The sequence below is a fragment of the Rhamphochromis sp. 'chilingali' genome, assembly GCF_963969265.1.
Source record: "Rhamphochromis sp. 'chilingali' genome assembly, chromosome: 14".
Classification (NCBI taxonomy): domain Eukaryota; kingdom Metazoa; phylum Chordata; class Actinopteri; order Cichliformes; family Cichlidae; genus Rhamphochromis; species Rhamphochromis sp. 'chilingali'.
This window is the reverse complement of record NC_137941.1, coordinates 24,737,045-24,799,209: the sequence shown is the minus strand read 5'-3', so window position 1 is coordinate 24,799,209 and position 62,165 is coordinate 24,737,045. Positions and strand designations below refer to the sequence as shown.

Genomic DNA, 62,165 nt, shown 5'->3' with positions numbered 1-62,165 from the left:
AAGAAAGCCGGGTAGTACGTCACGAGCTCCCTCGGTAGAGTGAAATGTTGCCGTCTGCTCCTTGCTATCTAAAATATAACCGGGCGCTGACTTATACTCTCGACCGTCTCACACTTCTGTTTAATCAGTTTTCTGTTTGATGTTTATTCAGCTGTGTGAAAACCCTGGAGGAACCCACCCGATGGATTAATAAAATTAAGTTTGCATTAACAGCCACAGTAAGAGCTAAGCTAACAAATTAGCAAATGCTAACTAGCATCTCGCGAGCAGCATGGCAGCCGCGCCGGCAGCCTTCCAAGTATCACCGCCGCCGAAGTTCGACTTTTCAAAGCCAGAAGAGTGGCCGAAATGGATCCAACGCTTTGAGAGGTTCTGGATAGCATCCGGACTCGAGCTACAATCGGACGAAAACCAGGTTAACACTCTGATATATACAATGGGCGATGAAGCTGAAGACGTGATCACTTCGTTGAACCTGACCGAAGAGGAGGCGAGTGAGTATCACACTCTCAAAGACAAACTCGAGGCACACTTTGTAGTCAGAAGAAATGTTATCTTTGAACGTGCAAAGTTCAACCAAAGGCAGCAAGAAGCAGGAGAGACTGCAGACGGGTTTATTACATCCCTATATGCCTTGGCTGAGCATTGTGGCTACGGGGCGCTGCACAGTGAAATGATAAGAGACAGACTCGTTGTCGGAATAAGAGACAAGAGGCTCTCGGAGCAACTGCAAATGGACGCGGAGCTCACGTTAGAAAAAGCAGTGATAGGGATTCGCCAAAGTGAGCTTGTTAAGAAGCAGCAGGATCTTCTTAAAAACAACTTCAAGCAGGAAAATCTTTGTAACGTGGACATCATTAAAGCAAAAATAAAACACTTTAAACCAAGAAAGACTGTGCCACAAACCACAGAGAGAAATGTGAAAAGCCAATGCAACCGATGTGGAAAGACACCCTTTCACAGCAAGAACCTGTGCCCAGCCAAAGAGGTACTCTGCAATCAGTGTAAAAAGAAAGGTCACTATGCAAGAGTGTGCAGGTCTGGGGCAGTAGGAGAAACACGTGCAGCAGGTGGTGACAGTGAAGAAAGGGAGGTAGCATTTTTGGGAACAGTAGCCTCAGAGAGAACTGAGGATGCGTGGTTGACTAAAATAAAAGTTAACCATGTAGACTGCTGGCTCAAAATTGACACAGGAGTTCCAGTACCTAAAGCAAACAGAGATGAAGTGCGTGTGTGCGTGGACTTGACCAAACTAAATAATTCTGTGAAAAGAGAAAGACACATGTTGCCATCAGTTGAGCACACCCTAGGACAGCTAGAGGGCGCAAAGTTGTTCTCAAAACTCGATGCTAACTCAGGGTTTTGGCAAATACCTTTGTCCAAGCAGTCAGCTCTTCTCACAACGTTCATCACACCATTCGGAAGGTACTGTTTCAATAGACTCTGTTTTGGCATATCCTCAGCCCCTGAGCATTTTCAAAAACGAATGTCTCAGCTTTTGGAGGGGCTGGACGGAGTTGTCTGCCAGATGGATGACATTCTGGTTTATGCTGACACACAGACCCAGCACGACAAGAGACTGGTCGCAGTCCTTGAACGGCTCACAAAAGCAGGGGTGACATTGAAAAGTGAGAAATGTGAGTTTGCAAAGACCTCAATCAAGTTCCTCAGACAGATCATTGACACTACAGGAGTCAAAGCAGACCCAGAAAAAGTGAAAGCGGTCAGCAACATGGAGGCACCCACCGATGTGGGTGGAGTGAGACGATTCCTAGGAATGGTTAATCATCTAGGCAAGTACCTTCCCCACTTAGCAGAGAAAACACAGCCGTTGAGAGAACTACTCAGTACCAAAAACATGTGGTGTTGGAGTGAGGCTCAACAAACAGCGTTTAACAACATTAAGGCAGAACTGAGTAAACCACCGAACTTGGCACTCTACAACCCCAAAGCACAAACAGCAGTATCAGCTGATGCATCCTCTTATGGACTGGGAGCGGTGCTACTTCAGAAACAAGAGGATGACACAACCAAGCCAGTGGCCTTCGCTTCAAGAGCATTAACCCCCACAGAACAAAGGTATGCTCAAATAGAGAAGGAAGCATTAGCCATAACCTGGGCATGCGAGCGATTCTCTGATTTTCTTATAGGCATTGAATTCCATGTTGAGACAGATCACAAGCCTTTAGTACCACTTTTGGGCTCAAAGAACTTAGACGAACTGCCACCACGAGTACAAAGACTGAGAATGAGATTAATGCGGTACTCTTTCACCATCTCACATGTCCCAGGCAAACACATTGCAACTGCAGACGTGCTGTCCAGAGCACCAGAAAAAACTGTTTGTGACGAGACATTAAGAGACGAAATGAATCTGTATGCACATCAGGTGATTTCAGGTCTTCCTGCAACAGAGGAGAGACTACAACAAATAAGAGAGCAGCAAGACAAAGACGAAACACTAAAACAAATCAAACTCTACTGCAAGAATGGCTGGCCGGACAAACTCAAAATACAGGGAGTGCAGAATTATTAGGCAAATGAGTATTTTGTCCACATCATCCTCTTCATGCATGTTGTCTTACTCCAAGCTGTATAGGCTCAAAAGCCTACTACCAATTAAGCATATTAGGTGATGTGCATCTCTGTAATGAGAAGGGGTGTGGTCTAATGACATCAACACCCTATATCAGGTGTGCATAATTATTAGGCAACGTCCTTTCCTTTGGCAAAATGGGTCAAAAGAAGGACTTGACAGGCTCAGAAAAGTCAAAAATAGTGAGATATCTTGCAGAGGGATGCAGCAGTCTCAAAATTGCAAAGCTTCTGAAGCGTGATCATCGAACAATCAAGCGTTTCATTCAAAATAGTCAACAGGGTCGCAAGAAGCGTGTGGAAAAACCAAGGCGCAAAATAACTGCCCATGAACTGAGAAAAGTCAAGCGTGCAGCTGCCAAGATGCCACTTGCCACCAGTTTGGCCATATTTCAGAGCTGCAACATCACTGGAGTGCCCAAAAGCACAAGGTGTGCAATACTCAGAGACATGGCCAAGGTAAGAAAGGCTGAAAGACGACCACCACTGAACAAGACACACAAGCTGAAACGTCAAGACTGGGCCAAGAAATATCTCAAGACTGGTTTTTCTAAGGTTTTATGGACTGATGAAATGAGAGTGAGTCTTGATGGGCCAGATGGATGGGCCCGTGGCTGGACTGGTAAAGGGCAGAGAGCTCCAGTCCCACTCAGACGCCAGCAAGGTGGAGGTGGAGTACTGGTTTGGGCTGGTATCATCAAAGATGAGCTTGTGGGGCCTTTTCGGGTTGAGGATGGAGTCAAGCTCAACTCCCAGTCCTACTGCCAGTTTCTGGAAGACACCTTCTTCAAGCAGTGGTACAGGAAGAAGTCTGCATCCTTCAAGAAAAACATGATTTCCATGCAGGACAATGCTCCATCACACGCGTCCAAGTACTCCACAGCGTGGCTGGCAAGAAAGGGTATAAAAGAAGCAAAACTAATGACATGGCCTCCTTGTTCACCTGATCTGAACCCCATTGAGAACCTGTGGTCCATCATCAAATGTGAGATTTACAAGGAGGGAAAACAGTACACCTCTCTGAACAGTGTCTGGGAGGCTGTGGTTGCTGCTGCACGCAATGTTGATGGTGAACAGATCAAAACACTGACAGGATCCATGGATGGCAGGCTTTTGAGTGTCCTTGCAAAGAAAGGTGGCTATATTGGTCGCTGATTTGTTTTTATTTTGTTTTTGAATGTCAGAAATGTATATTTGTGAATGTGGAGATGTTATATTGGTTTCACTGGTAAAAATAAATAATTGAAATGGGTATTATTAGATTATTCTGTTATTATATGTTACCTTATATGTGTAATCAAAGTAGTTGAATTAGAATACTGCTGTAGATTGCATTATACCCTTTAATATAGAGTGTGTGAGCTGTATGTAGTTTAGTTCTCATTATACTTTTGAGTTAACAGAACATATTCACATATTAGTTCATTAGATAAATGTGCATCACTCTGTATCCTTGATCTGCTGGGAATGTGTTACACTGTTTTCTTGACATGCTTAATTGTTGAATCATGAAGAGAAGGTTGTAAGCAGGAGACTCTGTGTCTAAAGACAGGGGAGATAGACAGACCACATTCCACACCCCCACCTTACAGAAAGCAGAGAAACAACTGCCGAGGTCATAACTTAGGCGCTGTAACAGAGAAAAAATGTGATGTTTTGGCTTTTACGACTAGCTGGGGGCCACTAGAGACTATAAAAAGCTGAGCAACCCGTCACCATTTTGAGACATGTGCCTGACCCTCTGGTAGCATCTCTCCCATCCGGACGTTGTAATGCTCTGACTGTTGAATTGTATGGAAATAAATGATTGTTGATTGAGCATTGATACACCGAGTATTGTCCCTCCTTCAGCCCAAAGATTCAAAGAATTGGGAGATTTCAACAACTTGGTGCCGTGTGACCCGGATCTTTGGTGTGCTGAGGAGGTGCAGATTTGACCTTTGGTGAGATCATGAGGCGAGGTGAACAGAGGACCGGTCCAAAAATAAAAAGGTAAGCACAGCCTGTTGTATTATAAATACCAAATGTGCATATTGGGCTTTCCAAATTAATCTGTTCGCTGAGTCACATGTATTTTCACAGTAAATTTGTCGGTGTCTGGTTTTTGGCGCAAGATACTAACAACATAAGTTGAGGCTGAATTCCAGTGTGTTAAATAAACTGCTTCTACCGAGATACTAATAACATACTACGTTGGACTAGTTGCAGCCACTTTACCTTCCACATTTAATTTTGTCTAATACTGGCTTCTGTAGCAATAATACATTAGAATTTATTCTGATCTAATAGTTGAGCTCAGAGGTTTCTGTGTAAAATTCCCGCTGAGGAAAAGTGTTGTGTGTGAGTGTGAAAGCGCGCTCTGGGTGCTGTCTTGTGGGTAAAGCGCGCACTGAGTGAGAGTGTGAGTGAGGCGCGCTCTGAGTGTGTTTTTTGTGTGGAGTGTGAAGCGTGAACACAGTGACAGTGACGGTTGATGTGTTTGATTAGGAGGACATTAGAGCAAATACACATTTTAGGATCAAAGGTTGATGCCTAGTGTACCTGTGGAACATTTGCCTATGGAGTGGCGACCCTCCTGTCCGTGGACGCGTGGCCAGGACCGGCGTCGTCCGGGTGCCGAGGTGGTGACTTGGGGAAGTGAGGGCCCCCGCATAGCTACGGAAATAACACTGGAACGGCCGTGTAATCACGGGTTCACATTTATTCCGGACTAGAACAAGACACATTTTGCGAACAAACGTTGAGTCTAGATTAGTAAAGAAATATAAAAAGGTTGAATTCCTCGTTTCAGTGGTTGAAATTGTTGTGTGCCTGTCCCCTGACGAGTGTGAAATTAAAATAAAGAGGGAATTTGGAGCCACATGGAGATAGACGGGCATAATTGGGTGTATTACTCTGTGGTGTAATAAAAATAAAAAGGAGAGATAGTAAGAGGTGTGCAGTGGAGAATTATGGAGGAGTAGAGAGAGGAATGTGTTGGGAGACTGGCGTACAGTTTACGCTGTCAAGGTAGGCGTGTTGCCTGCTTATCGGTTTAAAAGTGATGAAAATGAAATTAAAATAAATCTCTTAGTGTGTTAATACAGGAAGCTGCGGACCTGGACCAACTGCCCCCACAAGCACAGCGGCCGAAGCAAAATTATAGGTAATGGGAACCACACCCAGCACGAATCAGCAGCTGTGAAAAAGACAGCAGCGAGGAGAGAATTAGAGGAGAAATTAAGAGAAGTTTTAACACATAAAATTGGGGCCAACGGACTTGTGGAGGTTGGGAAGGCGTCCGGAGCATCACAACAAAAAGGTGAAACAAAAACACACAAGCAGAGAAATCTGAGAGAAAGGCTCCTTTTAAGGTAACGCCTAGTTTGAGAAAAGATAAAATTAACCTGCTTTTATACAAATGCACATACACGCAATGAAGAAACAGCTTACACTCATGAACACGTGAAGATTTTCCAGCAAGGTTAAAGAAAAATTAACATACTTAAATGATGAAGTCTATACATTACTGACAAAGAAACCCTCTGGGTTGCAGGACAACAATTTAACTAAAAAAAAAAAAAGGAACACTGGTCTAACCAACCAGGCAAGACACAACAAATTTAGTGGTTAAAAGATTCAAATTGTGACATGTTTTCTGTTGATTGATTAATAAAAGTGATTACTGAATGAAAGAAAGTTCCTTTTTTGGGCTTTTAAACATGATCTTAAGAATTTTAACATATACCGGTGTTGTCCTGTCAACTTGGTGGGTTAGGAGTTGATTATATCGGGAGAGAAAAAACAAAAAAAGGGGGAGAGAAGGCTGACACAGGGCCTGGCCCCATTGTCTCCCCTCTGAATAACACAGCCAACACAACAACATTTTCCTGTTCGTTTGTTTTTGTTTTTTGTTTTTTGTTTGTTTTTGTTTTGTTTTTTCTATACATATTTAATTACAGGCTGCTTTGCCGGCCCTGAAAGCCGAGGCTGACTGGACTCCTGCTCTCCCCCATACGTGACACTGACCAAATGCTGCAACAGCTGGACCCACAACAACGACCTGAGAATGTCAACAGACCTGCAGGAATGTGATCTCATGCAGCCGAGACGGAGAGCACTAAACCTAAGGCCCGTTTCACTACACGGGGGAAAATTCCCAGACTGCGTCAGCTGACAGAGCTGTGACGAGACGCCCGCCAAGCCCGAATGAAAAGTAAGGCCGAGCGAAAGAATGCTGACCTTGATAACTTTGCATTCACACTGTGCAGGACAGTGATGGACCAACACGGGTGATCGGGTGGCGAAAAAGGGCGTGACCGAGACAAGAGGAGTAACTGAGGACAGAAGGCACCTCAGAATGGACAAAAACACAGAAGAAGATGCAGGTTTCACCTGCGGTGAACATCGACACTGGAGAAAGGACTGCCCCAATTGGGGTCAGAACCAGGACGGACTGAATTTTGAGCAGCAGCAGCAGCAATGGTCGCAAACAAACTGAAAAGGAGGGGGGGGGGCAGGACCCCAGGGCATGCTTCAGGCCGTGGTTTACCCAGAACACCAGAACAGGAAAGTGATGAACACACACACACACACACACACACACACACACGGGAATGTTGATTCACTGAGAAGTGATGCACACACACATGCACACGCTTGTGCAATGAAGAGTGATCCACACGCACACACACATACACGCTGATGCAATGAAGAATGCTTTGCTTATGCTGATATGCAAAATGCTGCACACAAACATCCCAATGCATAATTTTTATGAGGAGCCATTGATTACCATTAAATACTTAGAATGTGTTATATGTCACCCAGAGGGCATTTATGTAGATTTTAGGAATAAGGTCTAAAAAAGTTTGGTTATGAAAACAATGTCTGTGCGTGATGTCTGTTTATGGCTCAAGGCCTTGACTGAATTCTTTGCTGTGCTTCACACAGCACTGAGGAGGAACAGTGGCACAGAGTGAAAATGATGAATTAATAGTGTAAGTTTTAGGTTGGAGTACGGCATTTTCTGTGATTGAGATTAATTCAAGGAGGAACAAAAGGTGTTACGGCACCTGAGCTTCTCATTCCCACACAATATTGTCCCGGCAGGAAGCAAAATGTTCCTGTGAATTTCTGGTTGATTGTTTGGTTTTGTTTAGCGCTAGCTTGATTTTATCAGTGAGCTTTGGCTTGTGTTCTTTCTCGTAAGCGAGAGAGGGATAGTTTTATGCTTGGACATGTCTGCAACGGGCCCTAGTTTGTGTTATTTTAGTAGTATTTTGTTGGTTATGTCTGTTTTCGTTTTTGTTACAGTGCACTGGAAAAAAAAAACATCTGAGAGGTGTGATCCACCGGTGGTGATATGTTGATATTTTGTGAGTTCATGATTTAACAATCAGCTCTTTAAACCAGGCCTGAAAGATTGAAATTTAAAGCGCTATAAAATATTATTACTGTAAACAGTTGCAAAGTGTGCTTCTCCATGATTGTAATTGGCTTGGGAGAAATTCACTTATAGGGAACACTGATCTAAAAGGATTGCACCGAGTCAATCCGGCCCAAAAAACAACAAGGAATTGTTTTCCTTTAAAATGATGACGTCATCTTGCTGGTGATGGAGGCTCGAATAGGTTGCGCGGGAGACTCCATTATCAGCAACATCTGGTATGAATGTGTATGGAGGTATGCATGCGAATGGACTGTGATGGACTGACGACTAAAAGTTTTGACTGACTTGATACTGAGACAATGACTGCACCCACTTTAGGATTAGTAAATGCCAATAAACAATTCATAAACAATTCACCCAGCCGACAAGAGAAGGGTGGATGCTTCGCTTTGTTTTGTTTTGTTTTTTCAGGAGCAGGAGGATAAGAGAGACTGGAGGAGGAGACTCTAGCTTCACATAAGTATGAACTGCAGACTTAACACTGTGGTTGCTGATTTTGAGTTACCGATGTTTGCATTAAGAAAACTGTGCTATATTAGCTGTGTTTTGATTAAGGTATCATGTTATATTATTGGGAATGCCAAATGCTACAGTGGAGAAGACTTTTGATACCACTCATGACTGGAATATGTTACTATTAACCACAGCAGGCCACTGTAAAAAGTCAATTAAATTTTATAGAGGAAAATCGCCAAAATTGAACAATACCTATGAATGACTGGCCACATTCAGAATAGAGATATGCAATAATAAACATTGGTCCACGTGATTTAGGTTCTCACTTGAAATAGTAAGTTATTAAATGTAGAATATAATCGACAGGGACATTTGATAGGATGTGGTACTGCAAAAGAACAAGAGCAAAGTAAATAAAGAAAATATTGTGTTTAGTTTGGATAAATTCAAATTAAAATGTACCATTACACTCAGAGGATCAATATGAAATAAAACATATGCAAAATTTGTAGGAAGTACATGACTGATAACTGTTCTGTCCTGAGCGTTTGTTTCTAGAGCACCCACTTGACCACACCAACAGTTTCTCGCCACCGAGGGGGGTACTTGCAAAAAGAATAAAATAAAAATCTGAGTTTAACAAAACATTTTAAATGTAAATATCAAGATTACCTTTCTTTTTCCATGAAATGTGCTTGTGGGCACGCCAGCCATTTTGAAAAGGTGGGCAAAACAATTGGCAAGGCCACACCCCCACACATGTGATATAATTTTAAAGGTACTGTTGCCCTCTCTAAGAAACATCAGGACTTAGAGGAGTGGCAAGTAGAGTATGCGAGCTACAAGCAAAAACTAAAATGTGTACTACAGTGTGCAAAAATGAAATACTGGGTCATCAGGGGGTCATGAGGGACATTTATAAAACTAAAAGTCCCACTAACCTTAAAGTGCACTTGAAAAGCCCACACAAGAAGGTTAACCTAGCTTACCTAGAAGACCTCATCAGGGGGAGCACACTCCCCCTCCTTGAAGAGCTCACCCACTCAACCCGCATCCCCAGAAAACAGCTAACCCCAGATAAGGCAGCGTGATGTATCCCGAGACAACAGGACTGGGACATCTAAATAAAGGTGTGAAACAATCGCCTTCAAAAGGTTATCAAATCACTTGAACCAAAATTAGGACCACACGGTGCGGCAAGAGTTAATAGTTATTAGTCTCAACACCCAAGGATAACCAGAAGAGCATGACTGATATGATGGAACTGAGATTTTGTTACACTTAATTTTTGCAAAACACAAATAAAACTAAATTGAAACTAAGGATTTTCAGAAAATAAAAACTACACTAAACTAGCAAAGAATTGGTAAAAACTAATTACAACTGGTAAAAATTGAAAATCTGGAGTCGAAACTAAATAAAAATAACAACTAATGGAAATGGCGAAAAGTTTAAAACCCTGGTGCAGAGATTGGCAAATCTGACCAGGAAACGTTATAAAATGGATTGTCAGGATAGTCAGCGTTAAAGCCACTTTTGACAGTCCAGACTAAGATGGTGTTGGACATCTTCAGGGCAGAAAAGGGTTGGTGTGACCAAGGTGTGGTTTGGCTTGTTGTATGTACATTTCAAAATGTTACAGCTCTGGATGGACCAGTTACCAGATATGATGTCACTAACCTTCTCTTTTAAGTGTCTAGCTCCGATGAATTGACACATGGGAGTGTGTCAAAAAGGGGGAGTTGAGTCCGAACATCAAACAATGGTTTTATGAACATCTTATGACGTTATTTCTGTGTTTAATAATTTAGCTATGGTAAAACTTAAGCTTATAATGTGTTAGACTTAGAAAGGGTTCACTAATTTTTGATTTCTTTTACACACACATAGATTATGATTAGAATAAGTCCTGAACATAATATTTTAAACCAAATTTGAATCATTAGAACAACAATGGATAACAATATTAGATTATCAAGGCTAGGGAGAGAGGTGTTTTGGTTTTCTGTCTCTTGCAGAGAAAGGAAGAGACACCAGACGGGGACCCGGAGATGTGAGGACCCTTCACAGCAGGGACAGATGTAGGGACTGCCGAGACAGCAACTGGGGTCAAGTGTCATGACGTTTGGGCTCCTGGAGAAGATGGATCCCACAGACACAGCAATAACCATGAAGGGGTTGGCGAAAACCAGGAACACCAGACCAACGAGGTTCAAGAGGCTCTTGGCAAAAAGGGGGACACGCCGGTGAACCCAAAATACACAGATCCTTGTTTGAAATCGGGGCAGAATAATCCCCAGAACTGTGCAATGACTAAAGGGTGGTCTAACCCCGGAGGTCGAAGAAAGAAGCTGAGAATCACCCAACTGGAAGACACTGGTAGCTGCAGCAATAAAAATAAAGGTTAAAAGCTCCTTAGACAGAGGTTCTAGTCTAAGTACATTTGAAAGGTATAAGGGGGCATTAAAATGGGAGTGGAAAACTGGAGCACCAAAATAAAGCTGTGGGAGAATTGGGGAGTGATGGGAGAGTCATCTGTAACTGCTGTTATGGTTGTAAATCTAACTTTGCTTGCATCTGAACTGCGTGAACACAGAGGTCATCCCAAATATGGTCCACCCGTTAAAGGGGGACAGAGGGCCTCAGGATCAAGAAAACTTGGACCTTGCAACCCTGGAGTGCATGTTGTAAGTGATCTCTTTCAGAGATCAAAAGGGGGAATTATTAGATTATTCTGTTATTATATGTTACCTTATATATGTAATCAAAGTAGTTGAATTAGAATACTGCTGTAGATCGCATTATACCCTTTAATATAGAGTGTGTGAGCTGTATGTAGTTTAGTTCTCATTATACTTTTGAGTTAACAGAACATATTCACATATTAGTTCATTAGATAAATGTGCATCACTCTGTATCCTTGATCTGCTGGGAATGTGTTACACTGTTTTCTTGACATGCTTAATTGTTGAATCATGAAGAGAAGGTTGTAAGCAGGAGACTCTGTGTCTAAAGACAGGGGAGATAGACAGACCACATTCCACACCCCCACCTTACAGAAAGCAGAGAAACAACTGCCGAGGTCATAACTTAGGCGCTGTAACAGAGAAAAAATGTGATGTTTTGGCTTTTACGACTAGCTGGGGGCCACTAGAGACTATAAAAAGCTGAGCAACCCGTCACCATTTTGAGACATGTGCCTGACCCTCTGGTAGCATCTCTCCCGTCCGGACGTTGTAATGCTCTGACTGTTGAATTGTATGGAAATAAATGATTGTTGATTGAGCATTGATACACCGAGTATTGTCCCTCCTTCAGCCCAAAGATTCAAAGAATTGGGAGATTTCAACAGTATATATTTGTTTTTTGTTAAGTTGCCTAATAATTATGCACAGTAATAGTCACCTGCACACACAGATATCCCCCTAAAATAGCTAAAACTAAAAACAAACTAAAAACTACTTCCAAAAACATTCAGCTTTGATATTAATGATTTTTTTGGGTTCATTGAGAACATGGTTGTTGTTCAATAATAAAATTATTCCTCAAAAATACAACTTGCCTAATGATTCTCCACTCCCTGTATATAAGTACCTAAAAACTGCATAAACACACATCCCTGATATATAATAGGGGAGGGCTGATATCTGTTCAGTGATGGCATTTGTCTACAGCAGCAGTCAGTGTTTTGAAGTCTTAACAAGCATTTCTTTTAAATAATAATAATAGCTACACTCAAGAATTTGACTTGAAGTTACCAAAAACTTCATGCGGTTTTCGTCCTGGTCGCGGAACACTGGACCAGCTCTTTATCCTCTCCAGGATACTTGAGGGTGCATGGGAGTTTGCCCAACCAGTCTACATGTGTTTTGTGGACTTGGAGAAGGCATTCGACCGTGTCCCTCGGGGTGTCCTGTGGGAGGTGTTGCGGGAATATGGGGTGTCTGGCCCATTGCTACGGGCCATTCGATCCCTATACAACCGTTGCAAGAGCTTGGGTCGCATTGCCGGCAATAAGTCGGACTCGTTCCCGGTGGGTGATGGGCTCCGCCAGGGCTGCCCTTTGTCTCCGGTTCTGTTCATAATTTTTATGGACAGGATTTCTAGGCGCAGCCAAGTGGCGGAGGGCTTTCGCTTTGGTGGCCTGAGAATCTCATCTCTGATTTTTGCAGATGATGTGATTCTGTTGGCTTCATCGGGTGAGGGCCTCCAGCTCGCACTGGAGCGGTTCGCAGCCGAGTGTGAAGCAGCGGGAATGAGGATCAGCACCTCCAAATCTGAGGCCATGGTTCTCAGCCGGAAAAGGGTGGAGTGCCCACTCCGGGTCGGGGATGAGTTCCTGCCCCAAGTGGAGGAGTTCAAGTATCTCGGGGTCTTGTTCGCGAGTGATGGGAGAAGGGAGCCGGAGATCGACAGACGGATTGGGGCTGCAGCTGCAGTAATGCGGACGCTGCACCGGTCCGTCGTGGTGAAGAGGGAGCTGAGTGTAAAAGCGAAGCTCTCAATTTACCGGTCGATCTACGTCCCTACCCTCACCTATGGCCACGAGCTGTGGGTAGTGACCGAAAGAACGAGATCGCGGATACAAGCGGCAGAAATGAGCTTCCTCCGAACGGTGGCTGGCCTCTCCCTTAGAGATAGGGTGAGAAGTTCGGCCATCCGGGAGGGGCTCAGAGTAGAGCAGCTGCTGCTCCACATCGAAAGGAGCCAGCTGAGGTGGTTCGGGCATCTGACAAGGATGCCCCCTGGGCGCCTCCTGGGTGAGGTGTTCCAGGCATGTCCCACCGGGAGGAGGCCCCGGGGCAGACCCAGGACACGCTGGAGAGATTATATCTCTCGGCTGGCCTGGGAACGCCTTGGTATTCCCCCGGATAAGCTGGAGGAGGTGGCTGGGGAGAGGGAGGTCTGGGCCTCTTTGCTTAGGCTGCTGCCCCCGCGACCCGGCCCCGGACAAAGCGGATGAAAATGGATGGATGGATGGGTTACCAAAAAACACATGGATTAGCAAAGTGGAGGCAAACACTGCAGAGAAGTCTGTTGAGCAAGTTAGCTCTCAGCAGCTCTATTTTATGCAGTTGTGCATTAAAACCCATGAACTATGACTGAAATGTTTTCACATTTATCAATTAAATCATTTCATAAGATGTTTGAGCAACAAAATAGATTTTTTTCAACTTCAAGAAGTGGCTAAATTATATTTAGCTAATGCTAAGAGCTAGCATAAGCTAGCTCAAATGATTTTGTTTTTATGATAATTTTTATTTGTTTTCTAGTTAAACAAGTAGTTTTATAGAAATATATTACAATATTAAGTTCATAACTTAATTTTGGCTGGCTAGTTTTGTTTTTGTTCTGTATCAAGGAATTTCTTTATCAAATAGAAAATAAAATGGTAGATGTATGACATGAGTTTAAAAGAAAATAACAGAAATAAAATAAGAAAAATGTTGCATGATGTTTGATTAACATACACAATCTTCCCTCTTTAATGATTAGTTAGTGGAATTTACTAACTCTGGACACTTTATCTTCCAGCTTCAAAACCTGAATGCATTTTAAAAGATATTTGGCAAAATACAGCTTAAAATGTTTAAAGATAAAATCCACAAGTAACACTTAATTAGCTAACATTTATTCCAAACAAGCACACATGCTCACATATGAATATATTCATTGTTCAGATAGTGTCCCAAAAATTCACAAAAATTAAATGTATGAAATATGATACATGAGGCATTAAGGGGTTAAACATAGTGAACATGTGTAACAGTATAGCTAAGGTTTTTGTGAATATAAAGTTCAGGGTGGCTGTAGCTCAGGAAGTAGAGCAGGTCATCTACTAATCACGAAGGTTGGTGGTTTGATCCCTGGCTGCTCCAGTCTGCTTGCCATGATGATTCTTGGGTGAGAAGAGTTGTTCCCAATGTGTTCATCGGAGAGTGAATGTTAGACAGGAAGCACTCAGGCTTTAGAAAAGTGTGCCATATAATGAACTAGTCTATTTCCCATATTCTTGATGGATTTTGGGAAGCATTTTAATAATAAATGTAAAAAAATAAACCTTTAGAGGCTGAGTTATCTGTTTTGACTTGAACTTTGACAACGGCACTGCCCAGTGGATGAGTGTATGAAAATTCAAATGAGCAGGTGCATTCAGATGGAGCAGTCTTTAACCCACCAGAGTCCATCCATTTGCATTTGAGCTAGTCTGCCTCCTACGTGCTGTACCCAGCAGCACCCTGACATAAACCAAACAGAGTGTACTCTCTGCTGTGTGAGAAAGGGCAACTTCAGGATGATGTCCTGACTTCATTCACCTGAACCTGAGTTCATGTGTAAAAATAACAACAGAGAGCAGGAAATTAAAACGCCTACAAACACATATTGCTGTTCATTTGATCATGCCTGTGTCAAAATATTTTTTAATAGCTTCATTCAAGTGTCTGATTTCATGTTGCACAAATCAAAAGAAAACAGACGGATTCTACTGTTGGAAAAAATGGCAGAGAGAGTTAAACCACTCTGCTAAGCTAAACCAGTTAGCTTTCAGGGGGACTGTTTTACACAGTGCTGCTTTAAAGCCTCTGGAGTAACATAGTTATATATAACAAAAAGTTATGGTTATAATTCAGTGTTGCCATGCCCTCACTCCAATTAATGAAATCTGCACAAGAACAGCACTTTAATGTGATTAGTAAAGCATGGGCTTCATGTCATGCTGAGGCCAATTTGAGCAACATATCTGTAACCGATGACATACACTAAAATACTACAGCACATCTCATCTCTTTGACACGTTTTAATAAACTTCATTCTTTAATGCAGATGTATTCCTCTTAACATGAACAAGGGTTCAAATACCTCATTTTTATGCAGAGGAACGTTGCCCTGCCTCTCTTAATATATGAAAAGTATTTGTTGTCCTTTAACTTGCTGTATGTGTTTTATTACTTATTCAGTTTTAACAACATTTGTAACAACATTTGCATCCTGCACTGGTTTAAGTCCATTTCCCATTGCAGTATTATGTTGTTGTCATGTTTGGGTGACATCAAATAATATCATGCTTACAACAAGTGTGTTTGCTGTTTTTATGTAATGTTTGTTTTTTAATTCAATATTATTCAACTGTTTTAATCAAGAGTCCACTCTGTTTGGTTTAGGTGAGGGTGCTGCTGGGTACAGCACGTAGGAGGCAGACTAGCTCAAATGCAAATGGATGGACTTTGGCGCGTTAAAGACTGTTCCATCTGAATGCACCTGCTCATTTGAATTTTCATACATTCATCCCTTGGGCAATGCCGTTGTCGCAGTTTAAGTCTGGATGCTTGAAAATAGATAATCCAGTCTCTAAATGTTTATTTTTTAAATTAAATTTTATTATTAAAACAACTCCCAAAATCCATCAACAACATGGAGAGAGTGGGGAATTTGGTAAATGGACAGGTTTATTATATGGCACTCTTTTCCAAAGCCTGAATGCTTTCTGTCTAACATTCACTCTCCAGTGAACAATGAATATATTTATATATGAGCCTTGTTTGGAATAAATGCTAGCTAACTAAGTGTTGCTTGTGGATTTTATCTTCAAACATTTTAAGCTGTATTCTGCCAAATATCTTTTAAAATTCATTTTGTTTGTGCTGCTCAATTCCTGGACAAACAACGTGGACAAACAAATCCCCTTCAGCCTGACCTGAGCTGGGTCTGGCCTCTACACAAAATGCAGTTCAAAGACTCCAAAGAAAAGTTTTTTGTTTTGAGTTTGGGAACAGGATCGGTTGTGTTTAGATTCAGTTTCTTGTCTCCTCGAGTAAATCAGAATCATTCACTCAACTTTCCTGGAGGTGGTCCCTCTTTTGTTGTGGATCTGATAATTGTTCCCCAAACAATGGAGGAAGGAGTGAGGTGTGTGTAAGGTGGGTGGAGAAGGATGGAGAGGAGGGATGGAGAGAGACTGAAGGGCTGGAGGAGAGGAAAGTGGAGCCAAGGAGGTGGAGCAAGATTAGGGTGAGAGGCAAGACTTTAGCCAGCTTCCTCTGTGGAAAGAAGGAAACAAGAAGAGCACAGAGGAACAACACAAGAAAGACAACTCTGGAATGAATCAACATGTTAAAATTGACTAATAACAATGAAAAATAACTTATATACGATTAAATTAGTGGACAGTCTGTTACATTTTGAAAATGAGCACTTGGAATGGCTTAATACTGATTTATTAAATGATACAGCATATAAACAGCATATATTAAATATATACACAGCCCTCTGAATTCATTCAGCAAAGATGAAACAACATGCTACAATGTAATTGGTGAGGGTTCTGTCCTGTTATGAATTAATGGACCTGGTGAAACCCATCTTTGCTATTTGGTATCAAAATAAAAAATACAAATCATAAATGAATAAAACAGCAAACAGTCTAAGTGTAGTTGTCTGTCTTCAGTGGGAAACAAAGGATTTAGAGCTGCAAGACAGAAAGACTAGCTTCTTTAGAGATGGAAAAATGTTGTTAGTTTCAGTGTTTTGATGCAATTTGTTGACAATAAGTGCAAAATGCTGTCTGTTCCATCCTTTAATTTCCCTTTCTGCAGAAATCCTGCATCTTTAAGCATACAAGGGCTTGCCACTTCTGAGTGAAGGCATGCTGGCAGCTGAAATAATGTTAGGTCATGGCCAGTCATGCCCACTAAGTTTTCTGGCATCCTGGTTCTGATAGGTAACCTGCCAACATGAGTCATGAGTCATGAGCCAGCATACTCCGAGTGCGAGTCCCACGCCCAACTGGGAGGGTTGTATTAAAAAAAAAAAATCTAATTCTTTCCCTGATCAAATACGAGGATAATCAGGAAGAGTATAAGAGAAGGATAGTTGAAGTTGAACGGTTTTGAAGAGAGGCAAGGTTGCCGTGGTTTGGACATGGGGGAAGAGTGGATATATTGGACAAAATTCATGCAAGAGAAGTGAAGTGGATGGTGTGACAGAAGACGATGATAGGAACAGGGGGAGGTACATGATCTGCTGTGGGGACTCCTAAAGTGAGCAGCTGAAAGAAGAAGAGCTTGAAGGTCCTTGAGCAGATGGGAGAATAGCTCCTCCAAACATTTTCAAACTCTGAGCACTCTGAACGGAGCTGAGTTCTTAGTTCTTCAGCAAAAACCCAACAACATCACTTTTCCTTTATTTTTAAGCTGCTTTGTTTGACTGCCAAAGCAAGTCATCCTAACTTCATCTAACCTCGACCTTTGTGTTGTCTCAAAACTATGCATTGATGTGTGCTTTAGGACTAAACATCTCTACTTTGGTCTCGTCACTCCACAGGACATTATTCCAGAGGTCTAAGAAGTAGCTTTCTAATGGAAACCCTTCCAAACAAGTCATACTCTGTCTTTTTCTACTTTGAATCTCATGACTTTAATATTTCAAATTCTGACTGAGGACTATAAAGTATTGCAACAACGTTTTGGCAGCAAACTGCCAAAACTTCTGTTGTTACAGGGGTTTTTACATTTGCTTATGATCAGTTAATCAAGTGTGTTTTGTTAGCTGCACTTGGCTGCTGCTTACACTCTTAACTCCTTTGTAACAGTTTAAGGTTTTGCTTGGTTTTTCACAGAACTGCAAAGAGTCCTGTGAAAACAGTTGCAGCGTTAAGACGGATCAACTCAGCCTGGCAATAGAAAACTTAAGATATGGGTACGATAATAGAGTGGCATCTGCTTTTGCTGACTTTTTTGCAGGGTGTTGTCACTTCCTCTGTGCTCATGTCAAAAATCTTGTGACAATATTTGGCTGGGGGGGGGGGGGGGGTAAATGGTAGGGCTTAACAGAGTTGAAAGCAAATTGGAGGTATGCAAATACTGGAATTTTATAGTGGAGTTAAACAATATGCATAATAATACAGTAGCACTAAAATTTCAGTGGTTATTAAATTTCGTATAGATCTGACGTTCAGTTAAATTAAGTTTCTTTAATTTCTTTCCAAATTAAAGAAATTTATTGAATTTATTTTTATATTTATCTTACAGTGAGAAAGCGCTTGTTTTTACCGATTGATGGCTTTAAAATGCATTTTGAGGTTTCCTGCAACTGAGAATCTTTGAAGTAAGTTTGGAGGATTTGAAGGGCACCGCATTCAGAGAATCATCCGTGTACAGAGTGGTAGCCTTTGGAGGTGGAAAATGGAGCCCCCATATAGGAGCCCACAAGTGCGCTTCCTTGAAATTTGAGAAGGTTTTATCCAGTTTGAGGCTAGATTTTTTTTTTTTAAGTCAATGTTTTTTTTGCCAGGTAGCCCAGAAATTCAGCTCTTACTGTGGTGATTGCAAAGGCAGGAAAGGACTCTTGTTACTCATTATAAAAAACATGTAAAGCATGTTAAAGGACAACATAAAAACAGCTGGCTTTATGATTTACATATTAAAGGGCAAACTTATTTATCCAAAAGCATTTTAGATAAATAAACATAAGATCACTTTGCTCTTATGTTTTGAAGGATGTTAGTTAAAAAGTTTCAAACACACAGAAACCCGGATAAACTGATGTGGAACTCCTAAACTAATCATTATGTGAAACTGTATAAAACGGTCATTGATCTGAGTTGTCATGGAGTCTTTATTTGTGGGTTAAACATTTTTTAAGAGGAACAAGTTTCCACACAAAGTTTGATAAAGAACCTTGAAACTGAATAAGTTAAAAAAAAAAAATAGAAAAACATGTAGAACAAGTTAAAACCAAAGAAAACAGGTGAATGTATGTTTCACATATTGAAAGAGGAAGGATAAAGTCCTGTTTTGTAGTCAAAACAATTTGAATCCTTAATTTTCTCTTTGTCCCTTATGTTTTAAAAGACAATACACAGTTTCAAACACACGGAAACATGTGAGAACAATGAAGAACAAACTTCTGAATTAACCATTATGTGAAACTGTGTGAAAGTTCATTGATTTGAGTTGCTGCGGAGTCGTTAAATAAGAAGCTGAAGTGACTGCTGTTACTCATTAAAACTGAACAAAACACGTACAGCAGGTGCATTCACATTTCACTTATTACATATTAAAAGAGGAAGGGTAAAGTCTTGAGTCTCTGTGTAAATGTTTGTTGATTTGTGGTGTTGTGGAGTTTCTATGATACCAGGAACATGTTTCTATTAAAGAATACATGCCGGGTTATTTCAATTTGGTGGCTGTGGCTGCCACTGAGGACAGATGGAGCTGTGCTGTAGTACAGTTCATGTCATCAGTTGCAGATATGTTATAGTTTAGAAGCTGATGCTGAACAGTTTGGCCTTACAGTTGACTTGAATGACAGTTCTGATCTATGCAGAGCCTAAAGTAATGTAATTAAACATATGAAGTGTCAAAACTGCTGTGCAAAAGCTCTATTCTTGGTACTTTGTTTTGCCAAAACATAAGAAAGAGGAGTGAAGATGATTCATTTAAATTACTGCACAAATGTTACAGTTTAAAGTTCCCATTTGAACCCACTTATTTGGAATTACCAAGCCTGAACCATTCAGATAAGACAGGATGGGTCTTTGCTGTCACGTTGTTTACTCCAAATTCTAGCCCAATCTTCTAAATGTTTTGGGATTCAGAAGATACGTTTTCCAACCTTCTGATGTCCAATTTTAAATCCGTGCAAACTGTTGCCTCCGATTCCTGTTCAGCTCACAGGAATGGAACTTGTTCAGGTTTTCTGCTGCTGTAGTCCATCTGCTTCAAGGTTCAATGTGATTTTTGTGCACACCCCTGTTGTAACAAGTGATTTACTGTTGCCTTCCTATCAGCCCAAAGCAGCCTGGCTATTCTTTTCTGACTTCTGGCAGCAACACGGTATTTTCACCCTGAGAACTGCTGCTGACTGGATATTTTCTCTCTTTTGGACCATTTTCTAGAAGCCCAAGAGATGGTGGTGCAGGAAAATCCCAGTAAATCAGCAATTACTGTTCAATTCAGTTTAATTTAAATAGGAGCCAACTCAAAGGTCTTTATGTTGTAAGGCAGAGAACCTACAATAGAAATTTCTGAAATACTCAGACCAGCTAGTCAACACACCAGCTTCAAAGTCACTTTAATCACCTTTCTTCCCCGTTCTGAAGCTCAGTCTGAATGTCAGAAGACCGTCTTGACCATGTATACATGCTTAAATGCACTGAGTTGGTGTCTTATCACTGGATGATTAGATATTTGCATTAACGCACAATTGAACAGGTGTACCTAACAAAGTGGCTGGTGAGTGCATACCCAGTGGCTAATTGCTATTTGTGTCTGAGCAGTTTTTAATGTCATTTTCTGATAATATGTCCTGCTGGACTGAACCAAGGACTGAACCAAAAAATTGCAATCTAGCAACAAAAATCTTCATCTGAAATGTATATTTTCTGATCTTTATTTCTTAAACACATTCACATTCATATGACTGACAATAACGTTTATCTCAAAGGCACGGGTGTTTTAAACGATGGAGGGAAAAACGCTAAACTAGACCTTCATCGTGGTAAACTTTTCCCCCCTTTGCTTTTAAAAGGTAAAAAAATTACACTCATTGTGTATTAGCTCCCCTTGCTCTGTAATGTGGAGAGAGAAGCTGCTATATTGCTGGAGATTCTACGGTTTCTCTCACAGTCTTTGAAGATGATGGAGACAGAAAACAGTACAACCATCTTGTCAGAATGGACTAAGGTCTTTTGTTTCACATTCTGTTGTTGGTGGTAGTGTTGGTGAAGGCAGCTTCATTCATTTCTGTGTCCGAGTCTTAAAAGCGCGTTGAACAGATGATCTCAGGCAGAGACGTTTGGTCTTTAGCTGATTTCATGTCATCCTTCTGGGGTGGCTTGAAGGCACATGGCCACCTGAATCTGGAAGCAGATGAAAAGAGCTGTGTCAGTACGGCTGATTCTTTGTGGCTTTTTTTTTTTTTTGCCTTTTTTGTTTTATATGGAAAACACCAATATTTTCTACATATTGCTAGGTCCATATATATTTGGACACTGACAAGTTCTATTTTTTTACTGAAACATGTTCCAAATATAGTTATATAATAGACATGGACATAATGTATAAACTCTCAGCTTTCATTTATGGGTATCCACATTCAAATTGGGTGAAGGGTTTAAGGGTTTCAGCTATTTAACAGGTGCTACCCTCTTTTTTAAAGGGACGAAAAGTAATTGGAGCCTTTGCTCAAAGGCTATTTCATTATGTCATTATCAATTAAGTAGATAAAACGCCCATCTGAGAAATTGCTAGAAAGACAGAAAGTGGTAAACAGTGGTGGATGATCGCAGGATTGTGTTAAAATGCTTTCGTTCCTCACATTTGCAATGCTTTGTTCAGCCCATTGAATTAAAAATGAAAGTCTGCACTTCATCTGCATCTGAGTTGTTTCATTTACAAACCTATTGTGGTAATGTACAGAACATTAGCGCTTCAAATATGCCCCTGAAAACAGAACACAACCCTCAGTAAGAGCAGTCATAAGGTTGGACAGACTTACCTCTGAATTGCTTGCATCTGATCGATGGTGTCGGGAAGTGGCTCTCTAAAGGTCTCCGGAAGAAAAAAGCAGAGCACGACACTGACAAGTGAGAGAGAACCCACAAGCATCCACGGCAGGAACTCGTAGAACACAGCTGCGGACAAGACCAAAGCAGATTATACAAGATTAGTGAAGTCAGTCTTTGTCTGCTACAGACTGCATCACTAACCTGCAGGTCAGTTTACTAAGTTTAGAGACAGGTAGCTAAGCATTAAGGTTGTTGTTGTTTTTTAACTTATTTTCAACACACCAAGACTTCCCTTAAAGATAATCTGAACCCAAATATCTCACCCAGCTGCAGTAGGTATGGGGAAATAGAGGATCCCACTCTGGAGAGCATGGCACAGGATGACATCACTGTATTTCTGATGACTGTGGGAGAGAGCTCTCCAGTGAACATGTACAAAATGCCCGTGCCAACCAGAACACCAAATTTACCCAGCAGCACCAGGAACAGGGTGAGAGCTGGATGGCCTGGAGGGAGGGGAAAGAGCGTAAGCTTTTGAGGATGGAAACAAATTATTTAGAAACACTAACCAATAGTCAAAGAGCCTTCCCTCTCTTAAATGCCAGGCCAGATTTTCTATATATGTTATTTTCCAACAGCAGCATGCAGGTTGCAAACATTTAAGGCATATTTTACACATATTTTATAAATGCCCATGCTATACTATTGTTTGATCTGTGATTTTTGTCTGTTTTTTGGGGGTTATCATGCATAATAAAGCTTTTGAAGCTATAAATGACATGTTATTGTCGCGAAGTGAAAATCATAGTACACACACTTTTAGAAGGAGTACTAGGAGTATAAATGCACTATAACTTGGTCATTTTAGCCAGGTAGTTGGTGGTTGCTAGGCAAAATGTTGATGTCATAATATCTGATATAGATAAGAGCCTTTAAAGGCTTGCAGTGTACCTGTGTGTCAGTTTTGTGTATTATCTGATGAAGAGTGTTTTCGAGCACTACTGGCATATTGGCCCAGAGATGAACTTGTGACCTGTCCAGTCCTGCTTCTCACCAAAAAAGGCTCTTAAGAAAATCAAAGTTACTCTGGGGCTTGGCCAGACAAACAATTATGGGTTCAAAATATTTATTGTTTAGATGAATTAATGATTATGTTCACAAAGAGAGTGAGAAAAGTGCAACGGGGGAGTACTAGATTATAGTGGTCTCACTCACTGTGCAGAGTGACCTGGATGAGGAAGAGTGCTAGCGCCCCCAGCAGGGAGAAGCTGATAAAAGACAGGCGGCGGGAAAGCCTGCATGCACTTAGCCAGCTGACAGTGTATGCTGGTAGCTCAACAGCTGACAGCAAGAAGTAATTCAGGAAGGGGTTGCCATAGAGTGTAGACATATTGAATGACAACCCAGAATAGGTCACATGTGTAGAAAGCCTGCAAACAACAAGAGAACAAATTTTTAAAAAAAGAGAGAGAAATTAAATCCTGTTAGCATCACTGAGACGCTGTAATGTCGAATATATCAATAAACCAAAACGTCGGTGACGTAGAAACTTGTCCAGCTCACAATCTATCGCTATTCACAGGTTATGATTATTAAAACAGCAAATGTGATGTGAACCTTGACAACAATTTGCATGAAGACCCATTAGATCAGGGACGGCCACATACAGCCACATTGATCTGAACTGGGATGAACCAGGGAAGCACCTCTTTCGGTCAGTTCTGTACTAGTTCTGAAAAAACAGGAATTTCTCTATGTTTTGATTGTTATTGTTTACCTATTACTTAATTACTTGGGTGTTGTACGAATGACAACAGGGGGTGTCTCTTATCAGTAGAGAAAAATTGTAAAACTTAAAATACAGTTAAAAGTCCAAAATGTCTGCCATCATTCACATTTTATAAAGTCATCCAATGGGCCACATTGTAGTCTTTGCAGTGCCAATTCTGGCTCTGAGGCCTTATGTTTGACACCCCAGAATTAGATGTTCATTATATGTAAGTTTAGTTAAATTCTGAACAATTCTGTAGGAGGAGGAGTGAGTCTTGTGAATTCTTGAGGGGCAACTGGATGGATGATGGATGCTTCATTACAGGATGAGCAATAGCAGGGTCCGTCGGCTGGAATAGCTAAAACTGCAAAAAAATCAAGTTTTCATGAGAATGGCACTAAAGGAAAGGTCACTGACTGTTCAAAGGGTTCAAAATACATCCTGATGATGTCAGCATGTCCAAAGAGATGTTGGCGGCCACAGAAGTCACTAGTAATGTCCTCCCTAGTAACCTTTAAAACATGGATTACTTCCTTTTAATGTTCTTGCTCCGGAATAATGAAACTATCAATTATGCTATACTGTAGTTAGCAAGAAATCAGTTCCTGAGAGCACCTGCAGAGGAGAAGGTTCAACTCACCAGAGAAACCAAAGTATGAGTGTGACACTTCGAATGCTTTTGGCCTTTAGGAGGTCCAGGAAATTGAGGGTCTCAGCCTTCTTGCTATCAGATTGTTGAACCTACAGTGACAGAGAAACGTCATTGCAGTGGCCACAATAGTTTACAGTGTGGAACAAAGTTGATGTCAGAAGCCCTTACATTTGCAGAGAGGAAGATAACAGGAGGAGCTTCCACTCCGTTCTCCAGAGCCGCTGACCTTAACAAGCGTTCTGCTTCTTGCAAACGGCCTTTAGACACTAGCCAGCGAGGAGACTCTGGAATCAGCCTGGTGGACAGACAGACACAAATCTAGATTGTCTGCAGTTCATCAGTCAAGTCATCACTTAGGTGAAAACACATCTACCTGAGTAGATGGAGACAGTGTTAATTATTCATTAAGTTGCTGCTGAAATATATAAGTTCAGAATTTATCTCAGAACAATAAGAACACCTGTAAAATTAGTGAAAATGTACTCCAAATAGGTGTAGATGGCATAGTCATGCTAAAGAAAGGTATAAAGTTTCACTTCAAACACACATTTAGTGTTTGCTTAGTTGATCCACAGTAGAAATACAACATCCATGCTGAAAATAAATGAGCAGGAATGTGTGCTAGACGTCAGCGGGTTTGTCTTGAGTCTACAATCCTGTTTGCAGTATTCATGATCAGGATCTGAGCTGGGGCAATGAGGGTCCACTCCGTTGGTAGATAATGTGATCAGAAGGTCACATTCATTATAATATTTGCAACCGAGTGTGAAGTGGCTGGGATGACTGAGACCATGCTTCAGTTCCATTTTGGTGGTTGTTTGTCTTCAAACTAACTATTGCTTTCTTTGGGTATTTCTCAATCTAGAATACAAGTGATGGGAACATGGACTATGAGATGGACAAGTGCATTTGTGTGGGCTCACTTGTAAAATGTGTGTTATGTCAGGTCTTTGTAGTGAACAGAGAGTGGAGCCAGAAGACTTTGGTTTACCAGTTTATCTATGTTTGCACCTTCAACTATGAAAACAAGTGTGACTGAAAGAATGGGTAAGAATACAAACACACCAAACCCATTTTCTGAACTTTAAAGGGTTTGCCCCCTTTAATGATCTCATACAGCAAAATCCAGTTTTGCAGAAATGAGCATCTAACATGGCCTTCTAGGCATGCCCAGCATGAAGGAGACCTAGAGAGATTACATATCTCTTTTGTCTCAGGTTCCCCCAACAAGGAAGCAAAAGGACATCTGGATGAGTGGAAGAAAGTGATGGATGGATGGATGGATGACGAACAGACACTAAGGTACACATTTAGCTTAATGTTGGTTTTAAGCATCAGTGTTGGACAATCGTACATGTTTTCGGTCAGAAAGAAAAATCTCATGATAGGCAATGAAAATGACCTAAAATACTTTTTACACTGAAGCGCATTTACACAAATTCCTCAACATTCTGTCTATCGCACACTCTCCATTAAGTCTAACTATGAAAATGTCACCAGCAAAAAAAAATCTTGATAGTGTAGTGAGGTCATTTTACCACCAGAGGGGGAGGCTGGCCAGCCCAGGCAGGGCCATTAACAGCGACAGGTGTTTCCAGTTTCTGAGCAAGTAGGCAGTACCAGGAAGCAGCATCATACCAAATACATACATGAAAGGTAAACACATGCTGGCGTAGAGAACTCTAGATGAGCCAGCGAGGATCTCTGAACCTGTGGAGAAATTTCACAAGAGGGCAGAAGTTGTTTTTGTTTTTTGTTTTTGTTTTTGCCTGTCCCGTTTGGCTCTTTTGCCATCAGAATTATTGTCTAAAGGCGAAGAAAGATGCCCAACGGATTTACTTTACCAAATGGACCATCCCAGCCTTGCCGTAATGGTCCATTTGATTCACTTTTTATTGTTTATTTTATTTTATTTTCACTTGCTAAATACGGGACAGATTTGACTGGGGAAAAGAAAGGGGAGAAAGAAAGAGGGAAAGAAAAACAGCGGGGAAGAGGGACGTGGATAAAGGGCAAAAAACAAAAACCAACAAAATAAGCAGACAAAAAATACATGTCACGGCGGGGTGCGCCGGTGTGAAGAATGAGGTAGACTCAAGAGCAGACACGGTGGAGACAGAACTAGGTTTCCAAAATAAGGCAAGCCTTTATCGTGGCTGAAGGCATAACAAAAACACTAGGGAACACTGAAACTGGGAAAACTAAGAAGACAGAGAACACTGTGTAATCTAAAAAGGCTAAGACACTCTGTGAAGGAACTATGGAAAAACTATAAACACAGAGTAACTAAGCAGGCTATGAAACACAGTGTCACAATAGGGGAAACTACAATAATACAAGATGAGGATAACAGACGATCTGACACACAACGACACACTGGGCTTAAATACACTGAGGAAGTCATCAAGGAATTAGAGACAGAAGGGGAACACAGCTGGGAGGAATAAGACCTAATGAGACAGGGGGAACAAAGCTAGAAACTCTGACATAAGACAGGAACATGAACCTTCAGAGTAAAACAGGAAACAGGACACCACTAAACAAAAACGCAGACATGACACTGAGAGACAGACTAGACACTGAACTAAACCTGGAATAAACATGAGAACAAAAAACCTACGAACTAATCCCTAAACAAGAATAACTGAAATATAGAGTCATAATCATCATTATCATCATAATAAGAAAAGAATCCAAAATGCAAAAACACACCAAAACATAACAACTCAAAATACTGAACCGTGACAATACATATATCAATCACCTGGATCACCTGTTGAGAAAGAAAAAAGAGAAAACAAGCAGAAGAAAAAAAAGAGCAACATAATAAACAACATCACGATGATCTATGGGAATATAACAGTAAATACTAAATATTAAACATTATTGTGCAGCACGTAAGATCGACAGCGCACAGTGTGCTTTGAGGTAGGAACCAAAAAGGGTGTAGTTTGTGTGTGTGAGCACCCGTGTGTACACCTGTGAGCATGAGCGCGCTTGTTTTTAAAAGGTTCCCTCATGTAATGATCTGCTAGAGGGTGTGGGGGGGCCACAGCCCCGTCCTCCAGGGCGTGAAGCAGGTATGGAGGAGATCAAAACTCCAGACATCCAGAGGCCCCCAGAACACAAGAGACCAAGGAAGACCAACAGAGGGGCAGCCGCGCCACTGTCCCAGAAAGAGCTGAGGAGAACCCCAGATGAGGGGTCACTCAGCAGCCGTGGAGCAGAAGCCGGGGGGGGGGTTGCAGTGACGTGCCTGTGAGCTCCGCCGGCAGCCAGTTGTGCCAGAGTGACCGAGCCCCAGGCCGAGAGGCAGAAGTTGTTGATTAAAAGGTTTATTTTTCAATGAGATTTGATTAAGAAAGCAGCAGTACAGCATGCAGCCAGTGGAAAGTAGTATCCTGAAAACAAGAGAACACACTTACCCAATACAAACAGAACTATGTAGCTGGTGAGCTGACCCATGCCAACCATGAAGAAAAGCACAGCGAAGACGGCCCAGGACTGAGCAAATTTCAAAGCAAGGCTGAAGATACTAAGTGTGGCAATCGCACCAAAGAGAACAGGCTTCCTGCCAAACCTTTAGCACAAATACAACAAAAGCGCAATCAGCCACATGAGCACATATGTTCTTCTTTTTATATATTTATGTTTTTGGTTTTTTAAAAGGAATAAAGCATTAGCAGCTAGCATGACCACTATCCAAGAACGCAACATATTTTATTTAGTACAGTGTGAGCTAGCTCACAGCTAACTAGCAGACTTGTTTTAATGAAAAACATTGCATTTATGCTAACTTTAGAGACTTTAGAGACTATAACTTTAGAGAATTGTTGAACTGTAAATTTACCGGTCAGATAGCTGTCCAGAGAGGAAACAGCCACAAAGTCCTCCCAGAAAGTAGATGAGAGAGGTCAGTGGCTGTTTCCACCGGTTGCCACACACAAGGTTAAACTAGAAGACAAGGAAAACATATAGATATCTTGGCGTCATTCTAGACCCAACATTATCCTTCAAGAGTCACATAAATAAAGAGTCCCAGGTACTTAAATTTAATAATCGAATTTTTAATCATATACGTAATAATTTAAATATGAATGTTGCAAAAACTTATTTTTACTCAATGATCATCTCTCATATGGACTGTTGTTTGACGTCCTGGTCACTTGCTTGTCCAACAACACTTAAAACTATTGAAAACATTTATAAAAGAAGTTTAAAACTACTTGACAAAAAACCGACTTCCCACCACCACTGTCATGTGTTAAAAAAACATAAATTACTGAACTTCAATAACTTAGTGAAACTTAAAAGAGTGTGTTTAATATATAAAGTCTTACACTCCCTTGCTCCACCACCACTAAAGCAGTTCATTAGGCATAAAGAAAGCTCAGACAGGACCACTCGAGCTACAATCTGAGGAGACTTGTTTATACCCCACAGACGGACAGCATTTGGGCAGAACGTCCTCTCTGTTAAGGGAGGCCATCTGTGGAACAGTCTTCCTCAACCAGTTAGAGAATGCTCTACACTCAATTTGTTTAAGGCAAAGGTTAAAAACGGGTTATGGACAAATCAAGTGTGTGATCATGTATGAGTTGTATAGTTTTAATGTTTTATTTGGGAACAGAATGGTGTGTATGTGTAAGTTTGGTGATGGAGTTTTTATTATGAATGAATGATGAATTTTTATGAATTATTATGTCTATTTTTTTTATGTTTAAGGACAACAGATGGAAATTAGCCTTTGGCTATAATCTGGCATGTTTACATTCATGTCTTTTTCTTTTTTTTTTACATTTATGTTCATTAACATGCACTGTCCTAAATAAATAAATAAAATAAAATAGATATTCTGAAGCAGGCATAAAAGCATAAAATATCGAACGCGTACACTGGAATATAAAGCAAACAGGCGAATGTAACCTGCAACTGGAAGGGGACTCAGCAAGCTCGCAGGCCACTGCTCGGTCTCACAGTTATACAGAGCACTACTTTCTGTCTTCCAGCTGTCCCTGTGCAGACTGTTAGCTTCATTAGCATCCATGTTGCTTTGTTTAGATGGGTTTGTAACATCAGTTTTTCTCTGTCCTGATTTTACTCCTCAGGCTGTTTGATTTCTTATTCCTGTCACTGTTTGTATGACCACAAGTGGCATAAGGCTAAGCTAACTTTAGAGGGTTTCCTCAAGCAAAAGCTTCTCATAAATCACTGTGTGGTAAAGGATTCGATGTTGCCTTTACTGACTCATCATCTACATCGCCTAGTTGCCCTGATCTATGTCTCCTGCCTGTTTTCTTGGCTGACTGTTTGCCCGATGTTTTGCTTTCAGGTAACTTTTATTGGCTGAAACTGTCTGTTTGAAGTCGTCTCTTTGGAACCATTATTTGTATCCTGACTTTGTTCAAATCACTGTGTGGGCTTAACACACCACAAAAATAAAATTCAAATATTGTAATTTACACGTAAATTTACTAAGCCATCCTATTTATTTATTTATGTATGTTTGCCTTTATTTATTTATTCTATGTTCCATCGATGGAGTTGCTCCTCCTATCCTATCTGCAGTCATTTGAGGCAAACCATCAACTGGCGGCTATTGTAACAAGCTCCAGCTGGTTTTACAAACAGAAGCTGGCCAAATCATTAAATCCAGTTATTATAGTTCTATATTTTCTAGTTCGTTTTCATGTTGATTTCATTTAGACTTTTCAAAATTGTTTTTATTGTTCGAGCATTTTTAGTTTTAGGTAGTTTTTTTTTTTCTTGGTTTCTGTCTCAGTTTTAGTCTTTTCAGTTATTATTGTATAGAGGGCATATGTAAAGGGCAAGATTTAGAAAAATTATTACAAATGTTTCAATAAAAACAGAGAACTGTTTGAAAACAGTCTTGAAGACATCCAGAGTCTCAATAAACATGTCCATGACTACTGCATCAGGCAAGTTTTAAATAACAAACTAAGATAAAACTAAGATTTTTTTTATTTTAGTTCATTTTCCAAATTCACAAAATCGTTTCAGTTTTAATCTTTTCGTTTAAATTGCTATTTTTATTTTAGTTAACTAAAATGTTTGTTTTTTTTACCCTTCCAGTTTTAGTTTGTTGTTACATTTTAGTTAACTGTTATAACCTCGGGACAGATTGCATCCCAGCTAAATGTGCTCCAATATAAACACTAATACAAAATAGTGAGGGGGACACTTGACTTTAACAGTGAAAATGGGGGGGAAACGAAGTATATATATATATATATATATATATATATATATATATATATATATATATATATATATATATATATATATATATATATATATACATACATATTATTTAACCAGGAAGTCCTTTGTGATCCAGGGAGACTTGGATCTGAACAATATCATTTAGACAGTAACAGTACCTCAGTGACTACAGTCGACTCGTAGTGCTCTGTGCTGTAGATCCATCCATCTTTGCACTCCTCCTGCTTCAGGCTGGACAGCATGACCCCTGCGCTTGCTCCGAGTGCAGAATAGTTGTAGATCTGGCCTAGGTTGGGTCTGATTCCCAGCTCAGACAGGTTTTGCACCAGGTCCAGCTCATACCGGCTACAACTGCTTCTTTCCAGCTGCCCGGCCACCTGTTGAGCAGGAAACAATATATTTGTTATTGCCAACTTGCACTGCAGCAGCAGGGAGGTGACATGTGCCAGAGCAGGCTACATCAGTTCAGGTTAGACCAGTTCTGACAAAAGTGAGGATCACAGCTGGATCCAGAGCACCGATATAAAGTAAAGTTTCACATTGCCTTCACATTGTGTGTGTATATATATATATATATACACACACACACACACACAATGTGAATGCTTAAACTTTTATTGTTAAATTGTTATTATTTTCTTTCCTCTACATTTATGCATCAGCACAATTTCAATTATTGTCTGGTGTGACATAACAGCAACAGCAGCTGCACGCCCCTGCTGTAGTTTTTCATTGTTTTACTGTGAGAGATCTGAGCGCTCCGTCCACCCTTGTCTCATTGCTGATAACAGTTTTCATTGAGAACAGCTGAGAACGAAATCTTGCATGTGTAGCTTCTTAAATATCAGTTTCACTGCTTTGCGAACAATAGTTACTTTACCTCCTCTGTGCTGATATGTGTGTGGGAGTTGAAGAAAAATGAACAAACGTGAGGACAACATGTTACTGACAAAGTAACCGTCATGAGCTTGTGCAGTGCAAGAGACCAGCAGGGGTAAATGACTTGGATATCTTGTTGCAGATTTAGGTGAGCTGACTGTTTTAGTGCGAGGCTCTCTCACGCTTATATTACAACAAAGTAATTCAACTACAGCTGCAAACAGCAGAGGAGCAGTGGGCAGAATAAAGGGCTTTTGTCATGTTTGTTAGCAGCAACCATCAGACCCACAACAACTGTGTAAACAGGTAAAATTCATCTGCACTGACAGAAATGACACAGATGACTATAAAGATTGTGTGTGAATGAGTGATTGTTTTTGACTACTCTGTGAATTACATCCAGAATCATTCAGTTCTTACCTGCAGTGGGATGCTGGCCTGCATCCAGTCCTGGCTCAGGTTCCTGTGTGCTGGGATGTAACACTGGTGTGGGGGGGTAGCCAGCAGAAAGATGACAGACAGGATGTTGTACCCGGCAGGAAGACAGGTGACACACAGCAAAAAGAAGACTTTCATCTGAAACCGGCCCCACGTCCCAAGAAATGAGATGGATGCCTCATAATCCTGCATTTTACTGGCCTCTGTTGTATTCTAGTTCACTCTGCTTGTTACTTCTCAGCCTTTAGTGTATTGTCACTGAAGAAATTCAGTCACAAATGATTAAAAAAACATTAATACTGTCACGATAATGTGCATACAAGTGGTAAAAAAAAATACCAATAAGGAGGCCAAATTAAAATATGTGCAAATCACTTGTGTTGCGTCAAAGAGAAAAAATCCTCAGCTACTGCTGCATTGAGTGCAATATATCGTGGCTGACTTGATAGAGTTATTGTCAGTGTAGTATCAGTGTCAGCTTCCGTCTGGAGGAGCTCGCTGCTGCTTCAAAACTTTTATCCCTGGCAAGAAAAAAGAACTCCACCTCTAACTCCTCTCATTCTCCTCCTTAAAAATCTGACTTCACATTGAAGCTACTCATGACAACTCATCATACCAGAGAGAGAGAGAGAGAGAGAAAGCAGGCAGCTGAGGAAGAGACAAAGTGCCTGTTTTACAGGTGAAAGGTCTAAGCAGAGCGAGTGCAGCATTTAGACAGTTGCAATTTATTCTTTTTTTTTTTTTTTAAATCAGGTTCTTTGGTTCAGGACATTCAATTTGAAATAATAAAAAAACACACTACATTAACTCTCTGAGCACTAGGTTATTATCAGTGATGATCCTGACTCTAACCATGTTTTATCAAATTTGTAATTTGTTGTTGCTACTTTTTGTGTGTCTCCAAGTACAGGGTTAGGGTTTCGCCTATTGTCATCAAACCAGATGACTTACAGTGCCAGATGGTCCCTTTGAGTAGGTTGTTTTTAAGATTAACTGTAAATATTACGTAAAAAAAAAAAAGAGAGAAGTTGAACGATTTAATGACTCTGGTGTTTGTCAGTCCACAGTAAAGCTGCTGATTGCTGTTCTTCATAGATGCCCTGCAATGTTACCGAACAGTAACATTGATGAACCTCAGAAACATGTGGCACAGTTTGAATTTGCAACAGAACATCTGTTCTCTTCAACATGTTTTCTTCAACACTTCTGGGATTCATTGTTCTAAAGCAAGATGCCCACACATCCCAACACAACAAAGGGACTATCAGGTCCTGAGGACCATCGCTGGAGCAATCAGAAAACACAAGCAATCCAAACAGTGACAAATGACCATCTGCAGGCATCCTGACCTCAGCAAGAGCCTGGCAGGTATCGGTCAACCTCGAACAGCAGCTGAAGTTCCCTGATCACCCTGCAACCAGACGTTTTTGTCTGGTTTCATCTGTCTGAATCAGATGAGCAATCCGTGTTTCTGGAGCTTGTGCAAAGCTGCTGAAAGAAAGCTCTCCAAGGACACTGGACTGATCACCAGCTGTGAGTAGACAGGATGGTGAGCCAGGTGTCTGCTGGTGGAAGCTGGGTGCAGGGGTTTTATGGTCCATTCTCATGGCCTTCAGAAGTTTGGGCATTAAAGTAGAGAGGAAGATGTCTCCAGACAGATGTTTGGACACAAACCCAAGTTTGGATGAAAGAAGTCACTGTGTCCCAACACCATATTATGGAACAAGTGCATTATATGAGGTTGGGTGATTCAACAGGATACAGGAGAACCTCAAGAACCAAACATGTTAATCAACAAAATTGTTAAATAAAAAAAAAAAGAAGAGGAAGATAAGATGTTCAGCAAGCACTAGGACGCGTCATGCAGAATGTCTGTTTTACACACTAGCTCCACTACCAGGATCTGAATTGGCAGTTCTTCTAGGCTAAACGCCTTGCTGTCATGTAGACAAACCAAGCTCAGAAAACAGACACTAAAGCCTCTTCATGATTTTATATTTTTTGTATATTTGTATATATCTGTACAAACATTTTTGTCATCTGATGTGTTCATCAGACAGTGAATGTTAGAAAGAAAGCACTCAGGTTTTGTCAATGGATTTTGGGAGGTGTTTTAATAATAAAAATTTAAAAATAAACCTTTAGAGGCTGACTTATCTGTTTTCAAACATCCAGACCTGAACTTTGACAACGGCATTGCCCAGTGGATGAGTGTATGAAAATTCAAATGAGCAGGTGCATTCAGATGGAACAGTCTTTAACCCACCAAAGTCCATCCATTTGCATTTGAGCTAGTCTGCCTCCTACGTGCTGTACCCAGCAGCACCCTCACCTAAACCAAACAGAGTGGTATCTCTGCTGTGTGAGAAAGGGCAACTTCAGGATGATGTCCTGACTTCATTCACCTGACGCTGAGTTTACGTGCCAAAACAACTTATGTTTGATCAGCGACGAAAGCAGGAAATTAAAGTGCCTACAAGCACATATTGATGATCATTAGATCATGCCTATGTCAAAATGTTTTTTAAATAGTTTAGTTCAAGTATCTGATTTCATGTTGCACAATCAAAAGAAAACAGATGGACTCTACTGTTGGAAAAAACTGCAGGGAGAGTAAAACCACTCTGCTGACCCACGTGAGTTAGCTTTCAGCAGGACTGTTTTACACAGTGCTGCTTTAAAGCATCATGACTAACATAGGTATATATATAACAAAAACATTTGGTCATAATTCAGTGTTGCGTAGGGTCTGTGTGACAGCGTTTCTTCATCGAAGTCTTCTTTTACTTCAAAAAGAATAAACACGGCTGATGTAGGATATACAGCAGTTTTTAATGAAAACAATTTTTTACAGGAATAAAATAAGAGAAATGTTGCATAATATAATTTGCATATTCACATCATAATAAACAATTTTCGTTAAAAAAAGAAGCTGACAAGGGTTCTCTAAAGCAGGAAGACTGGAATATAAAGGGAGACATCTTTCACATTCATCTCTGAGCGCACTTCAAACATTTCCATTCAAGGTCAACCGTGAAGGATTTGAATGAAGAGGGCTGGCTAAATGTATCGAAGCTGAACCGTGTGCGTCACCAGTTTTTCCTTCCCACTTTCAAACCTGAATGCGCTTTTAAAATATATTTGGCGAAAATTGACAAATAACACATATAACACTCCACCAAACTATGTTTTGTAGTTATCTCAAATATATGAGATGCTTAAAAAGAAAAAGAAGAAGCCCTGTGTGTAGTAGTTTGGGTGAACCGCTCCTTTAAACATTTAATTTACTTCACTGTTTGCATGACATTGATGTTCATGGAAATGGGCTCTTTTGTTGAAAGCAAATAGTCAACATTTATTCCAAGAATGCACACACACTCAAACACAAACACACTCACCATTTAAACAGTGCATCCCAGTTTAATTCATACCAGTGTTGCAACTACAGGCCCCCGAATGTAAAGTCTACCAAGCCTTAAGTGCTGAGAAAAGCAGCATCTGATCAGTTCAATATTGCACCCTGATGACATCATGGGACAGGAAGTTGAGAACAGCTGATTTGATGTAGAAGAGTCAGACAGCCATCATTAACACAGATTTGACACACAAGAACTGAAGTAAGTTACTGAGCTGTGAGATCAGTTACTGCATAGAAACACACACACACACACACACACACACACACACACACACACACACACACACACACACACACACACACACACACACACACACACACACACACACACTGTTTGTTTGTTACTGGAAGACTGAGAGGCTTCAAGTTCTTCAGGAAGAGGCAGGAAGACATTTAAAATACTGACCACTTGAAAACACAGAAAGTTCAATATTGACGATGACGATTTCCAAATGTGAGGGTTACTGACTTTTTCTGCTCGTGTTTCTCTTTCTGATACAGTCTTTTAGCTGTGAGGCCTGGTGTGCTTTTTTCTTGCCATGGCAACAAAAGTATTTACATAAAAACAGCGTAGTGACATTCACACCAATGCTGTAAATGTGCTCGTGTTAGCTATTGATCATTTCTAAATGTGCTAAATTTCTAATTAAGTATATGAAACCAGAGATAACCTCCAAAAACCAAAGAGAAAGAAACCATCCTTTAATAAGCACTACTGTTTCAAGCAGTGAGGGAGGCAGAAGAATATTTGAAACACTAGAAAATCATTGGTCAGGTCTAACAAAGCCAAAGTCAAGAGGCAACTCATGCTGCTGAGAGTTTAAAAAGAAGACTAACACATAGAGTCAGTAGGTGTTAACACCCAATGCAATATGAGGATAGGTTTGAAGCAGTAGAGCCATTGCAGTCCTGGAAGGAGCTCTGGGGCTGTGAGCAGGGCATGCTGGACTTCCTTATGTGTGCTGTGACTAACCTCTTTCCAATCCCAAGCAGCTTTATTGCCTGAGACAAGGAAAAGGATGCATCCTGCAAGCGGTGTCAGCCAGGCTCATGCAGCCTGAGCAACATCTTAACTGGATGTCAAAAAGCGCCGTAGGTGGTGGGATGATAAGGTCCTCACAGACACCACAAACAGACTTCCAGAGGGTCAAAGCTAGTTTTCCACTGTCCTCCACTTCTGACTTCAAGCTTCTGACTGACAGAAAAGAATTCAGACCTCATAAAGAAGCTTAAAGAGGTAGTAGGGATCACACTCTAACCTATCTAGATGTACAAAAACTTCCCATGAACTGCAACAAGCCAGGTTCCAGTGTCTGGTTGTTGAGGCCATTTCCAAAGTATAGTGTGCGTCCTCATTTCTAGACTAAAGTCAGCTGCTGTGGGCAACATCCATGTGGAATTTCCTACAAAAGACTAACTTCAAGGTCAAAGGACTAAAGAAAGCCAATGAGGAGCTACAGCAGCCAAGACTAGCTCAAGAAGGTGAAGCTATGGAAGAGTTCCCAACAAAGCATAGAGGACACAGACAATGCTGCCACCAGGCTATCATGTGAAGGCCACCACATGCTGCGCTTCTGATGTTTACATCACCCAATAACCCTGTAGAAGAAATTAATGTAAAGTTTTAAGAAAATGAGCACATTTATCCAGTAGTAGACCACTTTTACCATTAAAGGATGGGTTCACATTTCCTCAAGTCTACTGTAACACAGAAATCACATGTCTGTGAGGCATTGCTCAGTGTCGTTGATAATGTTGTCCGTACTGGCTGCAAATAAAATATGAACCCATCCTTCAACTCCAAAGTCATTAAGACTGACACCAGTGTTAATCTGACCAATCACATGCTGCCTTTTACCTGAGCGGGCACGTGTTCCTCAGGTAGACCTGTCTGCACAGTATCTGACTGCTTTCCTGTGACATCGCGTTACATCAGAGTATTTGTTATACAGTTTGATGAGGAGACACCATGACATCATTAGTAACATTAACATTTTCTCTGGTTTCCAGTGCAACTGTGAAAACAATAACCTGAAGGTTAAAAGTGCTAAAAGAAGCTATCTGCTAGCAGTACACCAGACTGACAGCCAAAAGTCCTGCTACTGCCCTCTAGAGGCTCCAGTGCTCAGTGTGTTGGACAGAAAAACAAACATATTAAAGCATTAAAAGTTCATCTGGGACCCTGTGAACAGTTTGTGTGATAATGCTTGCTCAAAGGCCCTCTAAAAGGCTTTTCCCCACATCCTTCAACCACGTCTCCTTAAAGCTTCATCACATGACCTGAATGACTGAAACGGAAAATTGAATTAAATTAAACAAAAAAAAAATTGATTAATGCTTACATAAATCAGCAAATGCGACAGCACCGTAGCACCCAGACATTACAACAACATAATTTAAATGTAGGAAACATACACAAGATGAAAAGTGTACTTTAAATTGATCATTTTTTCATCGAGCCTCAAAGCTTTGCACCAAAACAAGATAAATAACCACCCCGTCAACAAAGAAAAAAGAAAACATACGAACGTCATTCTGAATGTTGTTCTTCTTTGTTTATCAGGCAGCACAGAAATTCAGCAACAGTTAGTTTAACCTCCTAGGACCTGGCGTCCACATATGTGGACATCACATTTTGGCTTATTTAGACCAAAATATTCAATTTTGGTGTACAGGGGCCTGATATCCACTTACGAGGACATTATACTGCCAATGGTCTATCGAAATTTTAAATGAATATCCTCATATGTGGCTCTCATTTTTCTTAGAAACAAAAATCAGGTAAAAAAAAATAAAAATCTGGTAATTCTTTGTTTTTACATTCATCGGGTCCCAATCAGCCCAAATATCAAAGAGAAATTAAAAATGCATGTCGTGGAAGAGTTCGGGTCTTAGGAGGTTAAAGACAGGATTTGACTATTGTTACTCATTAAAACTGAATAAGTAACGAAGCACGTAGAACAAGTTAAAGCCAAAAAAACAGGCCCCTCTGTGTATCACATATTAAGCAAGCCGGGGTAAAGTCGTGTTTTTACTCAAGGTTTTGTGGCCAAAAAAACATTTTAGCTCTTCTGGATGGCATAATTTTCACTTTCCTGTTGTTCTCGGAAGACTGGATAAATATCCTGCGATGCTGGCGTGTATTCACACACTCAGTGGGTTTGACAACACAGATTTTTCTCTGCTCCTAGATCAAGTCTATTTTTATTATCCTGAGTAACAGAGCTGGACTATAAAGAACAAGTGAAAAACACAAAAACACACCTCACTTCACCCAAAGCTCTGAGATGTAGCTGGAGGTTCAGAAAACAGCCAAGAAGTGGACCTTTGAGTGATGATGAAAAAAGGTAATATGAAGGCCAAAGAAAGCTTTAAAAGCTAATGGGTTCATCGTGCACCTTGAGATAACCATCCCTGGACCAGAGTGCTAAATGGACCAAAAGTCTTAATTTAAGCAGTTATTGAAAAATCAAGAAAAAGCTTTAGGTAAATATATACAACACACAATGTAAAATAAATAATTAGAGCACAAAAATAACCAGAGAAGCATTAATTAAAGCTGTAGGTAAAAGTTTGTTTTATCGATTGAGAGTCCGTGAGCTTATTTGCAGGTTGTGGAAAGTTCTAGTAATGTTTTAAAACGTCTCTCCAACTCTTCAGCTTTCAGAAAAGTTCTGCTCAGATGCTTCAAACTCCAGAAAGTTCAGTGACAACAGGAAGGTTCAATAAAACAAAAGAATCAGACAGAAGGCCCTTTTCTCCATCCAGAGTCCAAAATCATTTTTCAACAGGCAGCGGAGACAGGTGGACAGGACACGGGGACACTAGTCACACATTAGTCACACAGAAAGCAGAAAACAGTCGGAGACAATGATGAGCAAAACCTTTGGATAACCATTAACGGTTATGTGACAATGTTGATCCGAGAAGCTGTCTGGTTTAAACTGCTTTTCATGTTTCCACTAAAGAATATATCTGCTTTAGTGCAACTTGGTGAAGCTGTAGCCGCCACTGAGGACACAGAGCAGGATGTGCTGTAGTGCTGTGTCAGGTCATGTCACCAGTTGCAGATGTTTTACACTTTTTAAGGATTTTAAAGCTGATTTTAGTATTTACGTAGCTCACGTGTATCAAAATGTAATTGTTTTGGGACAAAAAACAGAAACATTTTACAAATTGAATTGCATACTTGCCTGGCAGTTTGGATGCAGGGAGATATTAGAACTGAACAACAGGTGAATAAAAAGCTATTTTATTTATTTCTGCTCTTTTTTAAGGAGAAAAGTGAAATTTTTGGTCAAGTTTTTATACATCAGTAACCAAATAATAAGGTTTTAATGACATCACTAAACAGATCAGTAGGTCAAACACTCGCAGAGGCTGAAAACAGGCCGCCTGTTCAACCAAACAGTTCACACCACCGTGTCCCCACTAATAAATAAAACCATGTAGGTTTTATTGTAAACCATGTAGGTTTCGGAGCTGCACAACAGGACGTCTAACTGTTTTTAGAGTGTTTCATGTGATTTGTTGACAATAAGTACAAAATGCTGTGTACTCCATCCAACTTTTTTTTTTACTTTCTTCAGGAATTATGTATATGTGAAACACGAGAGTAGCGTCTGAGTGAGGGCACGCTGACAGCTGCAGTAGTGTTAGGTCACGATAGACGACGTCTGCTGAGTTTCTGACGTCTTATTTGTGCTGCTAAGCTCCTCGAGCAGGTGATAGAACAGCTCCTCCAATCCTCTTCAAACTCTGAGGGAGAACCCGAGCTGGGATCTCGAGCAAAATGTTCCCATCAGCTTTAGTGTCTGGCCTCATCAAAACGTCCAAACTTCCTCAAAACCTACCCCCCAAAAAATCAGTAACAGCACTGTTACCTGTGTTGGTAAGAGTTTGGGAGCAGGTTCTGGGTTGTCTTTAGATTCAGTGTCTTGTCAGCTCTGACAAATCAAAATACATTAAAAGCCTATTTTTTTGGCCAATGCAGGCTGCTAAAAACGGATATTTGTTCTCGACTTGGCTTTCTCTAAGGTGGGCCCTGTGTTTTAGATTTTGCAGGTCTCTACGGTCACTTAGTGCTTTCTAAACAATGTTGAGCAACTTCAGTATTTTTTGGTTTCCAGGAACTTCACATGTCTCAATGAAAGAACTCTTTTGTTATTTTTTATTCTGTTTTTTCGTTCATCCAGGTTCAGGTTATTTAAACGTACATCCCCTCTTCTGGTCGGCAAGAGGCAGTTCACAGTTCACAACTTTCTTAGTGGGGAGGTTGCAGGTTTGAATCCCTGCAGTCTTAATGCGATGTCTCCCATGTCCCCGTAGTGGCAACAAAAAGCATGTCAAAGTTCGCTGGTATGACTTCCCGCTTCTGCTGGCATCAGTACGGCGTGAAGAGAATCGATCCTTGGCTCGCTCTGATTGGTCCAGGTGCTGGACGGAGGAAGGAGGCTGTGAAAAGGGGGGAAGAGGCCGGAGGGCGAGGGTGGATAGAGATCGCAGGTGTGAGGGGGGAGGACGTGGGTGTGAGGAGGGGGGAAGAGGACAGAGAGGATGGAGGGAGTGATAGAGAGGGGGTGAGCGGAGTAGATGGTGGAGCAAAAGGAGTGGAGAGGAATGAAGGTGAGAGCGCAGGCTTCACCAGCTCCTTCTGAGCAAACATGGAGAAGAGAGGAGGAGAGGAAACAAAGAGACATCGATGAAAAAAAACAGAATGAAGACAAAAGTAAATAATAATACTTAATTAGAGGAAGGGAGGTAAAGAGACACTCACAGTGAGTGAGCCGCGCTGCTGTTTGTTGTAAGGACTGTACTTGGGTTTGCTGGGTTTTCCTGCCACTCTGTCCTTGTGCCTCCTGCTGGAGATGTGCTGCAACAACAACAAACACTGTCACAGTGAAAGCAAATCTGAGGGCAGACAAGACCAACAGCAACCGAGACTATAAACTGCACAAGAACAGAAGAACCTGAATGAAATTAAGGATCAAGATTTCACAATGATTCACAAACTAAAAGCAACCAAGTATGTAGTTCACTAGTGTAAGTTCATTTGTCATTTCAGGTAAAGAGTTGTTAAACACATTAGTCGGATAATGTACAGCAAAAGGCCTTTCCAGGGGTTAAAAACCAAAATAAAATGAATAAACATTAATTTTCCAGTTGTAACTGTGAGAAGACTGTTTTTACTTTAAACTTTAAACATAAACTGAAACTACATTAAAGGTACAGTATGTGAAATCTCACCACTAGGGTGTGCAGCTTAGAGTCAGTTGAGTTCGACTTTCTTATCCCTCACAATTTAAGTGCATTATCCTAGCTACGGTGGCCACTGCATGACAAAACTCTGGCCACAGTTCATCTGTAGTGAGTGTAGGCTGTCAGTCCACTGTTTACCTCAGATGTCAATATGTGTCTATTTACTCTGCAGGACGCTGTAAAACCTTGTGAAAGGAGTCCAATATGACGACGATCACTTCTGTGACAGCAATGCTGAGGTGAATTGCTGGTTTTACTGAACCTTAGTATTGTGTAGCAAATATTTGAGTGTATATGAACAGTCTGACAATCCTGTAGCTGCCTTCCTTTAGATATTTGTGAACCTGCTGCGAGTTTCTACCTGTTTAAGCTGGATCTCAGAGTTGACATGGACATCACAGATCTGGCAGTGGAAGGTTTTGTTCTGCAGGCCGGAGCCCTTCAGTCCCGAGCTGCTGCCGTTCTTCAGCTTTGCTCCAGGCCGAGGGTAGGCTTTGATCGGCCCAGCGCCACTACGAGCCTCCAGCATTGTTTTATGTTTTGATCCTGAAAGCAAAGGAAAACAAACTCAGGAAACACGAAAGGTAAAAATATCTTTAAATATGGGTCTGTTGTTTTAATTCCATCAAAATAAAACCTGTACACATCGTCTGCTTTTACACTGATCTTTATCTTCATGGTTACAAAAGCTTTCTATAAAAATCAACCAGAAAAGACTTGCCGAGGATAAATATTCATGTGTGATTATCATAATGTGGAAACAGAAGTGCAGAAACTCTGCTGAAAGCTCTCCCTGTTGATGTATTCCAGGATTTCCACAAATCCTTTTGGCCATATTGGATTATGAACAAGTTTAATAAGTTTAAGGCTTGTGTGTGTTTCATGCATGAAGCACAGCATTTGTTTTTTGAATATCTTTTAATGTCACAGGAGTAAAAGTAGATACCAAAGATCTCCAAGCAGGGGCAGCACAGAGCCGCTGAGGGAGATTAAGGGACACCTTCCTTCCACCTTTCAGTGTCATTAATCCAAATTCTCCTCTTTCTAAATGTGTTTATAGCTATATAGCTAAATGTATATACCCTGGTATGTTTCTGTGAGGAAGTAAAATAACTACCAGCAATTGAACTGTCCACCTAATTTATAGATTCAGAGATATGAAGAGTGAAAAAAACAGCATATGTTCGAGTGAGCTTCCCGCAGCTTTCAAAAGAAAACTTGGTTTTATGTGAATCTCTTTTGGGGGTTTTTGGGTCCGACTTAAAGTAAACACAGGACAAGGCCTCGTGGGAACTGCATTTGTAATCTCCATCCAGGAAAATTCTCCGGTTGACTTAATCACTTGATTGCTGGTATTTACAGATGGTAACATTAGTTGAAGCGCTATGCTGAGATGCACAACAGACATATTTTGTATTATTTTAGTTTAATCACCTGATGCTTACTCTATTTTAGCACTGTAAATAAGAAGCATAACCGCTCAGCCGATATTGTAGTTGGACCTGTCCTCACTGATTTACAGCCATGGTAAAAAGACACTCTGTCAGTTCAAGGGTTTCACATATCAGGAGATAATAAACATGAGCTGACACTTGGCAGGTCTTGAAATTAGGTAAATAAAACCACAGATGAGTTACAACATGTCACATGTTACACAATATCAACATTTATTTAACAAAAACGAAGCCGAAATGCAAACAAAGTCAAAAATATGTCCATCTTTAATACTTCCACGGGAATTAAGACGATGAGTAACAAAATGCTCAGGAGGAAAGAGATTACCATCAGGGACTATCAGCCCATCAATCCGGGAAGAACTATAAGGATATTTACCAAACAATGTGAAATCTCCCATCGTACGCTGAGAGATTTTATTCAGGATTGGGCATTCCAGCAAATCCAGCCCAAGGTCAGACTGTGCAATGCTCAAAGAAACCAAGAGCCAAGAGACTCTACAGGCCACTTTTGTACATATTTCCTGTACTGTGCTAAAGATGAATCAATCCTTCTGTCCTTTAACTTCAATTTAAATTTCAGCAACTTAACATTCACCAGAACCGACAATTTTCATACATTCAATATTTTGTAAATGAAGGTGTAACAAAGAACTAGATGCCACAGAAGCTTTTGTTTTTGCATGCTAATGCTAATGCATATCATATAAAATCAAAGGTGCATATCTCTCCTCACCTGCATTATGCGCCTCCAGCTGAGAGAGCGAGTTGACCGCGACTTTACAAAGAGAACAATACAGCAGCTTTTTCGCCTTCTCCTCTTCTGACTCCACTGAAGGTGAAGCATCCTGGGAGGGTGCAGGTGGAAGGGGAGCAGGGCAAGACAAGGTGGTGACAGGAGCGGGAGCGGAAGCGGAAGACACTTTGGAAGAAGAGGATGACGAAGAGGAAGAGAGGCCTGGAGCTGGGAGTCCCGATGGGGGGCTGGATGGAGGAGGCTCACTGCCTGCTCTACTAGAAGAGGGGGAGGAGGAAGAGAGAGGGGAGGTAGAGGGGAGGAGGAAAGATTTGACAGGAGACGGAGTGTCTGCGGTTCTGGATAAGAAATCTGAAGGGAGAAGAGTGGAAGGAAAATGAAACAATATCTGAAAAAAACATCAGCAGTAACATAATTCACATCAGTGTTATTACTGGATAAAAATGAACCTGTGTGTTGATTAGTGCTGCTGTTAGCTGAGACAAGAGGGACGGGGACAGCTGAGACAAGAGGGGCGGGGCCAGCAGGATTACAGACGCTCCCATTGGTTTCTGCAGAATTTGACAGCTTAGCCTTGGCTTTGTTCTCCTGAGACTTGAGCTTCTTTGCGTGACGACTTCCTCTGTAATGAGCCTCAGCCTGAGACTGAGATGTAGAAATAGAAAAGTTTAAGTTTTGTATTTGAGCCATTCAGCATCCTCCAAAATAAAACCGATGTGAAAGGGCCAGAGACTGCAGTCAGTGACTGGAAAAGCCACTTCAGAGCAGCTATAACAATGAACCCTGTACATTGCTTTATAAGGTGCTCACCTTACAGAAGACATAAACATGTTTACAGCATACAAAAAGTTTGGTCTCTATGGCTAATCTCCCTTTAGTAATTCAGGGTAGTTGTTGAACCATAGAAGGCATAGAAAAGCATGCTAGCAAAGCTGCAGCAGCACAGCAGCTCTGGAGCTGCAGGCATTCATGCACGCTATAGGACACCTGTGTTTTGGAAAAGCTCAGAGCACAATCGCTGGAATTACACACATCAAAACAAGGACAATAGGCTTGAAGCATGAAAATACATTTATGTTTTATTTACAGACCTACATATAGCACACATTAAATCCAGGCCTCTGTGTACACAGCCGGACTGATTAAAACAGGACTTTACATATAATGTTAAATGCACAGGAGATGGACCTGAGGCCACTTTTGGGCTGGCGATGCGTGAAAAATGTGCAGCCCCCTCGTTCTCTGAATAAAGCCGGAGCATCTGTGCAGCAGGAAGGTTAACAAGAAATTGCCATAGCTATTTTTTTCATCATGCTCAGCTTTTCCCAACAGTGAAACATCATCCAGTAACGTGGCGTTTTGGCCAATCAGATGAATGCGAGTCCTCGTTTTCTGGGTATTCACACTGCAACAGGAAGGGTAATGTTTCTTTCCAGGCCTAGAGAGACTGCAATTTCCTTCTTCCAGAGTCCCATGGAGGGAGCATCCATACTCTTCCAACATAGCGCAATGGCTCTTCTGGCTTGAAGTAGTCCATAGTCCAGTAATTTGGTTTTTTTCCCGATTGCTTAAATTCCCTTGGATATATTCCAAGTACATAGAGTTTTCCTTTTAAAGGGATTTTTACCTTAAACACTTCAGACAGATATTTGATAACATCTTTCCAAAAGTCCTGGATTTTAGGACACTCCCATAGACAATGAAGAAGAGTCCCTTTTTCAACTAAACATTTAGTACAGATGTCCGGAATATCATTGGACACATGATGAAGCTTGACAGGTGTTATATAGGTTCTCATGAGCCATTTATATTGCAGTAGTTTAAAGCGTGTGTTTATTGTTTGTTTTTGTGCTTTTAAGCAAGCCTGGTTCCAGTCATTTTCATCTATGTCCTCTTGGATCTCCCTTCTCCAAGCATCCAGTTTATCTGCTGCTGAGTCTTTTGAGGAAAGCATCAGTAAATTATAACATATAGAGAGAAAACCTTTCCCTTTTGTATTCTTAATGCATGCCTCCTCTATTTTTGTCAGTGGTGGAAGTTCAGCAATCCTTTGCAGTTTTGATGACAAATAGTTTTTCAATTGTAAATATTGAAAAAAGTGCTTTGGGGGTATTAAATATTTTTTACACAACTGATCAAATGTGAGCAGCATGCCATCTGCATATAGGTCTTTAATTTTTTGAATGCCTTTATTTTTCCATATTTTAAATCCTCCATCACTTTTACCTGGCGTGAACTTTTCATTTCCCCAAATAGGGGTAAATTGCGAAAGCGATGGAGGATCGCCCACATATTTATGAGCTGCATGCCAAATTATAATTGTATTTTTCAAGAAAGGGTTCCTTGTATTTTTTTCTTAATGTCTTAGTGTCTGAAGAATATAGAAAAGTGTGTAAGGGAAGATCTGGAACAGATTTTTGCTCGATGTCAACCCAGGCTGGAGGTGTTGTTGGGCAGCCATATAATACCATCTGAGGTTGGGGACTTGGAGACCTCCTCTTTCATAGGGCAAGTAAAGTAGTTGTAAGCGGAGCCTTGCCTCCTTATTATTCCAAATAAATTGGTTAAATAGTTTGTTTAAACTGTCAAAAAATGAAGTTGGTAGAGGCAACGGAAGTGTTTGGAAGTATTATAAAAATTTGGGTAAAATTGTCATTTTTAGGATATTTATCCAGCCTATCATAGATACAGGCAGGTTTGTCCAGCGGTTTAGCATTTCCGTGACCTCTTCTACAAGGGGATCATAATTTATTGAGGTTATGTCCTTGATGCTTGGGGCGATCCTAATGCCTAAATATTTAAAGCCTGTTGTAGTTGTTTTAAATGGGGTGGCCACCACAGGGCTTCTTCTTTCTTCTTCATTAAGAAACATTAATTCTGATTTAGAATTTTTAATTTTGTTTCCTGAAAATTCTCCAAATGTTTTTATTAATGTTACTAAATTAGGGTTACTATCTTTCAGATTAGTCAAAAAATATATATAATATCATCTGCAAATAAAGAAATTAGATGGTCTCTTCCTCCAATTCTTATCCCTGATATTCCTGCATTTGCTCTCACAGCTATGGCCAGAGGTTCTATTGCTAACACAAAGAGAATTGGTGACAGAGGGCAGCCCTGCCTGGTTGATCGCTGTAAATTAAAGGGTTTTGATACGTTATTATTAGTTAAAACTTGTGCTGTTGGATGTGTATACAATAATCGGATCCATTTCAGGAATGTTTCACCTAGTCCATATCTGGGGAGCACTTGTAAGAGATAATTCCATTCTATTCTATCGAAGGCTTTGCACGCATCTAGTGATAGCAGCGCAGTGTCCTCCCTATTGTTTTTCTCATAAAGTACATTGAGGACACGTCTTATATTATGATAGCCTTGTTGATCGTCTGTTATCAAATTAGGCACATATTTATCTAGTCTTCTAGAGAGTGCTTTACACAAAATCTTCGTATCACATCCCATAAGACTAATTCCCCTATAAGAGGTCACGCTCCTCTCTTACTTCTCTGAGCCGTGATTCCTGTTTTCATGTTCACTCATGAATAATTTCACCAGCTCATGAATAAGTGATGTTTGACTGGCATGTTCCTAATGAGGCAGCTCGTTCCCGCACAGCAGTCGTCTGTGAATGGGCAGAGTGTCGTTTACACAGATCTGTGTCATTAGGGTGTGGAAGGGGAGGTGTTACACCTGAGCTTACGCACCTGTTCTTTTCCAGGAGCACCTCACAAAATTATACAAAAAAAAAGAAAAGAAAAGACTTCATCGCTCTAGTGGTAGGACCCTCCTTTTCAGCAAGACTAACTATAAACTACTTGAGAATAAACTTTCATCCACAGTAACGCCAGTGAAAATTTAAAAGTCAGACAATAAGCGGCAGTTTTTTGTTATTGTTCATTTTCAGGATCAGATCCCATAAAAACGCAGGACTGAAATGCGGTCGTTAACAGCAAGCTCAGATTAGCTTGCATGGCAAATGTTAATTTTAGATGTGCTGAATTATATTTATGATTGGAAAACCAATTCAGTTACACAGGCTTTAGGTGCTAATGAGCAAACATTTCTAAGATACAGTACTAACATTTTCTAGCAAACGTGTAAATGTATTAATAAGCAAACACTTCATTTATATTTATATCTTGTATATCGACCAGAAACAAAACACACACACACACACACACACACACACACACACACACACACACACACACACACACACACACACACACACACTTACATCAGAGTTGAACCTCAACTGGCAGACAGTACAGGAGATGACCTGTTTCCTTTTAGGTACCATGGTAACACCAAAGGTGTGGTTGATGACAGCCTTCTGCACCGGGTCCATCTGAGTGAGACACACAGAGGTCAGAGGTCACGAGCTTGTTTCAACCCGAGTACTGATGACACCATGAAAGATTTTTTTGTTCGATCTATTTGACCTGCAGCTATGACACACGCTCACCTGTCGCTACCACACACACCTACCGTGTTGAAGTTTGGGAAAAGTCCAACTGGTGACGTTGTCTCAACAGGAAACGGCAGAAAGGGTTTCATCATGACTGAGGGACCAGTGGCACCTATGAGACCTGGCAACGCTCCGCCCACTGCACCACTCCCACTTCCTGGGAACAGACACGGAGTTTAAATAATTGATTTCTAATACCTTTGTTTTCACACACTTCAAACAAACAGCAACAACACAAAGGTTTGCAGGGCAGAGTTTCTGCTTTAAGGATGAAGCTGAAACTTATATTGACCCAAATTTCACTTCAGAGTTGCTACAGTCACACCACAATGCGAAAATAAGGATATACTTATATTTTTCCATACTGAAAACATCTAGAAATGAATCCAGAAAAAAACCCTGGTTGACTCGTATTCACGCTACATAAAACGGGTGAGCCATTTTATGATGTTATGGATTTAGTTTGGTCCCTTTTGGCTAAAAATATTGGCCATTATTGAGTTTTAATAATGATTCCTCAGCTGTTTTGTCATTAGTCTGTTGACACTTTATGAAGGTGAAATTAAATTACATTTATTAATACATTTAAGAACTTTTATCCAAAAATTTGTTGAATAATGATTTCATAAATAGCCTTTTGTCAAATTAACCATCTGTAAGGATCAGGAAATATATCTAAAGCTGTGCCTGTTAAAGAGAAAGACACACTTCTTGGCATATTCTCTGAAGAGCAAACAAAAGGAGCTCATCTTTGATATCTCTGGAGTTACGACCTGGAAACCTGAGCAGCAGATCTGCTTAACAGTACCTAACATATGGAGCTGCAGCTGCTCGGGGCAGAGAGAGGCAATAATACAGAAAGACAAAGCGAAGAGAGGGCGAACGATTGGCTCACATAATGAGTCCACGTGTCCAGCTGCCACTCGGCCAGAAAGATGTGTAAATTTTCAAAAGGCAGGAAGTACACTAACTGAGCTCACGCAGAATCCAAGCTGACCACATCACACTATACACAACTATTACAAAACATTTCTTCAACAAACAAAACTTGAGTACTCTAAATCTGCCATGAATTATTAGCAGTGGATTATTTGGAGGGCGGTTACATGTGAGCAATTTTAGGAAAACAGTTGAAGATGTTTGAATCCACCTGCTGCTGCTAGTTCATACTAGTTACCTGATGCAAGCATATTATTCTGTGTATGTTTAAAGTTACAGCATGTCAAAGCCCTGCAGTGAAATCTTTTGTAACAACAGTGTGTGGGTGGAAACACTGATGCCATCTGAATCAGGCCTGATGAAGGAGGGGGAGGCGGTGGAAGAAGAGGAGTAGGAGGAGGTTTCTGGTCATGTTGGTTTAGTGCATATGTCCAGTGTAATGTAATGAAGGTAAACCTGATTATATCCCATTTTAAATAACAGTCTGGCCAACTCTTTATGACTTCTAATGCATCCATGTGAGTACTATAACCCATTTACATCCACTCTACATGAACTCTAATTGTACCATTATAAAAGATTAGAAATAAAATATAGAAATACAACTCTACTTTAAGACCTATTATAATCTATTCTGATGAGCTGTAACTGACTGTGATCCACAACACATTAAACCAGTCACAATGTATTAATCTTATTCAGAACAAACCAACAAAAAATTCACTATAGCTCCACCCAGACTTTAAATACTGTGTGTGTGTGTGTGTGTGTGTGTGTGTGTGTGTAACATTAGGCTAGCTGTAGAAGAGCTGTGTGCCAGGCTGCTGACTCTCTAAGTTTATCCTCATATAGCAGCACTGTGAGTCAGTGTCTGTATTTATAACTACAGCTGATTATTAAGTTCAGAACAACATGAGACGGTGTTGTAATCGAATGTGAAGGTGGGCAGATACGGCTCAGATCACGATCTGGATCCGGGGGGTTATTTATGATAGTAAATACACATTAGTGTCTATCTTTAAATGTGGCCTATTGTGTCAGCTTGGTGGATCGGTTACAAAAAAGAAGTCCTGCAGACCGTCATTACTACAACAACCAAAATATTTGTTAACCTACTGCGTCATACTGGAGCTCCTTCAGATGCGCCGCTATAATGCCTTCAGAGCTTGTTTAAGCACCACTGAGACCACCTTGATGATAAGTTCAGCCAATTTAAAAAGCCTATTAACATGTAATAAAGCCACAATGTTAAGGTTACCTAAAAATCACTCAGGAGAACCACTGGAGCCTCTTCAAACACCACCGATGCCACGTGAAAAAATGCTTGAGAAACTTTTTTTTTTTAAAGACAAAAACAAGCTGAACCACAGAAGCCACTTCAAGAAAGCCTAAGCATTCTTCCTCCTCAACCTCAACCAGCACCTTTCTCTTTTCAGTGATCTCATTAGCATTAAACTCTATTTTTACTTGATTTTTTGTTTTTTTGAGGTGTGACATCTCCTGAATTCTGGGACAATAGAGATCTTGCAGTCCTCTAGTCATATTAAAGAAATGGTGAAACTCCCTAAAGGACAACAGAAACCTCTTTATGACCTCCCTGAAACTACTCAAGGATGGCTTAACCTTCTTCAAGGACCCTTTTGACATCCTGGAGGACTTTTTGAGGACCCTTTAAGCCTTTACAAATCCTGTATCTTAAGCTGGCTGACTATTTTGCTAGCCTTAATGTTTCCTGATGCAAATATATGTTGGCTTTATGTTGTGACTGTACCTGCTGAATTCAATTACTTGTTAGCCTCTGGTGTAGACCACTCGTGATAGGTATGAATTGAAGATATTTTTCAGTATGTGTGAGTATGATGAACAGAGTGTTGAGAGAGTGGTCTTAATTCTGTCCTTCTGTCCTCTGAGATCTGGTTACAACACACACACAGTAACCCTTCTCCCTTACACTAAGTTGCTGTTCTAAGAAGCTGCTAAAAATACTGATCTAAACATCTGCTACTGCACTCCCATGGAAACACTTGATAAACCAGCATGAAAACTGGCCAACAGCAAACTAATGAGCCAGTCAGCTTTATTTCAGGCTGTTGGTGATTTGTCAAAAGATCCCCGAGATGCGGTACTAGCTGTAAACAAACACGCAAAAAGTTTTCTTACAAGATTCTTTAAATAAACTATTTCCATTCGCAGCGTGCAACTTTGCAAAGTGGGACAAGCAACAAAAAGCTGACAAGTTGAGACGCTTCAAACTGGAGCTGGCAGGTTTGCACCTGTCTCATAATAACACTGACCAATTTAGACTGGCGCCTAATATAAAATTGACTGATGGAAAGTCACTTAGTCACTTAGTCTGACACTGAAATTGTAACCAGAGAAATCATGAGATAAAGAGAAATAGAAATCTATGAGGGAATTTTGTAACATTTCTGCCCCTGTGACCAAAACGTCCAATCAACAGTTGAACTGGGGAACATTGGAGCCAATCGTGTTGCTGCACTGATGCATGTGCACAGCAAAGGTTCAGAACTGTTTAAACTCTGTGGTGGCAGGATAGATATGCTCCCTGTGGTGGTTAGATATGCTTGCCATTTGCAGCAAAGACATTGTTTTTCTTGGCTGACCATATTCAGAATTTAAATTAGCACGGCATTTGTTGAACGCTTCAGCCATAAAGATGGACCGTGTTGGCACTGAGAACTGAGCTTCAAATTAAGTCATAATGTCTTGTAGCTGTGTATATGATATCTTGCAATGTTTTCTAACCTGATTTGGCTGGCGTCTCAGTAGATGCAACTTTTATGTCCCAGTAAATACGAAAATTAAAGATATGATTCTCTGGCCTTTAAAAATAACTACCCAAATAACGCCCCAGAGGTGTGACCAAAATGGCTGTCAAATGGCAAATACTGAATTGCCAAGACTTACACAGAAGACTTACCACCTACCACTTTGGAATGACCTAAAACTGGAACCTAACTAAGCAAATTAGAGTAGTCTAACACTAGAACTGGATCTGAGTGGATTAAACCAGTAAAAGTGGAATTGCCCAGTTTGGTTGGATACTTGAACCTACCAGCTAAATCCACTCCAGAAAGCACTCAAAGGTCATCTGCGCTTCTTGGTGAAATAGACTGTGATTTCTTGTAGGTATAGATGGAGAGCTAATTAATAACACTCAAGTCAGCCAGGGATACAGAGTGGGTCTCAATCACAAACAGCGTATATGCATATGTGTGTGTTCATGCATATAAGCTTTTGATGAAAACTAGTTGGTCTTATAAAATGTAAACACACCTCTTCAAACTTCTATGACTACTACAAATAGTAATAATGGTGGGAGGAAGAAAAAGAAGAAGAAAACGTGAGCAATGTGAGAAAAAAAGTAGTCTGTTACTCTATTTTTAATCTCAACTTTGATATCAAAATTCTTCTTTTTCTTCACTCGAGACACAATGAATGTCTCAGGTTAAACAATAATTAACAGTTATTTATTAATTTTATTCACAGTCTTGAGAAAACAGACGGCGTGCAGCTCATAATCTGTTGCTGCTGTTTCGTTTTCTTGAGCTGCTTTATCAGCTTTGAACTTCCCTCCTTTCTTCTCTACACCTTCAGCTACATGCCAGCTAGCTAGGTAGCAATTCTAGTGTCAAACTCTCTGCAAAGTGAGAAACAAAAGGAAGAAACAGCTCCAGTAAATCCATACTTACAGAGTATTATTGGCTTGAGGCCAAAGGACTCTGTGAATAATAAAATTGTAACTAAGCTAACAGGAAAGTCAGGAAGCTGAAACCACCCACACACTTCTGAAAGAAGCTGTTGTCATCAAAAATAAATCAAATATTCTGTGTGGGTACACTATGATTGGAGGGTGCTAGTGAGCTATGGTAGCTTCTTCTGTTCCACTCAAAGTTTAGAAATGTGCAGATCGCTCGTTATAGGTCAAAGGTGTACATTCAGGAATTCTCTTATCTTCTAATTAGAGCAATAGCACTGAAGTTACAAAATTCCTGCCTTAAATTCCTGTAGAAATCACACCATGTCAGAGCTCCAAACATTTTAAATGATCAAAGCGTCTCTCCTGGCGTGTCCTTTGCTGACATCAGCAGCTGCTGAGATTAAGCTGCCTATAAACTGATTCTGATCCTTTATTCATTTGTAGCATCCAGCTTCCTGCTGGTCAGCCGAGTTTCCCCGTACAGCAGTGAGATTTATGGCTCTGGCTGCAGTCAAGGTAATCTCTGGCATTCACACCTCTCACACACACATCCAAACACATATTTACGCTCGCAGTTAGTTCTGCTTGGAGGCTCACATGATAAAGACATGAGAAACGAAAACCTTGCACGGTGCTCTGCTGCACCAAGAGCTGCAGACTGCGGCTCCTGTAAGTGATCTGACCCGGGCAACTCTGTGCCCAGTGGGTATGGTTACTGAAAAATGTGGCTGATATTTAATCAGTCACATGCCCCTGGTGTATAAATCCAAATGGAGCGGCTGAGCTGCACACAACCTTTTGCTTACAGTAGCAGCATAAATTGATACACAGAGCATTTCTGGTGTTTGTAGCAGGTTAAAGACTGATTTATAGTGATTGAGAGTGTGGAAAGGAGCACTGCTGAGCCACTAATACGGAAGGATTTCTGTTTACAATTCTTTTCTTGTCAAAAAGAATTTTTTTCCCAATTCCTAAACATATATTTCAAAAAGATCTGTGCTTTTTTGTAGGACAAGTCAATCCCATTGTCACGTCCATTCAATTCCTGATGAATACTTGAATGTAAATACCAATACCAAATACCAATCAATTTCAAAAGGGCACAAGACATCAGAAAACAAACTGTACACACATCATTATGCACTGAAAGGTCAAAAATCCAACAGAAGAACAAGGCACATTTTTATAGGCTCATGCATTTTGGTGATTTTTTAAGGCTTATCAGATAAATAATATTGCTTAGCTGAGCAATTAACTACACTAACAGCCAGCCGAAGACATCTGTGCTCTAGTTTTGGCCAGTAAAGTTTTAGCAGTTTATTAGGATCTTAGCACTAAATAGCAGGTATCGGTGTCTGCGTGATGACAGCATACAGACAGTATACGGATGTAGTCTGCTAACCAAGATAGCGACAGTCAGACCCATCTGTGATATCACGGTGGCTATGTCTATCTTTTATTTACAGTCTAAGATTTGTATGACGGTCACTGGCATTTAGTTAGTTAGTCATTCTTAATGCAAACTTAGATGTCTTAGCTGTGACAACTTGACATTAGCGTGATAAAGACGTGATAAACCTATTATAAATGTGACAGAAGGATTACAGAGCAGCAGCATGAAGGCTGGCTCTGTGATTACTTACTTGTTCCTTAGTTCCTTACTTGTTTTTATTATAATTATTATACTAATAATTATTATTATTATTATTATTGTTATTATATTAACTGATGTAACAAAAGAACTTCTCAAATATGAGCTAAATAAAGAACGTTTTCTCTTACCTTATTTTAAACTGTGGTTGGTCTTCACATTAGCATTATCAAGGTTTATCAAGGTCTCAAAACTGCATTAGAAATAGTATCTGACAATAGTGGTATTGTTGAGACTAGACTAAGTAAAGCTTGGCTAATTTGACTTCATTATAAAGACAGCTCAGTGTTATCTTTGCAGTAAAGATTCCCCTGTGTCCATCATAGGTGTGTAATATCTATAGCCAAAAACAGACGCAAAGCCACTGTTAAAAAGACAAAAAAAAGTCCTAGATGCATTCGTCAGAGACAGAAGACAAACGGAAAAGGAATATAACATCGGAGAATCTGATTAAAGCTCGTGCTGTCTTCATCACTAATCTGGTGTTCCAGAAAATTCCTCGTCAACATCCATGAGGCTCTGTTCCTCGTGGATGTTGACGGGGAACAGAACCAGAAAATGCTCCTCTGGAAAAGAGAATTGTCTGTGATGTAATCTTCAGTATGTCTTTATCCACACTGTTAATGCAGCTTCACTCTACATATGATCATCCAGCTCAGAAGACTAAAGAGAAACATCTGGTTAATCAGACCCTAAAGTTATTAGAATGGACGGAGCTAAAGTAACTCCACACTGCAGGATGTGATGAAGATGAAAGAGGAGGAGAGGATGTCAATGGAGATGGCCTTGAAGACCGAGATATTTATTTGAGATTTAAACCAACTGAAGGGTCCTACCTGAGCCAGGTGTCTTTTTTGGGGGTGGGTTTTTTATCTCAGTCCTGATGTTTTAGTTCCCACTTTTCTTCCTCTTCCTTCTGCATTTATTCAGTTTGACTCTACTTATCCGCGTTACACTGCTGTAGTCTTTTAACAAACATGCAAACAGCCAAACACACCCACCATGTACTCTGTGTGTGTGTGTGTGTGTGTGTGTGTGTTAGGGAGAGAGAGCGAGAAAGACAGAGAGAGGGAACGTATCAGGTGACTGGAACAAGAGTGGCATGTGTCATCGCTATCTGGACCCCCGAGCCTCAACGTCAGGTGTGTGTTTCTCTATGTGTGTGTGTTACTTCCTAATCCCTTGCTGCTATTTCCTCTAGAGACAAGTAACTCTATCCCTGGGGATGAGAGCGAGAGAGCGAGGGAGAGAGAGAAAGAAAAGACGACCACACACACTACTTACAGATTATACCGGAGGATTAAAGATTACATTACCCCGCTGCAGTCACTGCTGTGTGTGCATGTGTGTGTGTGTGAGATAAGATCAGAGCAGTTGCCGGTTCACACGTCTACGGTTACCACGGGTATGTGCGTGTGTGTCTGCGTGAGTGTATATTACTCATGTTGTGTGGACATAAATCTTTTTACACAGTCACACTGAAATCACCCGCCTCCCCATCTGGTGACAAAAAGCAAGTCCCTTTGCTAACTTAAAATGGAATAAGGGCTTATGGCGTTTTTAGAAACTCAAATATTTTAGCTGCAGTAGCGCAAAAGAAACTGGGAATCTGCTGCCAGGCTATCGGCTACCTGTGCAGACACAGCGAAAGCTCATGTGACGACATCAAAATAACGACAGCAGCGGAAGCAATGAGTAAAAGTAACCATGTGTTTGATATGTTGTTATTTAGATAAAAGAAATGCTGGCTCATTCAAGTTTGGAGTGGGAAAGTTTTAGCGACGTTCCCAACAGAAATGGAAAATTCTGAGGGGAAAAAGCATCGCAGTTAAAGGATACCCCACCAGTGCAAAAATACTCAGGAGGCACAGCAGGTCCTCTACTTAGCAGAAGGTCAGTGGTTCGATCCTCCAGTCTGCACTTCAAAGTGTCCTTGGATAAGACGCTGAACTCCAAATTGCTCCCAAAGCATCCATCAGAGTTTGAGTATGTTTGTGGTAATTAGAAGGTGCTTAAAGGCATAGAATAAAGCAGCGCATTGATGCAGCTAGTAGGGCCTTCGGTGCTCAGTTACAGTAGAAAACCACTGAATACAGTTAGATCTGTAACTTCTTAGACAATAACACGACTTCTGCAATTTTGTTTCTGTGCACCAGTGAAGTGGCTTTATTTGTCTGATTACTTTTTTAGCCTTTGAAAACACGTCTACGTCTAAAAGTGGCTGTGATTCCTAAACAGTTACTGCGGTATTTTTGTTCAATTTACTAAATTAAAGCTGAAAGTAGCTGCCTGGTTTAAAAACCACTGTGGTGGTGTACAGATGTAAAATTACAGAAATGTGTCTTTGTCTAAAAAGTTAGCAACGTAGCTGTAAATACCAGCCCATTAATTCAAAACTCCATCATGGGCGTTGTGTCCTACCAGTCCCAACTGTTTATCATGTATATGTGTATATGTTGGTGACAGCCTGCACTGGAACAAATGATGTCCTGTTGAACAAACAATTTCTTGCGCTCATCTAACACAGGCATTCTACATAACAGACATTTTCATCTGAGGCAGTAGGCAAATACAGATTACTGATATTAAAGGATTTTATATTGTCTGTTCAATCAATATCTATTGGTTTGTTTGCAGCAGTTGTGACTTAATTTTGAAGCTGTTGGTAATTATGAAAACAATGAAGTCATAATGTTTTATGTTATGTTATGGTATGTATGTACCAACCATGACACACGACTTCTATATTTGCTTAGCAGCTATGAATGTCATCATTAGTAGCAGCCAGGGTTTCTGTCTCTGTGTTTGTTGGTTTTCTTATTTTGATAGTCTCTCATCCCATGTGTGTTACGTTCAGTTTTGCTTCCCTTGACTCATTAGTTGGATTCTGTTCAGCTGTGTTCCCCAGGCGTCTCCACTCTGCTCTTACCTCATGTGTATATTTAAGGTATGCGTTTCCTGTTTTCTGGGATGTTTTTTTCTCCCTGGTTCTGTTTCTTGTTGGATTACTTAGAAATTTTTTATTAGAGATCAGCCCGCAATAAAGGTTTGCTTTCAGTTCTACTCAGAAGTCCCGTATCCTGCATCCTTAGGTCCTAAACCTGCCTGCCCTGCTCCCCCACTTTCTACTCATGTGTCACTAAAGAGGTTCAGGTGAGCAGCCTACGAGTGGAGCCTCTATGTGCGGAGTTCCGCCTCAGGACATCCTTTACAGTACAGTATCCATCACCTGCTTCCCACTGCAGAAAACCCTGCAGCTGAAACCACTGCAGCTGCACATGAAGCCTGAAAGTATCAGGATATTAATACACCACTGATCCTTTTGGGAGGAGAACTCGTCTCACTACCTTCATCTGCATCTTGGACATTCCTTATCCACAGAGAACGAGCTGTGGAGGGACATAGGCAGAGTGTGGATCTGCTGACGGCAGCATTAGACATCACACTGCATTATTATTATGCAGAGAAACACAAACATTAGCATAACAAGCTTGTGTGTGTGTGTGTGTGTGTGTGTGTGTGTGTGTGTGTGTGTGTGTGTGTGTGTGTGTGTGTGTGTAAGTAGGTCATGTTCGGAACCTTCTTCATCCAAAAAGAAGACAAACACACCCAGAGCAGACCAATCAAGAATATGAAAGCAGACAGGAGAGCTCCCGTCTGAGACTCAAGAGAAAACAGTAGAAACAGACAGAAACATAACAGCACAATCACCTGCAGGAGAAAATTCCTTAGACTCTATAGTGGGGGCTGAAAATGTAAAGCTTATCCTGAGGGCAGTGCTAGGGAAAGGTCACTTTTATTAAAATCTTAAAAGGTTAAGAATTATCATGTTCTGCAACCCTAAAAAGAAACACCACGAGACAAAAGACTTTTACTTTGAAATTAGCTGCGAGATGAGCCGCAACAGTATTTCTTTATATGATCTGTAGCCCTCTCAAAAATATTTTTCTAGTATATTTTTTACTGCTGGCGACAAGATTGTGAAACTTTAATATCTACATCATGAATGAAATCTAAAGCAACAAAAGCTACCCTATAACACAGCTTAAAAAACAGACTCCTCAGACTCTTCACTTTATCTCCATTTCATCACTCACCTGTTAGTGCAGCCACCAGAGATCAAGGGTGTCAGATATCAATGTGAAGTTAAGCCGATGATGTACTCTTGTATTACTTCCCAAATTACACCTTTTCACTTCAGCTAGAGGCTAGAAAGCAATAAAAACACTACAGTAGGACAGTCGATGCAGCTAACTAAATAAAACAAAAGCAGTAAACCTCAGAGTCCTCGCCAGAGCACATCTATATATACCATTACCTGCTAAATCTAGTTGCCATAGGGCAGGAGGTGGGGTTTACCATGGACAGGTCACCAGTCAACTGCATGCATGGAGATGGAGACAAAATGCAAAACGCAAAAACATTCACAACTGCAGTCAATTTAGAATCAGCAGTTAACCTAGCATGCATGTATTTGGACTGTGGGAGGAGACCCACGAAGGGAGAACATCCACACGCCACAGAGAAAGGCCTCAGATAACTTAGAAACCATTATGGTGTCAGATTTAATATTTATTCAGGTGGAAATATCTCATTTGAATGAGAACAGACTTAAATCTATGAACCTAAGCCTTTAAGGACATCACTTTCAGATACTGTTCATTTGCTGTAGATAGTTTTTTAGGCATGCTGCATCTTCTTTCATCCTCCACTTTTCTAGCCTCCTCACATTTTTAAAGGACACATGCATACCATGATGAGACATGCCAAGGTTTTGGCTATAGCTCTTTGGAAATCATCTTGTTGGTGCAAAAATGCTATTTCATGCTTGTCAAACTGGATAAATTCTAGTTTTTTTGCAACAGGCTGCTAGTAACAAAGTGCTTAAAGATATAATTTAAATTTGGTTCTTTGCTAAGATGAACCAGCACAAAAGTGGTTCGTCCCTTGACTTAGGCGTCTTTTTTATGCTTGAATGATTTGTAAGTCATTGTTTCTCTGAAAATGGTCAGGTTCAAAGACTGGACTGGAAATAAGAGGGGAAAGCAGCTAATGTCCAAAGAAAAACACAAAAAACTTAAAGAACTATTACTTGAGATCATTAAAAAAATTTACAAGCAAGTCTGGCTTCTTGGAAGCAACATATAAAAGAAAGAGGGGTGACTCAAGACTTTTGCACAGTACTGCAGTCCACAGATTGTGGACACTGCCAAGAAAGGTTGATCTGCATAAATCAAACCAGACATGGTTGCAGTGGTAAAGGGAATCTACTGTGTGTGTTTTTGTCTCCTAAGCACACGATGCTCTGTGGTGATGAGCAGCAGCGTGCATGTAATCACAGCAGTCACGCTATCTATTATAAGAGGAATGTCAGAACAGCCAGGAAGCAGTCACAGAGTCTTCTTATGTGATACACAGTTATGTCTATGAACCTTCATGTACTATATGGAACCCAAATGTTCATCTATACACTGAGATTTCTGAAACATATCTGAGCGAGCAATGGTAGTCAGTACAAGTCAGGCGTACAGTCCACTTTCATATGTTTGTGCGCATTCCCTTTTTTGCACGTAGTATAAATCCTGAGTGGAAATTCCGCCAATTAGAAATGAAAAAGTCAGTTTATCTGCCTGCTTTATGTAGGTACCAATTTTGAACACACTGTAGTGCTACCTGTAGTGAAGTTGTTGAAAACTGTGAGATGAAGCTATGCAAATTTCACACATTAATATCCCTCTTGTAGTTACCTGTAATAACTTTATTCGTGTCTTAAAATGATAAAAAAAAAAAAATCCAAATACAGTAAAACAATTGAATAAAAATGTGCACTTATGTGTACTGAAATAGCAATGCTAGAAACCAGCTCCAGACAATGAGTTGTGTACATAACCCTTCTTAAATATGTATAATAATCCTCTGATGAACAGCTGAGTCTTTCTCTTGGACAGTAACAGTTTTCAACCTTTTTTAGACAAAACTCAGCCTCAGTTGAAAGTGTGAATCCAGGTCACAACCTCCAGGTTCTCCCATAAACACCTAAGTGCCCACATAAACAACATTTCAGACAGAACTTAAAAAAAAAAAAGCATCAAAGAACAAAGCGTCTCAATGAGGCGTTAAAACAGAAATAAACAGAATAAGAATTTCCTACCTCGACTCATGAAACTACTCCACATTACGTACAGGACGACAGCTGTCTCACCTCCTCAGCCTCCTCCTCCTCTCCCTCTTTCCTATCATCTGCTCCCCTGATAACATAAAAAACTAACCAAGAGAAATCCCACACCAAACAGCGCAGACTCGCTGCCTGACTGTTTGTGTGAACGCGGAGAGACACGTGTGTGAGGGTAGAGGAGGGCGACCGACACACAGCGAGAAAGAGACAGAGTGCACAGTGTATGTGAATCACTAAGGTGATGATATTCATGGTGAACGGTGATGACAGCCCCTGTGTCTCAGTGGAAATCCCTCTTTCTCTCTCTCTGTCTGTCTCTCTCTGTGTCACCGGGTTGCTCGCTCGCTCGCAGTTTGTGGCATCATGACAAAAAAAAAAAAAAGGGAAGGAATAAATCAACAAATTATTTATCTACTGACCAACTACAGGGTTTGTCCTCTACTGTTTTCAAAAATATCATGTCCACGCAAACAGTTTCCAAAAAAAAAAAAGTGTCCGCATAAGCAATTATCTCTGTCCACGTGCACGTACAAAACTGCAACTGAATGCCATCATGACCAGTGTTGGGCAAGTTACTTTGAAAAAGTAATTAATTATAGTTACTAGTTACTTCTTCAAAAAAGTAACTGAGTTAGTAACTGAGTTACAAGATTCTAAAAGTAATTAATTACTTGAATAGTAACTATTGTGTTACTTTAAAAAAAACAAAACGTTTAACCATGGGGCCAGGGTGTAATTGGCAATTTTTAATTACTTTGCTTTTACTTCTATATTTCACCTTTAAAAACTATTTACTTTGCCTTGTTTGGTATCATCCTTTTCAGCACAACCTCACATGTCTGAATTTACAGTTATGTTTTCATTTTGACATTCTGTATTAACACAATTTATCTAAAATCAGAGAAAAAACATAAAATCCGAGAAGAACAAAATTATATTTTTTACTGTAACAACCACAAACATGTTTATTGAATCATATTTTATAACTTTACATGCAAATATAAATTGTCAATTCTAAAATCATATGCACAAGTTTTGCAAACAACAAAGTTACTTGCACCCATTTGCCTTTTACTCTTTTTTTTATAACCATTTCAAACTATTTACAGAACAATCAGCTGTTCTGCATTCAATAAGACTCTAATTATTTGTGCCACTCCAAAAAATAATTTCTGTCCACTATAAAGGTGAACATCACAGCCTGATACCTGCAGGCCTGACAATCACTCCTCCTGTTTTCTGTTAGGGTCCCTGGGTCGTTGACCCAGTGTTTTGTGTTTTTGGTTCTTTGATTTTGTTATTTCATTATATTCTAGCTTTGCTGTATGGGTTTTAGGATTATTCTTAGTTTA

General features: G+C 40.5%; 2 protein-coding genes across 2 annotated transcripts in view; both read right to left on the bottom strand.

Moving 5' to 3' along the window:
- Positions 1 to 20,406: 20,406 nt before the first annotated feature.
- Positions 20,407 to 32,164, bottom strand: LOC308409822 (solute carrier family 22 member 4-like; the record flags this gene model as incomplete). The annotated part of the gene is made up of 11 exons (XM_080902821.1): positions 20,407 to 21,341; positions 21,980 to 22,115; positions 22,313 to 22,495; positions 23,205 to 23,419; positions 24,401 to 24,501; positions 24,581 to 24,707; positions 25,951 to 26,122; positions 27,838 to 27,992; positions 28,263 to 28,366; positions 30,814 to 31,032; positions 31,955 to 32,164. The coding sequence occupies 11 exons, from the start codon at positions 32,162 to 32,164 to the stop codon at positions 21,239 to 21,241; spliced, it is 1,725 nt and encodes a 574-aa protein (XP_080758947.1). The 3' UTR covers positions 20,407 to 21,238.
- Positions 32,165 to 39,906: 7,742 nt separating this feature from the next.
- The window catches only part of znf385b (zinc finger protein 385B), a 71,228-nt gene continuing 48,969 nt past the window's right edge, over positions 39,907 to 62,165 (bottom strand). The window contains 10 exon segments of the mRNA XM_080903435.1: positions 39,907 to 40,698; positions 40,701 to 40,739; positions 40,742 to 40,904; positions 40,906 to 41,043; positions 41,167 to 41,262; positions 42,010 to 42,194; positions 43,839 to 44,210; positions 44,309 to 44,504; positions 48,097 to 48,207; positions 48,348 to 48,484. Of these exon segments, the coding sequence (XP_080759561.1) occupies positions 40,643 to 40,698; positions 40,701 to 40,739; positions 40,742 to 40,904; positions 40,906 to 41,043; positions 41,167 to 41,262; positions 42,010 to 42,194; positions 43,839 to 44,210; positions 44,309 to 44,504; positions 48,097 to 48,207; positions 48,348 to 48,484 (1,493 nt within the window). The 3' untranslated portion in view covers positions 39,907 to 40,642.